General features: G+C 53.6%; 1 protein-coding gene across 1 annotated transcript; it reads left to right on the forward strand.

Moving 5' to 3' along the window:
* Positions 1–24,836: 24,836 nt before the first annotated feature.
* Positions 24,837–59,566, forward strand: GLCE (glucuronic acid epimerase). Its single transcript, XM_054169187.1, has 4 exons — positions 24,837–24,970; positions 47,978–48,532; positions 53,436–53,681; positions 58,524–59,566. Exons 2-4 carry the CDS (start codon positions 47,992–47,994, stop codon positions 59,546–59,548), a joined length of 1,812 nt encoding a protein of 603 aa, XP_054025162.1. The 5' UTR covers positions 24,837–24,970; positions 47,978–47,991; the 3' UTR covers positions 59,549–59,566.
* Positions 59,567–60,948: the final 1,382 nt, after the last annotated feature.

Here is a 60,948-nt window from a genome sequence, read left to right on the forward strand (position 1 = left end):
GCCGCCGTGCATCTGAATCCTCAAACCACAGAACTGTGGAGGTTGGAAGAGATCTTTGAGGTCGTTGGGAGGTGGTGGAGGCCCCGTCCCTGGAGACTGAAGGTCAGGCTTGATGTGGCTCTGAGCAACTGTGTCTAGTTGGGGATGTCCCTGCTTACTGCAGGGGGTTTGGACAAGATGACCTCTAGGCATCCCTTCCAACCCAATCCACTCACCTGGAGCTCGCAATCCCACCGCTGCTGCTAAGCCACCACACCAACCCATGTCCCTCAGCACCACATCCACCTGTCTTTTACATCCCTCTAGGGATGGTGACTCCACCACCTCCCTGGGCAGCCTGTTCCAGTGTTTGAGAACCCCTTCTGGGAAGAAATTATTCCAGGTATGCAACTTAAACCTTCCCTGGTCCAACCTGAGGCCATTTCCATCGGTCCTGTCACTTGCTGCACGTGAGAAGAATGCCAGCCCTCACCTGGCTCCAACATCCTTGCAGGGAGCTGTAGAAGGTGATGAGATTTCCCCTCAGCCTCTTCTGAAGACTAAACAACCCTAGCTCCCTCAGCTGCTTCTCACCAGGCCTGTTCACCAGACCCTTCACCAGCTTTGTTGCCCTTCTCTGGACGTGTTCCAGCACCTCAATGTCCTCTAGGAGTGAGGGGCCCAGAACTGAACCCAGGATTTCAGGTGTGGCCTCACCAGTGCCCAGCCAAGAGGGACAGTTCCTGTGTTGGTCCTGCTGGCCACACTCTTCCTGGTCCCAGCTTCACTGATCTTTGAACTCCATTTAGATGCACCGTGCTAGACTCAGGCCCCTGCTGCAATCCCTTATCCCACACTGGAACACAAACACCTGTGAGATTTCTTTAGGGCCACACTTTGAGGACACCATTTGCTTTGGGGTGGACTCCTGAAAGCCCTTAACAAAGCTGGGACAGCCATTGTGCTGGGACACCAACATGGGGCGAGCGGAAAAGGGCCCTGAAGTCTTACCCTGACCCCTCATTCCTGCTTTCACATCACCATGAGGTCAAGTGTCCATTCTGGTTTTCATTTAACCCCCCCTCCCACACAGTGCTTCAGGAACTTGAAAGCAGAAAGATGGATTCTGTTTGGCCTGTGACATTTGAGGGGAGAAAAGGAGGCTCAGGGGAGACCTCCTGGCTCTCTATCACTCCCTGAAAGGAGGTTGGGGCCAGGTGGGGCTCAGCCTCTTCTCCCTAGGAACAAGTGATAAAACAAGAGGAGATAGGTTCAAGTTGCACCGGGGCTGGACATTAGAAAAAACTTCCTCACTGAAAGGGTTCTCAAATCCTGGAAGAGGCTCCCCAGGGAGGTGGCTGAATCCCCATCCCTGGAAGCGTTTGAAAGAGGCAGAGATGTGGTTTAGCACCAGCCTCGGCAGAGTTAGAGAATGCTTGGACTCGATGATGTTAAAGGTCTTTTCCAACCAAAACAATTCCGTGATTCTCTGCACTGAGGTATCTGAAAGCACCGGTGGGGTTTGGAGCTCATTTGCAATGGAAATGTCTCGGCAGGGCTGGCTCCGGTTGCAGGCTCCCTCTGCACTCGCAGAGGAGCGGCGGCAGCGGCAGCAACCTTTCATTATCTTCCAATCTCTTTGCATTTCACCCCTGTGATTTTGTTTTCACGGTGAGTGACAAACGGAGAACGTAGACAAAGGAGCCAGGTGTGTCTGCGAGCTCATTGCCCTGGAAACAATCTTGCGGCCGAGCTGAAAGAATCTCTCTTCTAAGGCTGCTCCTGCTCCGCAAAGCCACCGGAGTCCAAACGTTTGAGAGGTCCCTGCAGCACATGACCTTCACCAGCCTGTGCAACAAAACCAGAGGTCAACAACCAGCTTCCCACCTTTTGTACACAACCTTGTTTACCTTAGTGCATCCCCTTCCCCCTGGTTGGGGTGGGAAGGGACCTCTCAAGTTTGTCCAGTCCAACCCTGTTCCAGAAAGCTGGGAGAGCTGCAACCAGAGCAGGTTGCTCAGAGCCCCAAACAACCTGACCTGCAATGGCTCCAGGGATGGGAACAGCTCCCACCTCTCTGGGCAGCCTGGCCAGGCTGTCACCACCCTCTCAGTGTCAAACATTTCTTCCTGCTCTCCAGTCTGAATCTCCCTCTTTCGGTTCAATCTATCACCCTTCGTCCTGTCACAACAGGCCCTGCTCAAAAGTCTGTACTCAGCTTTCTGATCAGCTCCTTGAAGTCCCAAAAGGCCACCAGAAAGTCTCCTTGGAGCCTCCTCCAGGCTGAACAACCTCAACTCCCTCAGCCTGGTTTCACAGCAGAGAGCTTCTGTCACTGCTGTGGCCTCCCCTGGCCCCACTCCAACAGGTCCATGTCTGAGCTGTGCTGTGCTGTGCTGTGCTGAGGACTCCAGAGCTGGCCCCAGCACTGCAGGTGGGGTCTCAGCAGAGCAGAGGGGCAGAATCCCCTCCCTCCCCCTGCTGCCCACACTGCTGGGGCTGGGAGTGCTTGGTGCCAGCTCAGTTGTGCTTGTTAGGGACAATATGGTGCAGCTGCAAACCTGCCACTTGCAAGGTCTCACTGAGAGGATTTACACCCTAGAAGGAACAGGGTCAGGAAAGGTAGGAGATGCCTTCAGCATTGGAGCAAAGCAGAGGTCAGGGATGTTAGAGCTGCAGCAGAAGTGATTCTGGTCAGTGATGTCAGTTCTCTGCTCAGTGAGGCACTTGCTGAAGCTCAGGGCAGGTTTGCACAGCCAGGGGCTGCTTCTAGCAGCAAAAAGCTGAAGGGGAGAGTTACTGCCAAGGGTTGGGCTGCAGAAAGGCTCTGGCTGAGACTTGGTCCTCTGCAGCCCAAGGTCACTCCTAAATCTTGTGTGGCACATTAGGGTGCATTAAGTGGCACCTGTGGGGAGCAGCAGACAGGACAGGTGACCTTCAAATGACCAACAAGGGACTCTATCAAGGGGTCCTTTAGAGGATGCAGTCTCAAGCTGTGCCAGGGGAGGTTTAGGCTTGATGTTAGGAAGAAGTTCTTCACAGAGAGAGTTGTTGGCCATTGGAATGTGCTGCCATCACTGGAGGTGTTTAGGAAGAGACTGGATGGGGTGCTTGGTGCCATGGGTTAGTTGATTAGATGGTGTTGGGTGATAGGTTGGACTGGATGATCTTGAAGGTCTCTTCCAACCTGGTTAATTCCATTCTATTCCATTTTATCCTATCCTATTCTATCCTACCCTACCCTATCCTACCCTAACCCATGGGCCTCATCTTCAGTGTAAAGCCAAGGGATTAGAGGGGTTAAGCTCTTCTTCAAAGGGCAGTGCCAGAGGAGGACTCTCCATTCTGCCTTCAGTCCTGACCCACATGGAACATGGTTTAGTGGTGACTTAATGGTTGACTTCATCTTAAAAGTTAATTTCCAACCAAAATGATTCCATGTGTTCCTGAACCCAGTTCCAGGATGCAGCTCCCAAATCCTGGCTTTCTCTCCCATTAAATCCCGGCTGGAATTTCCCCAGTCCCTGCCCACAGCATCAGTGGTGGCTTGCCCATCCCTGGGTGACACTGGGTTTGTATGCATTTAATTGTTTTCTTATGAGTAGTTTTACATTTTCTTTTTTCTGTTACTGTCTCTTTCAAACAGTTTTCGTGGGTTTGTGTTGGTTTGGTTGGGGGTTTTGTTTGTTTGTGTTTTTTCCCCAGCCCATGCATTTCTCTCCCCTCTTCCCTTTCTTTTCCCTTTGGGTTCATAGCCAGGAAGGGGTTGGTCTCTTCTCCCAGGCAACCAGCACCACAACAAGAGGACACAGTCTCAAGCTGTGTCAGGGGAAGTTTAGGCTGAAGGTGAGGACAAAGTTCTTCCCACAGAGAGTTGTTAGACACTGGAATGTGCTGCCCAGGGAGGTGGTGGAGTCACCATCCGTGGAGGTGTTCAAGAGGGGATTGGAGGCGGCATTTGGTGCCATGGTTTAGCAGTCATGAGGTGTTGGGTGACAGGTTGGACTTGATGATCTTTGAGGTCTCTTCCAACCTTACTGATTCTATGACCACCTTTGAAGGGGTTAGTGGCCAGCCCTGCTTTGATCCATGACAGGGCTTGAGCTGCCGAGCCGAAACATGAACATTTGTTTAGATTTCCTGCGGAACGTGGGTAATTCTCACGAACATCCCCCCTCTCGCAGCCTATTTTCATTAGAACCTCCACGCGTTAATTAACGACCCCCCGCCCGCAGATTGTTTCAATGAACGAACTCTCGCAGGTCATTTTTATTAGTCCAACCCCCTCCCACGTTATTTTAATGAAGAAATCCCCTCACAAAATAGTTTAATTAATGGCCCCTCCGTTCCCCCCCCCGCCCCAAGCCCTCAGGCAGAGTCAGCCCCGCCCTGCGGTTCCCGCCACTCCGCCCCGCGCGCCGCCACGTGCGCGCGGACAAGCTCCGCGGCGTCGCTCGACCAATAGCCAGCTTCCGCATCACCCTCTAGTCCCGCCTCCCCCACTCCCATTGGCTGATGGAAGAACCCGCCCACCCCCGCCGTTCTCGCGGGAAGTAGGGGCGGGGCCGGGCTGCCCGCTCCGTTCCCCGTGCTGGGGCTCTGTCACCGTCGCCTCTGTTGAGCGCTGCAGCTGAGCGCCGGGGGATGGGGGCGGGGGGTAGGGAATGCCGCTGCTCGCCGCGCTTCTCCCGCCATTCATATCGGTGGCTCCGCGCAAGTAGGGCGGCTGGTAGCGGGTTGAGGTGAGGCCGCAGCTGAAGGTGAACGGAGTGAGGGTGGTAATAAAGGCTCCCCGCCCGGTTAGGAGGCGCAGAAGCGCCTCCGCCGCCGGGCTGCTGTTCCCGGTGCAGCGACTCCTCCCTCTCCCGTTCGGCTGCTCCCCGCCCTGCCGTCGCTGCTGCTGCTGCTGCTGTCACGGCGTGCCGCGCGCTCGGCGCCGCGCCTTCCTATTGGTCAGTCCTGCCAGCGCGCTCCGCCCTGCTGCGCTCTTATTGGCGGCGCTGCCTGAGGGCGGGTCCGGCGCGGCCCCTCCGTGCTCCCCCCGCTCCCCAGCGCTCGGGTTCCGCCGCCAGCGAGGCCCGCGCCCCGCAGGTAGGAACCGTACCGGCCTCCCGCCGCTCGCAGCCCCTCGCCGCGCCACCTTCCTCTCGCTTCCCTTCCGCTTCCCCCGGGAGGCCGCTCCTAGTCCTTCCAGAGGAGCCGCGGCCCCTCCTCAACGCCAGGCGGGCGGCCCGTGGGCCGCTCTTCCCTCAGCGGCTCGCCGGTAACGGCAGCCTCGGGGCTTTCTGTGCTACCTAGTGGGCCGGGGGCCGCTGGGGAGGGAGCTGGAGGCGGCCTCTACCCCGCGGCGTCGGTGGCTGGATGTGCGTGGCCCAAAGCGAGGGTTTCTCCCGGAGGCTGGTAAGGAAAATGCGGGATTCGGGGCTGTGGTTTGTGGCTGAGCCCAGCGCCGGGAGTCCTGCCTGGAAAGCCCCTAATCCAAGGTGAAGCGAACTCGGGAACTGTGCTAACCCAGGCCTCCCAGCGCTGGTGAAAACCTGCTGTGCTCCGTGGAGGGGAGGCAAAGCTGCTTCTCGAGCAGCAGCAGAATGAGGCTGTTATCTGGTCCTGTGCTTTGTGTCTGGTCCTGGTGCTGTGCTTTTTGTGTGATACCTGGGTAGGCTTGGAAAATAACAAGGAATCTGGGTTCAACGATTTAATGCCTCTGCTAGGTGAGAGGCAAGTGACTATCTTCAGAGACCGGCTCCCAGTGCCCTGCTCTGCCAGCCTGTCTGAAGAGAGTCGTGAAATCCTTTAGGTTGGAAAAGATTTCTAAGGTTTTTGAGTCCTATTGGGAATAGTCATCATAATAATATAGCTCTACGGAAAATGTTGTAGTGGCCCAGTCAGGTGCTGTGTTGATCCTGCTCGGATGTGGGTGCTGTTTTGCTCTGCGAAAGTGTTTTGGATGCGTTCGAGATGGTGAGGCACAACGGAAGCACCATGAAGGTGGCCGAGAGGCTTTGCCAGGTGGCCATAAAGCTTAACTCAGCCCAGACCTACTTTCTTATGCTTCAGTTTTCCACGGGGAGCTTGAGATGGGTCAGACTTCGTCAAGCTGAGCTCTGAAAGTGCCTCTGTAGCGGCGAGCGGCAGTTTCCCGGTGCTCCTGGAGTCGGTGAAGCATCAGCCCCCCGCAGAGCTGTTTGTGTGCAGGCTCATTACATGCTCCGAGCAAGTGCTGCTGTAACAGGATGAGATTGGTGGCCTTAGGAAGGCTGGAGCTGAGTGGGGTTTGTGCTGGAGCTGTGTCAGTGTGGAACAGTCTCTGGTGGCTGTTACCTGCTCTTCGGTTTGCCTTCTGGAATTCACACCCACTTGAACAGTGGGAAGAGAGGAGAAAACCTGATCAGCACCTGCTCTGGGGAGGGGGAACTGAACTAATGTCTGTGGGTTTTGTCAGAGTAGAGAGAGTGAGGTCAGAACTTGGATGATGAGGACGGTGTGTTCCAGGATCATACCTACTGTGTCTTCTCTCAGAATACAGCATGCAGGTCAGCTGCTCCAGGCCTCGGCAGGAAACTCTGGATGCTGTCTCATGATGGGTGGTGAGGCACTGGAACAGGTTGCCCTGGGAGGTGGTGGATGCCCCTTCCCTGGAGATGTTCAATGCCAGGTTGGATGAGGCTTTGAGCAATCTTGGCCTAGTGGGAGGAGTCCTTGCCTGTGGCAGGGGGGTTAGAACTAGGTGGTCTTTAAGGTTCCTTCCAAGCCAAACAGTACTTTGCTCCAAACCTCTTCCATTGTCACAGAAGCACTTTGTTGTCAAGCAAAGTCAGGGGAAGACAAATAAGATGTGATGTAGATAGGTTTGAGTGTCTGTAGGCTGTTGTGCTTGCTTTGAGAAGCAGAAGGAGGGTGCATGATGCAAGGTCTTAAGTTATATATTCTGCCTTTAAGCAGAACCATGTTGCAGAGGCAAATACCTGCCAGCTTCCCAGGTAGTGTAAGGTGATGAGTGTAGATAACAGGAGTGTGATCTTCCACAGGATGCTTGTTGGCTTCAGGGGACCACAGCTCAAAAACTCTTGAGGCTTTTTATTGTTTCCTCTTACTTCTTTATTTCATTCTTTTGACTGAAGGGCCTGAGCCTCTTGGCTTGCTCTGTTCAGCACAGAAGTTGCCAGTAGTTAATAGCTCTCTCACTTAGAGCTGGCCAAGCAAGAAAGGACCTTACATGCCTCTAAAGTTGGCCAGTTGGAACAAGCCTTAATATTTACTCTGCCCTTAGAGGCATCTTGCTGTGCTGAGATGTTCTTTGGCACCGTTGTGAAAGGGGGTGGTGGTGAAGCAATGCCCTGTGTTTCTTTAAAGGCATTGTTTTCACTTCAGTGACCTTCTCACCTCCTGATCCACTCGGTGCTGGATCAATAGAACCCAGCTCGATTACCCAGGTGCTCTTTGTACCTTTTCCAACCAGCAAATCCTCTCTTTACCAAGATCCTGCAGCAATCCCACCCTTGCTTTGTGTGTCCCATCCCCCCCCCCCCCAGCTTGTGACACGATGCTCTAACAAGTGAGGCAGACTTGTTTGTCTTGCTGTGTGTCCCTTCAGGAGGTGGGATGCCTCAGGAAGTCCTCTCCCTTTTCAATGAGGTAATGCTGGCACTGTCTGCATTTGGGATGGGAGAGACTGGTTTATTTTGATTACTATTATTTATATATATGTATTTAAATGCTCAATAAAGATGCCCTGAAGCACAGCCTGGCTGAAGCTGTCCCCTTTTAGACCACGCAGCGTGTTGCACACAGCTCAAAATTAGGAGGGCCCTGGAATGATTAGTATCTGGCTGGTGGCCCAGAAAGAGGGAAAGCTGAGGCTGGAAGCATTTGACAGTAATTTTCTGTAAGACAAGTGTCCTTAGCTCTTTCATTGTCCAATTGATTCTTTAACAATAGCTCTCCCATTTGTAATTCCAACTCTGTGGAGCAGCTCCGGTAGGAGAGACAAGAGGTGTGCTAGGGCTTGTGCTGCAGGAGACAAGAGGTCTTGGGTACCTCCTTCAGGGAGTGTTATAAATGACCTCAAGCCCCCTCCTGCCTCAGGATGTTTGGCAGGAGTGGAGATGGTTGCCTGTTGCAGGGTGAGCAGGTGATAATCGACTGCTGCTGTGTGGGAAGTGGGCCCGGGTGAACCTCCTGAGGTTCCACACAGCTGAAGCGCAAGGTCCTGCACCTGGGCTGGGGCAGCTCCTGCTGTCAGCACGCAGCTGGAGAACAGCCCTGGGGAGAAGGACTTGGGAGTGCTGGGGTGTGCAAAGCTGAAGGTGAGCTGGCACCAAGTGCTCCCAGCCCTGCCCTAGCTGTGTCCTGGGTAGCAGGGGGAGGGAGGAGATTCTGCCTCGCTGCTCAGACCCCACCTGCAGGGCTGGGGCCAGCTCTGGAGTCCTCAGCACAGACAGGGACCTGTTGGAGCAGGGCCAGAGGAGGCCACAGCAATGCTGGGAGGGCTGGAAGCCCTCTGCTGTGAGGCCAGGCTGAGGGAGTTGGGGTTGTTCAGCCTGGAGAAGAGAAGGCTCCAGGGACACCTTCTGGTGATCTGTCAGTGCTCAAAGGGGCAGACCAGAAAGCTGGGGACAGGCTTCAGAGCAGGGCCTGTTGTGACAGGACAAGAGGTGATGGTTGGGAACTAAAAGAGGGAGTCTGAGACTGGAGAGAAGGCAGAAATGTTTGACCCTGAGGGTGGTGAGAGCCTGTTCTAGGTTGCCCAGAGAGGTGGGAGCTGCCCCATCCCTGGAGCCATTGCAGGTCAGGTTGTTTGGGGCTCTGAGCAGCCTGCTCTGGTCGCAGCTCTCCCTGATACCTGCAGGGGCTTGGACCCGAGCGCCTTTAAAGCTCCTTTGCCACCAACCCCGGTCTCTGACTCTCTGATTCCACCTGTTGTTGCTTTGCCTCCTAGCACTTGGTGTTTGGGGCTCCCCCCTGCCCTTTCTGATCAGGATCTCTACTTCACTCAGCCAAAGGGGGCTCAGGAGTTGGATTTCACTGAGGTTCCATTTAGAGTCAGCCCCTGTCTCTGGGCAGCACTTCATCGAGGCCCTGGGATTAAAAGGCCTCTGCTTGCAGCGCTCCTTCAGCTGGTTACTGTCTGGTTGGGGGGATGTTTTTAATGAAGCAGCTTTCATCTCTGAGCTGCAGCTCAGAAACTTTGAAGATCTAATTTCTGCTGGTGTTCAAAGCCAGTTGAGTCATCACTTTTAGCCTTGTGCTGCAGACCTAAGATGTCGGCAGATGTTCCCCTTGTACAGCAGGGACGTTTTGTGCTGCTCCTTTTCTTCTGGTTGGGGTTGTGTGGGTTTTCCCCCCCCCACCCTTACCACCCATAATGATGAAATTCTGAGGCTCCTAAAGAAAATTCAGGGAATAAACACTAGGATTTGGGGACTGTTTGCCTGTGTGAGCCCAGTGCTGCACCACGCTTCCAGCGCAGATCCTTCTGGTTTGTCCTCTGCTCTGCCCTGGGGAGGCCACAGCTGGAGGACTGTGTCCAGTTGTGGGGTCCCCGGTTCAAAAGAGGCAGGGAACTACTGGAGAGAGTCCAGAGGAGGCTGGGAAGATGCTGAGGGGCCTGGAGCATCTCTGTGAGGGGGAAAGGCTGAGAGCCCTGGGGCTGTTGAGCCTGGAGAAGAGCAGCCCCAGAGGGGATCTGCTTAGTGCTCAGCAAGAGCTAAAGGGTGGGGGGCAAGAGGATGGAGCCAGACTCTTGTCAGTAGTTCCCAGTGACAGGACAAAGGGGCAGTGAGCACAACCTGGAGCCCAGGAGGTTCCATCTGAATACGATGAGAAAGTTCTTTGGTGTGAGGGTGCTGGAGCCCTGCAGCAGGCTGCCCAGAGAGGTTGTGGGGTCTCCTTCTCTGGATTGCTTCCAAACCCCCCTGGCCATTGTGATGCTGGGCAAGCTGCTGGGGGTGCCCCTGCTTGAGCAGTGGGGTTGGACTGGGTGATCTCCAGAGGTCCCTTCCACCCTCCCCCATGCTGGGATTCTGGGATCCACTGGATTTTCACGTAGCGTTCCTAGAACCAAATCTCTTTAACACTCCCTCTTTTCCCCACCCTTTGTGTTGCAGCTCTTTCTGCTTTCTTTTCACCCCATCTTCCCTTGATGTCCTTTTTTTCCCCCCTGCTTTGTACTTTTGTGGTGTCTTGCTGGTGCTGGGACATGGCCTGCCCTCTGTGCACGGTGAGCAAGCTGCTGGCCTCGGCGCCGACCTTTGTGCTGTGCTCGCTGCCCAGAGTTGCCTTGGTGCTTGCTTTTGATCTGGGAAACCCTTGGCAGGACAGAAGGCCCTTTTGGATCTGGCTAACAGTTAACAAAGTTTACCTGAAAACCCCCCTGTAGCCTCTGTGTTTTTAAATGTCAATATTGAATGTGAACTGTTGAAGGTGACAGATTAAAACCACGTGGCAACGAGCTCCTTCCAAAGCAAGCTCGCTGCTAATGCCAAAGGAAATGAGGTTTTAATTAGGGTCTTATCTCAAGTGTGGCACCTTTCCCCTCAGCCCCCTTCTTTTTTACCTCATGTATATGATTAAAGATCAGCTGCTTGTCCCCTGATGTGGGTTGCTGTCACTTTCTGATATCTGATGTAGAGATTTTTCCTGTGATTTGATCCCCAAATGAGTTGGGTTTTGGCCATGTTGCCAGCAGGGTTAGGGTTTACTGGTGTCCCAAGTCCCACTGTGGGAAGTGAAGATGTTGAGAGGAATGGCCATGTTGCTGCCTGGCCAGGATCTGTTGTAAAGTTCAAGGCTTTGGAGCACTGCATCTCTGTTGTTTTTAGGGATGATCAGTGAATCACAGGCTGCTTTGGGTTGGAAAGGACCTTTAAAGGTCACCTAGTCCAGCTCCCTCTGTGATATGTTCCCTGGTTCCTCCTAATCAAGACCTTAACCTTTCCTGAAGGAACATTAAAGGCTAAGCAGTGAGATTAGCCACTCAGTTTGGAGATTTAGTTTAGGGACTGGATGGGGTGCAGAGGTGACTGTGGCAAGCAAACCATCTCCTGCCTGTGGATCTGTTATTGCTCATGGTGAGATACCCCCAGAGTGCCTGACCCTTTGGCCTCTGCAGGCTTCCTAACCTGAGGGGTTGCTATCTGCAGTTAATCTTAGCATGCCTGTGGAATTTGCCCCAGAGTTGAGTGGTTTTAAGTGGACCTGAAGGTCACCTCCACACACCATTGAATTTGGGGGTTTAGACCTCCCTGTTTTCCCCTGGGGATCTGTTGGGTGGTGGTTGTTTGATGCAGTATGAGATGGCTGGCTCTTGTTGGGACTGATGAAGAAATAATGGGTGGCTGCTGGCTCAAGTTTCTTCCTGATGATTTGGTGTAAGCAGCATCTGAGCAGATGTAAGGATTAATTGTTAAACTGCTTAAAGAGCAGGCTGCTGAGGAGCATGGCTTGTGTTTTGGAGCCTGTTGTCCTTAGAGAGCTGACCTGGATCAGTTCACTTGCTGAGTGCCTCAATAATTTAGAGAGAGCTCCCAGACTCCCAGCATGGAGGGGTTGGGAGGGACCTCTGGAGATCATCCAGTCCAACCCCCCCTGCTCAGGTAGGGTCCCCCACAGCAGCTTGCCCAGCATCACAGTGGGAGCTCTCCAGAGAAGTCTCTCTGGGCAGCCTGCTCCAGGTCTCCAGCACTCTTGCAACAAAGAACTGGGTTCCAGTTTGTGCTCCCTGCCCCTTCTCCTCTCACTGAGCACCACTGACAAGAGTCTGGCCCCATCCTCTTGCCCCCCCACCCTTTAGCTCTTGCTGAGCATTGGGCAGAGCCCCTCTCAGGCTGCTCTTCTCCAGGCCAAACAGCCCCAGGGCTCTCAGCCTTTCCTCTTGGGAGAAGGCTTTGTCAAACCAATGTAGTCTTCTGCCACAGGATGCTGGCTGAAGGGTGGAAGGGGCCTTGGAAATGCTTACCTGTCAGTTTCTGTGTGTTTGTGCCCATTTGATTTCTCTCTTCTGCTTTTTGATAAGCAGAAAACTTCAGCAGATATTATCATCACAGAATGGTTTGGCTTGGAAGGGGCCTTCAAGATCAGCTAGTTCCAACAGCCTGCCATGGGCAAGGACCCCTCCCACTAGACCTGGTTGCTCAAGGCCTCATCCAACACAGCCTTGACCAGCTCCAGGGAGGGGACAGCCACAGCCTGCCTGGGCAGCCTGTTCCAGTGTCTCACCACCACCCTCCCTGGAAAGAATTTCTTCCTCATCTCCAGTCTAAAACTTCCTGAAAAGGGTTACTTTGAGTTTTGAGATGTTCAGCTGTGACCTGAAGAGCCCTTTATTTGTCAAGCTCTCCTGTTCAAAGGTACCTGAGGAAGAAGTGGAATGCAGAAGGCTGCTGGTTCTGTGGCCTTAGCTGAGCTGAGGTTCTGCTGTGAAGCTCAGGTGGGGTTAACAGCACAGTTCATCTCAAGCAGAAGGACTAATCCCTGCTGGCTAATGTAGGCTTTCTTAAAGACCCTAAGAAGCTTTCCTCTCCTGCTGTAGGCCTTTTGGATCTTCCTCATGGGAAATGTCAACAAATGAGATCAAAGCATCTTGTGCTGCAGGAAGGGGGAAGTGATTTTCTCGCTCTGGGGTGGGCTGTTTGAGGGGTGCTCTTCCCCCCCCCCCATATATCCATGTAGCTGAGGCACCAAAATAGGTTCCACATTTCATACTGGTGGTGTGTGGTTGCCACTGGCTGCTCCTGGACTGTCTGTTTCATGTTATAACTGGGCCTTGTCCTTGCCAACCTGACAGATTTGCACTGGAGCTGCCATATGGAAGGTGAACTGAGAGAGAAATCTCCATGCCATGCCAGTTCCCCAAGCAAGGTGTTGGAGAGCTGCATGCTTTGAGAGATGGCAGCCACCTTCCTCCACATGCTAGTGGGTTTTGTTGTCTTCATGCACTGAGTGTTCTTCCAGAAAAAAAAATCTGCATTTCCCAGGAAGTTGAACTGCCAGAAGAGCTGCTTGGGGTTTTGGGTGGGTGGGAGGAATGGCTTCATCCTGCTCAGCCATATGGTGGTGGTAACTTCAAGCCAGTGGGGTTTTAGGGCTGGAAAAGGGGGAAGAATTTGGTCACCTCTACAGCTCAGATGTGAATGCCACCATGGTGGGAGTTGGAAGGGACCTCTGGAGATCATCCAGTCCAAACCCCCTCCTAAAGGGGGACACTGAGACTCTTGAATGTGTCCAGAGAAGGGCAACGAGGCTGGGGAGGGGTCTGGAGCACAGTCCTGTGAGGAGAGGCTGAGGGAGCTGGGGTTGCTTAGCCTGGAGAAGAGGAGGCTCAGGGGAGACCTCATTGCTGTCTCCAGCTCCCTGGAGGGAGGTTGTAGCCAGGAGGGGGTTGGTCTCTTCTCCCAGGCAAGCAGCACCAGAACAAGAGGACACAGTCTCAAGCTGCACCAGGGGAAGTTTAGGCTGGAGGTGAGGAGAAAGTTCTTCCCAGAGAGAGTTGTTAGCCATTGGAATGTGCTGCCCAGGGAGGTGGTGGAGTCCCCATCCCTGGAGGTGTTCAAGAGGGGACTGGAGGTGGCACTTGGTGCCATGGTTCAGTAGCCATGAGGTGCTGGGTGACAAGTTGGTCTGGATGATCTCTGAGTTCTTTTCCAACCTTACTGATTCTATGCTGCTGAAGCAGGGGCACCCACAGCAGCTTGCCCAGCATCCCAGGGCTCAGCTTGGTTTGGAATCTCTGGACCTCCAAGATCAAGTCCAGCTGTAAACCTAAGCCAACCATGGCCATTAAACCACGTCTCAAGGCTACACCTTTCTTGACCACCTCCAGGCCTGGTGGCTCCACCAGCTCCCTGGGCAGCCTGTCCCAAGGCCTGACCACGCTTGCGGGGAAACAAATTGTTCCTCGTGTCCAACCCAAACCTCCCCTGCTGCAGCTTGAGGATGTTTCCTCTTGTCAATAGAACAATAGAATAATAGAATAAACCAGGTTGGAAGAGACCTTCAAGATCATCGTGTCCAACCTATCATCCAATCCAACCCACCTAATCAACTAACCCATGGCACCAAGCACCCCATCCAGTCTCCTCCTCAACACCTCCAATGATGGTGACTGCACCACCTCCCCAGGCAGCCCATTCCAATGGGCAATCACTCTCTCTGTATAGAACTTCTTCCTAACACCCAATCTAAACCTCCTCTGGTGCAGCCTGAGACTGTGTCTTCTTGTTCTGGTACTGGCTGCCTGGGAGAAGAGACCAACATCCGTCTGGCTACAACCTCCCTTCAGGTAGCTGTAGACAGCAGTGAGGTCTCCCCTGAGCCTCCTCTCCTCCAGGCTAAGCAACCCCAGCTCCCTCAGCCTCTCCTCACAGGGCTGTGCTCCAAACCCCTCCCCAGCTTTGTTGCCCTTCTCTGGACACCTTCCAGCGCCTCACCATCTTCCCTAAACTGAGGGGCCCAGAACTGGACACAGGACTCAAGGTGTGGCCTGAGCAGTGCTGAGCACAGGGCACAATGACCTCCCTGCTCCTGCTGGCCACACTGTTCCTGATGCAGGCCAGGATGTCCTGTCACCTGTTTCTCTTGGGAGAAAAAACCAACCCCCCACCCCCTCACTCCAACCTCCTTTCAGAGAGCCAGGAGGTCTCCCCTCAGCCTCCTGTTCTCCAGGCTGAACACCCCCAGTTCCCTCAGCTGTTCCTCGCCAGCCCTGCCCGGCAGCCCCTCGGCCGGCTCGGCTGGCTGCACGTGGCGACTCCTGGGTGGCCAAGGGAAGTAGGTCAGCTTATTTGGAAGGGCTATGATTAATTTATAAATGCCATCATTTCATGGAGCCCCCCCACCCCCCCTTGATCCCAGCACTCCCATCTCCTGTGATGGCTGGCTTGTTTGCAGCAGCAAACTGCTGCTTGACAGCAAACACAGGGGAGGGGGGGGAAAAAAAAGCCCTTCTGCAAGGCTGAGCTCTGGAAGGAAATGGAAAAGATTCCTCTGGGTTGTTGTGTGTGGTGCTTTTTATAAAGCTTCAAGAGTTGCATGCCTGGAGAATTGTTGTTCTTGTTCTTCTTCTTTGACATGAAATGGTGTTTTAGAAGAGGGGAAAAAAAAATCTTTGGTGGAAATGTAATGCTTCCAAAACCCCTTGGCAGATGGGTGACTTTGTTTCCAAACATCAAATGTTTGAGCTGGTTTAATGCCTGGTTTTAAGCATGAGCAGCACTTGGGGAGGATGTTCATATTAAGCCTGGTGGGAGTTAGGCTTTCTAAAGAGCTGTGCTGCCTCTTAGGGGATCACTTAACGTGGTCAGCCTGCAGAAGAGGAGGCTCTGAGGAGAGTCCTCAGCAAATTGGCAGATGACACCAAGGTGGGAGCAGATGTTGGTCAGTTAGAGGGCAGAAGGGCTCTGCAGAGGGACCTTGACTGGCTGGACAGATGGGCAGAGTCCAACAGGATGGCATTCAACAAGTCCAAGTGCCAGGTGCTGCACTTTGGCCACAGCAACCCCATGCAGAGCTACAGGCTGGGGTCAGAGTGGCTGAGAGCTGCCAAACAGAAAGGGACCTGGGGGTGCTGGTTGACAGCCACATAAACATGAGCCAGCAGTGTGCCCAGGTGGCCAAGAAGGCCAATGGCATCCTGGCCTGCATCAAGAATAGTGTGGCCAGCAGGAGCAGGGAAGTCATTGTGCCCCTGTGCTCTGCACTGGTTAGGCCACACCTTGAGTCCTGTGTCCAGTTCTGGGCCCCTCAGTTTAGGAAGGACATTGAGACACTTGGAGGTGTCCAGAGAAGGGCAAGGAGGCTGGGGAGGGGTCTGGAGCACAGCCCTGTGAGGAGAGGCTGAGGGAGCTGGGGTTGCTTAGCCTGGAGAAGAGGAGGCTCAGGGGAGACCTTATTGCTCTCTCCAACTACCTGAAAGGTGGTTGTAGCCAGGTGGGGGTTGGTCTCTTCTCTCTAGCAACCAGCACCAGAACAAGAGGACACAGTCTCAAGCTGTGCCAGGGGAAGTTTAGCCTTGAGGTGAGGAGAAAGTTCTTTCCAGAGAGAGTTGTTAGCCATTGGGATGTGTTGCCCAGGGAGGTGGTGGAGGGGAGCACCTCCCTGGAGGTGTTCAAGAGGGGATTGGTGGTGGCACTTGGTGCCATGGTCTAGTCATGAGGTCTGTGGTGACAGGTTGGACTTGATGATCTCTTACAAGCTTGGTGGTTCTGTGAGAGCTTGTGCTGGCTTTCTGGTACCTGAACAGGGCTGCCAGAAAGTTGGGGAGGGACTTTTTACAGGGGCCTGTGGTGATAGGGTGAGAGGCAGTGGTTTTGAGCTGGAAGAGGGGAGATTGAGACTGGAGATGAGGAAGAAATTCTTTCCAGTGAGGGTGGGGAGACACTGGAACAGGTTGCCCAGGGGGGCTGTGGGTGCCCCCTCCCTGGAGGTGTTCAAGGCCAGCTTGGATGAGGCCTTGAGCAGCCAGGTCTAGTGGGAGGTGTCTCTGCCCCTGGCAGGGGGGTTGGAACTGGCTGAGCTTTGAGGTCCCTTCCAACCCAAACTCTTGTGGGAATCTATGGGGAAAAAATGAAGAACTATGGAAAAGTTCACTGCAACACTTTGCATAATATATATTGAAGGGCCTAGGGTGCATGGATCCAGCCTGTCCAGGTCCAAGGTCAGTGGGATGAGATTCAACAAGACCAAGTGCTGGCTCTGCACCTGGGTCACAACAGTTCCATCAGTGCTGCAGGCTGGGGGAAGAGTGGCTGGAAACCCTTCCCCTTGAGGGTTGTCAAGCCTGGCCCAGGCTGCCCAGGGCAGTGGTGTGGAGTCCCTGCCCCCCTGGAGGGGTTCCAGACCCATGGAAGTGTGGTGCTGAGGGCCATGGTTGAGCGGTGTCCTGGCAGTGCTGGGTTGAGGCCTGGACTCAGGGGTCTTTTCCAACCTTGCTGTGAGGTGAGGATGGCCAGATGGAAGAAGAGGTGTGCTTCTGGATTTCATGTCTCCCAGGTGCTGCCCTCAGCAGCCAGGGCTCTTATTTCCAGGAGCTGTTTCGATGAAGGGCTTCCCTCTCACAGTTTCTGACAGCTCTGGCCAGAGGGTTATGCTTCCCTCTTGGTCTGAAGTGCAGAAAGCTGGTCACAGGAGACACCCAGTCCTTAAAGTGGTGTTTGATCTTTGAACTACCTCCAGAAGGAACGATTTGGTGCTTCATCTCTTACAGAAGTGTTCCATGTGTGGTGGATTTGCTCTGAGACTTCAATTCTCCTCTCTGTGACCTCCTCAGCTTAAAGCCCAGCAGTGAATGTTCTGCTTTAGACAAAAGCTTTGCCCAGTCAGAGAGCCATAGTGGAAGGACTCCCCCAGGACTGGAGTGGGGTTACCTATTCTCTGCTCTGTGCTGTCATCCCTGTGGACAGTGTAGGAGCCCAGAGTCCCTGTGGAATGACAGCAGAGGCTGTGGCTGGGAGACCTTGGATCAAAATGTGGCATCTTTGATTGTGTGAGGATTAAAGGTGAAGGTCTGGGCTGATGGAGGTGTTGGCAGAGCCATCTCCATGCCCTGCAGGCAGTGGGTTTCTTGTCTCTTGGCATCTGAGTGCCCTCTGCTGGCCCTGGCTCCTCAGCTTCCAGGGATGGAGTTGGAGCAGGGCCTGCAGGGGGTTGGGGGTGGGATGGAGTTTGCTGTGTGCACTGGAGCAGGGCCTGCAGGGGGCTGGGGGTGGGATGGAGTTTGCTGTGTGCACTGGAGCAGGGCCTGCAGGGGGCTGGGGGTGGGATGGAGTTTGCTGTGTGCACTGGAGCAGGGCCTGCAGGAGGTTGGGGGTGGGATGGAGTTTGCTGTGTGCACTGGAGCAGGGCCTGCAGGGGGTTGGGGGTGGGATGGAGTTTGCTGTGTGCACTGGAGCAGGGCCTGCAGGGGGCTGGGGGTGGGATGGAGTTTGCTGTGTGCACTGGAGCAGGGCCTGCAGGAGGTTGGGGGTGGGATGGAGTTTGCTGTGTGCACTGGAGCAGGGCCTGCAGGAGGTTGGGGGTGGGATGGAGTTTGCTGTGTGCACTGGAGCAGGGCCTGCAGGGGGCTGGGGGTGGGATGGAGTTTGCTGTGTGCACTGGAGCAGGGCCTGCAGGGGGCTGGGGGTGGGATGGAGTTTGCTGTGTGCACTGGAGCAGGGCCTGCAGGAGGTTGGGGGTGAGATGGAGTTTGCTGTGTGCACTGGAGCAGGGCCTGCAGGGGGTTGGGGGTGGGATGGAGTTTGCTGTGTGCACTGGAGCAGGGCCTGCAGGGGGCTGGGGGTGGGATGGAGTTTGCTCTGTGCACTGGAGCAGGGCCTGCAGGAGGTTGGGGGTGAGATGGAGTTTGCTGTGTGCACTGGAGCAGGGCCTGCAGGGGGTTGGGGGTGGGATGGAGTTTGCTGTGTGCACTGGAGCAGGGCCTGCAGGGGGCTGGGGGTGGGATGGAGTTTGCTCTGTGCACTGGAGCAGGGCCTGCAGGGGGCTGGGGGTGGGATGGAGTTTGCTGTGTGCACTGGAGCAGGGCCTGCAGGGGGTTGGGGGTGGGATGGAGTTTGCTCTGTGCACTGGAGCAGGGCCTGCAGGGGGTTGGGGGTGGGATGGAGTTTGCTGTGTGCACTGGAGCAGGGCCTGTAGCAGCCTGGGCCAGACCTTGCCAACCCTCAAGGGGTAGAAATTGTTCCTCATGTCCAACCTAAGCCTCCCCTGGGGCAACTTGAGGCCATTTCCTCTCATCCTGTCACCTCTTCCTTGGGAGAAGAGACCAACCCCCACCTGGCTCCAGTCTCCTTTCAGGGAGTTGGAAAGAGCCAGAAGGTCTCTTCTCAAACTCCTTTCTCCCAGACTGAACAGCCCCAGTTCCTCTTTGGAACTAGATGATCCTTGAGGTCCCTTCCAACCTGATATTCTCTGAACCTTTGGAGACCAAAAGTGCCCCAGGAAGAATCACAGAGTGGTCAGGGTGGAGAGGGACCTCTCAAGCCCCTTGCCAGGGCAGCTTCCCCTGTGAGAAGCTCACAGAGCAACACATCCAGGTGGGGTTTGAGTAGCTCCAGAGGTGGAGAGTTGACAGCCTCTCTGGGCAAGAAACACGGGGTTTGGGTGGACAAAGATCATCCTGGAAGGCAAAGCAGGTGCTGAAATGGAGCCTGGGGGGGAGGGGGAAGGGTGCAGCGTTAGTGCAGCTTTGTTGTGTGTGGGCTCAGACAATCAGGGAGCCCACGTCTGCTTGGGATGTTTGATGAATATTAATGCTGTCCTCCTCCTGAGCAGTTAATTGGCTGCTGTCCCTTCATCCACCTGATTGAAATTGAAGAGTGCTCTGCAGAGATGACAAATGCCAGGGTGAGGCTTGGTTGTGTTCTGGCTGCTGGGAGCAGGCTCTGCTGCCTGCTCCTCAGCTCTCTAACCAGGCTGCTCCGTAACCTTACAGCCATCAGCTGAGTCTCTCCTGGCCTTTGGCATCTGGGGTGAGGGCTCTAGAGGACATCTGAGGCCATGCCTTGAATCCTGGGGTCAGTTTTGGACCCCTCACTCCAAGAAGGACACTGGGGTGCTGGAGTGGGGTCAAGGGAAGGGCAGGGTGGCTGAGCACTGCTGAGGCCACACCTCACACCTTGGATTCAGTTTTGGTCCCCTCTCTCCAAGGACATTGAGGGCTTGGAAGAGGTCCAGAGAAGGCCAGTGAAGCTGGTGAAGGGTCTGGAGAACAGGGCTGGTGAGGAGCACCTGGGGGACCTGGGGTTGTTCAGCCTGGAGAAGAGGAGGCTGAGGGGAGACCTTCTGGCTCTCTACAGCTCCCTGCAAAGAGGCTGGAGCCAGGTGGGGCTCAGTCTCTTCTAATCCTCCTTTAAGTCCTGAAAGGCCACCAGAAGGTCAGTCTGGAGCCTTTTCTTCTCCAGGCTGAACAACCCCAACTCTCTCAGCCTGGCCTCACAGCAGAGGGCTTCCAGCCCCCCCAGCATTGCTGTGGCCTCCTCTGGCCCTGCTCCAACAGGTCCCTGTCTGTGATCAGGACTCCAGAGCTGAGCTCTGCAAACTTGCTGAGGTGCACCAACTAAGACCTCCATCCTTCAGGGATGCCTCAGGTGTCACTTATGCCTTTTCCTGCTTGCTTGGTGTCCTTTCTGCCTTTGCTTTCTACCACCCTCTACCTCCCACGGTCCTGGTGGAGCTGGCTGAATGCCTGACTGTGTCAAGACTTCCATCCCCCTTGTGAAGGTCCCTGCAGGGATTTCTTGGCTGTTGGAGCCATGCCCTGTCCCAGCCCCTGGTCCAAGCTGTTAGCATGAGCTGCCTCTTGCCTTGCTGGAGAAGCAGGGGGCGAAGCACCTGCTTGGCTGCTCCATGCTCAGCCTCCAGGCAATCTCCTGGGTTTATTTCCAGGCTCTGCAGCTGTTCTTTCCACAAGCCAGAAACACAACTTGGCCAGATGGACTGTTCTGACTGTTTCCAAGCTGTTGCAGGGATGCTCCTTGTTTATTCTCTGCTGACCTGTTGGAACCAGCCAGCCTGGTCCTGCCCATCTGGGGTCAGTGGGGGACCAAGGGGACCTTTGCCCTGCTCTGATCTCTGCATCAGTCCTGTGGAGCAGGATTGCAAGGGGCTCCTGGAATTCTACCAGGGGTTTAGAGAGGAAGTCTCATAATGGAAAAGATTTCTGCTGCCTGTAGACCTTTTGGAGTGAGGTCAGAGGAGGCCACAGCAACGCTGGGAGGCCTGGAGGCCCTCTGCTGGGAGGCCAGGCTGGGAGAGTTGTGGTTGTTCAGCTCCAGGGGGACCTTCTGGTGGCCTTTCAGGACTTAAAGGGGCCAAGTGGAGAGCTGGGGACAGACCTTTCAGCAGGGCCTGTTGAGACAGGACAAGGGGTGATGGCTTGAGCTAAAAGAGGGAGATTCAGACTGGGGAGAAGGGAGAAATGTTTGACCCTGAGGGTGGTGAGACTCTTGCCCCATCCCTGCAGGTGTTGAAGGCCAGGCTGGACAAAGCCTTGAGCAGCCTGATCTAGTAGATGATGTCCCTGCTGAATCCAGGGGAGGTGAAACTGAGCTGATCTTTAAGGTTCCTTCCAACCAAAACCATTCTGTGAATGGTAAGAGCCTGGAACAGGTAGCCCAGGGAAGCTGGGGATGTCACCCCTCTAGAGGGGGTCAAGGCCAGGCTGGACAAGGCCTTGAGCAACCTGCTCCAGTGGAAAGTGTCCCTGCCCAGAATGGGGGGGGGGGGAGATTTGAACTAGAGGATCTTCCAGGCCCCTTCCAACCCTACCCTGTCTGTGATTCTATGATTGCCAGAGGCACAGAGTGCAAAAGGGCTGAGATCTCACCTTGCCACTTCAAGGCAGGGGCAGTGAACTCTTAAATAAGAAAGATTCCATCTCCTGGTGGAGCCAAGCCAAGGGTTTTGTGATAGATGTGCCTGCTGAACAGTCTTTAGAACTGCATGGGGGGGGGGGGTGTGTGAAGTGATTCTGCTGCAGCCCTCCCCATGGCAGGATTGTTGGTCACAACAGCCCCATGCAGAGCTACAGGCTGGGGTCAGAGTGGCTGAGAGCTGCCAAACAGAGAGAGACCTGGGGGTGCTGGTTGACAGCTGCCTAAACATGAGCCAGCAGTGTGCCCAGGTGGCCAAGAAGGCCAATGGCATCCTGGCCTGCATCAGGAACAGTGTGGCCAGCAGGAGCAGGGAGGTCATTGTGCCCCTGTACCCTACACTGGTTAGGCCACACCTTGAGTCCTGTGTCCAGTCCTGGGCCCCTCAGTTTAGGAAAGATGTTGAGGTGCTGGAAGGTGTCCAGAGAAGGGCAACAAAGCTGGGGAGGGGTCTGGAGCACAGCCCTGTGAGGAGAGGCTGAGGGAGCTGGGGTTGCTTAGCCTGGAGAAGAGGAGGCTCAGGGGAGACCTTCTTGCTCTCTACAACTCCCTGAAGGGAGGTTGTAGCCAGGTGGGGGTTGGGCTCTTCTCCCAGGCACCCAGCACCAGAACAAGAGGACACAGTCTCAAGCTGTGCCAGGGGAAGTTTAGGCTGGAGGTGAGGAGAAAGTTCTTCCCAGAGAGAGTTGTTAGCCATTGGAATGTGCTGCCCAGGGGGTTGGTGGAGTCCCCATCCCTGGAGGTGTTCAAGAGGGGACTGGAGGTGGCACTTGGTGCCATGGTTTAGTAGTCCTGAGGTGTTGGGTGACAGGTTGGACTGGATGATCTTTGAGGTCTTTTCCAAACTTATTGATTCTATGAAGGGCTTGGGGCTGGCTGGTGGGGCTTGGGGCTGTCTGGTCTCTGTGGTCCCTTCCAACCCACCCCATTCTGTGTGATTCTGCAGCCTGGCTGGGTAGAAAACCCCACGTGGGGGCTTCATCGGTTGGGGGTCTTGGCTTTTGTTTGCTGGGGTTTCTAAGTAAGTGCCAAGGAAAATGAGTGGTTTTGTTGTGAAGATGTTTTGAAGGCCACCTCTTTAGTAGCTGGGGGTTTTGTTGTTGGGTGTGCTCTGTGTGTGTGTTTTTGTTTCCCCTCCAGGAGAAGCGTGGAAGGCGAGCTGACAATTTAATGGTGCGTGATGCACTAATCAAAACGTCTGGGTGGCTGTGGGCTCTAATCCTCTAAAGGAGAGAGGAAAAAGAAACAGAGGAGTTATCAGCATTTAAAAAGCAAGACACAGGGCTTTCAGGCCTCGGCAAGGGGGGTGGGTGGGAGGGAGGGGAGCTGGAGAAACGCTCTCTGCCTGCCTTGCAGCGAGCTCCCCGACAGCCACAGCGCAGCTCTTGGAGGCGGAGGTTGGAGTTACTGGAGCCTCCTTTGTTTATGAAATCGAGCCTCCAGCAAGAGGATTAGAAGCAAAAAAAAAAATATCAGCATGCCAGGCTTAAGGAGCAGTTTTGAATGGGGGAGAAGTTTGCTTTTTAGTGAGCTGATTCAAGAGGGGAAAGGGGGAGGGCCTCCCACTAGGCTGGTAAAAGATCCCAGGTGTGGCGCTGGCCACCTGAGCGCCTGAATGAGCCTCCTTGTGGGAGAATCCTTTGCCAGCACGACTTCTGCAAGGCAAGCTCCCGACAGAGGAGTGTTTGTTTCAGCTGAAAATGCGGGGGGGAGGATGCAGAGAGCTAATAAGAGAGGAATCCTCCACGGGGTTGCCAAGCTGAGGGAGGGCAGAGATCACTGAAATGCCGTTTGAGGAGTTAACAGCGTGGCCTGTGCGTCCTGCTTGCTCCGGGATCCACCCCTCTCAGGGATTTGGGATGTGGCTTGGGCTTGAAAGGTCTCTTCCCACCCTAATGATTGTGTGACATCTCCTTTTTTTGTGTTTTAAGGGGCTTTTGGGTGGCTTGCACGTTAGCCATCGGAATGGGCTGCCCAGGGAAGGTGGTGGAGTTGCCGTCCCTGGAGGTGTTCAAGAGGGGGTTGGAGGTGGCACTCGGTGCCGTGGTTTAGTCAGGAGGTCTGTGGTGATGGGTTGGACTCTGTGATCTTTGAGGTCTCTTCCAGCCTTGGTGATTCTGTGATAAAGTGCAGCTCAATAGAAAGGTAAACAAACATCCTCCAGCCTCCCTAAGTTTGTTGGGATCTGATTGAGGAAAAAGGGCAAATCATACTGGTTGGATTGGGTGAGGAAAAGGGGGCAACAAAAGGCAGTGGTGTTGGATTGGGTGAGGGGAGAGGGCAGAAGGAGGCAGTGTGATGGGACTGGGTGAGGGAGGAGGGCAGAAGGGGGCAGTGTGGTGGGACTGGGTAAGGGAGGAGAGCAGAAGGGGGCAGTGTGGTGGGACTGGGTGAGGGAGGAGGGCAGAAGGGGGCAGTGTGGTGGGACTGGGCGAGGGGAGAGGGCAGAAGGGGGCAGTGTGGTGGAACTGGGTGAGGGAGGAGGGCAGAAAGAGGCAGTGTGGTGGGACTGGGTGAGGGAGGAGGGCAGAAAGAGGCAGTGTGGTGGGACTGGGTGAGGGGAGAGGGCAGAAAGGGGCAGTGTGGTGGGACTGGGTGAGGGAGGAGGGCAGAAGGGGGCAGTGTGGTGGGACTGGGCGAGGGAGGAGGGCAGAAAGAGGCAGTGTGGTGGAATTTGGTAGGGAAAGGGGGGAAAGGGCAATGTTTGTGGGTTTTCATAAGGAAGGAGGGCAAAAAGTGGCAATATTTGTGGGATTTGGTGAGGAAAGAGGGCAAAAAGCAACAAAGGCCATGGGGGTCAAAAAAAAAACCCCTTAGCAAATCTTTCAGGGGGCACATCCTATAAATAAAAGCTGTTGCAATGGAATTTGGTTAGTTAAATCCCTTCTGAAGCTCATTTAATCATTCCAAAGCTTCTGCTCCTGCTCAGATGTAGCCAGCTGTAATTTGTTTCAAGGTTAGGCTTTGACTTCTGCTTTATTAGCTTTTTTTTTTCCACCCCCCCTTCCCTCTCCTGGAGTGGCTGTGGGGGTGGTTAGAATCGTGCCCTTACACAGCTTCTCAAGTGAAACTACATCGTGGGGTTTGTTTTGATTTTAGCTGCAACTGGGATCCTTGTGAGAGAGAGAGAGAGAGGAGGGTTTGGAACGGGAAGGCTTCAGAAAAGCTGGGAGCGAGGCAGATGTTCGGATTTCCTCTTCGGTTGGGGGAGGATTGAGGTGGGGAGAGCAGATTAAGGCTCCTTTTGCAGTCGCGGTGCCTGCCTGGAGGAAGTGACATTTATGCTCTTGATCCTTGGGTGATTTCTGCATGTCAAGAGCTGAGCCTTGCAATGCCTCTGAAGGGCAGGCAGGGCTGAATCAAAGGCTTTTCACAGCTCGGGGGTGGTGTGTGCTTGTGCAAATCCACTCCCGCGGCTGCTGCAGATCCTTAAGTGCTTCGTTTTTTCCCCTTTTTCTTCCTTAAGCACTTCATGATTATCTTTTTCCTCCTCCCCCCCCCTTCTCCACGTCTTTCCTGTAGGGAAATCGCTTTAAAGCACCGACTGATGCGGGTTTGAAGTTGGAAGGAAACAAACCCCCCCGACAACTCGCTGAGATGCATTAGGATTCCAGGCCCTCCTTTTGCTTAAGGTAAGAAAAGAGCAGATTGCCCCTGCCTCCCCGACGTCTGCTTTCGGTGTTAATTGCCTTGCGCTCGCTGTGGGGCTGGAGTTGGCTGTGTCGTCAAGGCTTAGCCTGCCGGGGATGCCTGAACGGTTAGCGCTCATCCCGTTTGGTAACTGGCAGCTGCGGCTGGGGGCCGGGGGGGAGGTTTGCAGGAGGTGCCCTGGTGCCCCCACGTTCAGAGCGGGGAGGACTCAAGCCGCTCAGCGCGGGTTCTCCGCCACCAGCTTGGTCGTGCTGCCGGGGCAGAGAAGAGCTCGGGCTGCTGGTGGTGTGGCTCTGCTGCCTAAACCCTTCTCTCCAGGGGGTTTTTCTGTTGCCTCTCTGGATGGTAGGTAAGCTTGGGAAGTTGGGGAGGATGCTGGCGTGGAGATGGGGGGTGGGGGGGAAAGGTGGAGGTGGTGAAGAATCTGAGTGTGGAGAGGTAGTAGGTGCGTGAGTGTCATGAGGCTGGGTGAGCTGTGGTGATGTTACCATGGCAGCCGTAAATTACTCCGGTGTGAGCGCTTCCCAGTACCAGCCAGGAATTGTTCTGTGTGAGAGCAGGTCTGCCTGCTCTCGGCTCCTGGGGCTCTTCTGGGAGGGGCTTCTTAATGCCCTTCTTTTGGCGGCTGGGTAGGATGCAGCCCCGCTGCAGGCAGAGAAGGGGCAGGGTTTGTAACCTCTTGGTTTGGCACAGAGGCTTTGGGGTGCTTGCTGCCACCCAGGTAGGAAGCTGAAGCTTGGCTTGCAGTGTGGGACTGAAGTTTCTCCTCTGGTTAAATTCAGGCTTGGTTTGATTTTTGGTTTGTGGGGGGTTTGGTGTTTTGTTTTGCCCTACTCTCTTTACCTTGAGGTAAATTCAGTGATGATTTTCTTCCCCCCTACTTTCTTTACCTTGGGTTAAATTCAGTGATGATTTTTGTTCTATTCTCTTTACCTTGAGGTAAATTCAGTGATGATTTTTGTTCTACTCTCTTTAAGGTAAATTCAGTGATGATTTTCTTCCCCCCTACTTTCTTTACCTTGGGCTAAATTCAGTGATGATTTTTCCCCCTACTTTCTTTACCTTGGGCTAAATTCAGTGATGATTTTCTTTCCCCCTACTTTCTTTACCTTGAGGTAAATTCAGTGATGATTTTTGTTCTACTTTCTTTACCTTGAGGTAAATTCAGTCATGATTTTTGTTCTACTTTCTTTACCTTGGGTTAAATTCAGTGATGATTTTTTTTCCCCCCTATTTTCTTTACCTTGAGGTAACTTCAGTGATGATTTTCTTCCCCCCCTTCTTTCTTTACCAGCTGGGGCTAAATTCAGTGATGATTTTTTCCCTACTTTCTTTACCTTGAGGTAAATTCAGTGATGATTTTTTCCCTATCTTTACCTTGGGCTAAATTCAGTGATGATTTTTGTCCTACTTTCTTTACCTTGAGGTAAATTCAGTGATGATTTTGTCCCTACTCTCTTTACCTTGAGGTAAATTCAGTGATGATTTTTGTCCTACTTTCTTTACCTTGAGGTAAATTCAGTGATGATTTTCTTCCCCCCTACTCTCTTTACCTTGGGCTAAATTCAGTGATGATTCTGCCCCCCCCCCCCTATTTTCTTTATCCTGGGTTAAATTAGGTGATGTTTTTTTTCCTCCCTTCCTTTCTTTACCTTGAGTTAAATTCAGTGATGATTTTTCTTCTCCTTTCTTTCCCAGCTGGGGCATATCTGCCTGTGTACAACTTTAAGAAACCTCATTCAAAAGGCTTGATCCCAAACCTGGAAGGTAGCAAATCTCCTCTGGAGGTTCCCAGCCCTCGCTCCTGTGCGAGATGAAAGCTCTTTGGGAGCCGCTCCGCCAGCCAGGAGGATTTCAAAGCCTTTCCACATGATTAAAGGGAACTTTAAACTTCTGCCCAGTAATTAATACATGCTGCTCCCCGTGTGCAGCTTCTGAAATGGGTGAATTGGGGGGTTATTTATTATTTTCAGGCTGCATTTGTTCAGCTTAGGGGGTGGGGGTGGGAGTGAATCTGCCTGTTAGCTCCGTGGCCACACGTCAAGCCCTCAGCGAGCTGTCACTTCCAATTACTCTCTGCAGCCAGCCCTGTCTAAGGGCAGGGAATGTTTGAAGCCCTCTCATTACTTTTTGAGTGAGCAGGGGTGGGGGGTGGGGGAAAAAAAGCCCCAACAAACCCAGAAAGAGCATATGTGTTAGCAATTAAAACCTGCAGTGGGGAGTGAGGAAATGAGCCCAAGTTGTTCAGAAAATTCAGGGGGTGTTGGCAAAAAACAACCCCCCCCCCCCAAAACCACACATCCATTTTGTGTGGCTGCAGCTGCAGGAGAAAACAAACAAGCTCAGTCCCTTGTGGTCTCTGGTATTTATTTTTATATCAATTGCTTAGAGTTTGTTTCTTTATTTCCTCTTCTCCCTCTCTCTCTCTCCCTTGCTACGTTCGGAGGTCTCCTCCTGAACTGACTTGTCAAACTCATCTCATCCTTCCCTGACTTCCCTGTTCAAGCTTAACTGAGCACAGAATTTGTTGGATTCTCTTTTCTTCCCCCCCCCTTCACAGTATCACCAAGGTTGGAAGAGACCTCAAAGGTCACCAAGTCCAACCTGTCACGACAGACCTCATGATTAGACCATGGCACCAAGTGCCACCTCCAATCCCCTCTTGAACACCCCCATCACCTCCCTGGGCAGCACATTCCAATGGCTAACAGCTCTCTCTGGGAAGAGCTTTCTCCTCACCTCCAGCCTAAACCTCCCCTAGAACAGCTTGAGACTGTGTCCTCTTGTTCTGGTGCTGGTTGCCTGGGACAAAAGACCAACCCCCACCTGGCTACAACCTCCCTTCAGGTAGTTGTAGAAAGCAATGAGGTCTCCTCTGAGCCTCCTCTTCTCCAGGCTAAGCAACCCCAGCTCCCTCAGCCTCTCCTCACAGGGCTGTGCTCAAGGCCTCTCCCCAGCCTCATTGCCCTTCTCTGGACACCTTCAAGAGTCTCAATGTCCTTCTTAAACTGAGGGGCCCAGAACTGGACACAGGACTCAAGGTGTGGCCTAACCAATGCAGAGTCCAGGGGCACAATGACTTCCCTGCTCCTGCTGGCCACACTATTCTTGATGCAGGCCAGGATGCCATTGGCCTTCTTGGCCACCTGGGCATACTGCTGGCTCATGTTTAGGCAGCTGTCAACCAGCATCCCCAGGTCCCTCTCTGTTTGGCAGCTCTCAGCCACTCTGACCCCAGCCTGTAGCTCTGCATGGGGTTGCCGTGGCCAAAGTGCAGCACCTGGCACTTGGACTTGTTGAATGCCATCCTGTTGGACTCTGCCCATCTGCCCAGCCAGTCAAGGTCCCTCTGCAGAGCCCTTCTGCCCTCTAACTGATCAACTCCTGCTCCCACCTTGGTGTCATCTGCAAACTTGCTGATGACTGACTCAACCCCCTCATCCAGATCATCAGTGAAGATGTTAAAGAGGATGGGGCCCAGCACTGATCCCTGGGGGACACCACTAGTGCCTGACTGCTGCTTCTTCTTCTTTTCATTACCATCCAGCCACTAGACTCAGAGAGGATGCTCCTATAAAGTTTTGCTGCCATATCCTCTTAACCACGCTTGGCAATCTGCTGCTGTGAGCATCAGGAGGGGTTGTTTTTTTACAGTGGAGTGATGAGATTGTTGGGTTGGGTGGGCTGGGGGTTTTTCTGTGTGTGTGTGTGTTTTTAGGATGAAAGCAGCTGAAGATCTGAATTGTGAGGGACAGATGAAATTAAGCTGCAGAAGCCCTGATGGCAATCTCCAGAGCTTTAATGTGTTAATGTAGTCAGGGGTATTATGCATCTTTGGAAGCAGTCTAGATGGAATCCTGGAGGAGAAAAAAAAGAAGCTGAGTTATTCACAGGCTCCTGGCTTGATCCTGTTTTCCTGTGTGTGATGGATGGGGCTGAAACTGCTTTGAAGCAGATGCTCAACATCATTTTGCTGCTCTTAGAACTGTCTCAGCTATTAATTGCCCTAAAGTTCAATGTTGGCATCCAAAAAGCCTTAATACAAGGGAAAGGGGTAGATGGGGAGGGGGAAATCCCCACAACCCAGTGTGCAGAATTTCCCTGGTTTTATGTGGAATGTTATGGCTCCATGAATTATTCACATGCTGAAGTTTGGGGCTATTGCTGTGTTTAATCTGTTTTAAATGACATTGCATCAGTTAATGGGGGGGAGGGAGGTGATTTGGGCAGCCTGATAATTAATCCTGCCAGGGTGGGGGAAAAGCAGCAGCAGCAAAGCTGTTGGTGTAGAGTTGAGGAGTGGAGTTGAGGCAAACAGAGCAGCTCAGCATGTGCTGAAGGGCTGCCTTGATTAAACCAGGGCTGCAAAAGCTTGCTGGAGCCCATTGCCTTGACCCTGGCTGGTGCCCAGCAATGGTAAGTCTTCATTTACAGGCTGGCAGTGGGGCTGGAAGAGAACCAAGAGTGAAAGCTTTGGACTTCTCAGTGAAGAAGTCATCCTGAAAGCCTGCCAGGTTAGAAGGTTGTTCTGAGCTCCACCCAAACAAGAGGCTGTTTCAGGCATGTCACCATAAAACCATGGAATTGTTTGGGTTGGAAAAGACTAAGGCCATCTTAGCTCATCTAAGATCACCAAGTCCAACCATCAAACTAGCACCACCATGGCCCTTAAACCATGTCCCCAAGTGCCATGGCCACATGTTTCTTGAGCACCTCCAGGGATGAGGGCTCCATCACCTCCCTGGGCAGCCTGTCCCAATCTGACCTCTTGCAGGACAGAAATTTTTCCTACTCTCCAACCTGAACCACCCCTGGCACAATTTCAGGCCATTTCCTCTTGTTCTATCACCTGATGCTAGGGAGGAGAGAGCAACCCCACCTGGCTCCAACCTCCTTTCAGGGAGCTGCAGAGAGCAATGAGGTCTCCCCTCAGCCTCCTTTTCTCCAGGCTGCACACCCCCAGCTCCCTCAGCTCCTCCTCCCCAGCCCTGTTCTCCAGACCCTTCAGCAGCTTTGTTGCCCTTCTCTGGACCTGCTCCAGCCCCTCATGGTCCTTGGTGTGGGAGGTGCTAAAGTGAACCCAGAATTTGAGGTGTGCCCTCACCAGGGCAGGGTCCAGGGGCATAATTCTTTCCCTGGTCCTTGCTGATCTGGGCCAGGATGCTGGTGGCCTTCTTGGCCCCCTGGGCACACAGCTGGCTCACGTTCAGCTGGCTGTCAACCAGCACCCCCAGGTCCTTCTCTGCTGGGCAGCCTTCCAGCCACTCTGCCCCAGGCACCACCTCAAGTGCTTTTGTACAGCACCTCCAAGCTCGTTGGAAGCTTCTGGGGTCTGATGCACCAAGGCTGGGTGGAAGGGAGAGAGGGTTGCAGCAAGCCTGTTAAGTGCCTCTCCAGTGACCTAGTTCCCTTCCTGGAAACAGATGCCTAAGCTTTTCCCTACCTCCTCCTCACTTCATGATCCTGGTAGCAGGTCCAGAGCAGCTTCCCCAGCAGCTTTGGTTTGTTGTCCTTTTTCCACAGGAGGCAGCTTCTGTTTGGGAATTTCCACCAGCTTGGTGGCTTTGTGTTGCTGCTGCGTGGAGGTGAGAGGTGGGCTGTGGGTTGGGGGCTGGTTTGGCTGCAGCTGCTGGGGAAATGCCCCCCTCACCCCCTTTTATTACCCTGCTGTGGGAGTTCCTTTCTCCCAGCAGGTGGCAAAAAGGTGGCCTGGTTAATTTGTACCTAATGCAAATCAGGCACTGAATGGGAGTGAAACCACTCCTTTGGCAGCCCAGGGGCCAAACTCCACCTTTCCCCTATAAAACCTCTCTTGTGCTGTTTGCTCTCAGGCTTGGCTTGTAGGGTAATGGGCATCTGATGCTCACTGAGGTGATACCAAGTGTGTGTTGGCTTTTATTTGCCCCAGTGGGCATGGCTGTGTGCTCACCCAGCAGTCCTCTGCCAGCAGAACTCTGACCAGTTCTGGGGCCTCCAACAGAAGGAGGAAATCCAGCTGTTGGAGAGGGTCCAGAGAGGGCCATGAAGATGATCAGAGGGCTGGAGCACCCCCTGTGTATAGACAGAGTGAGAGGGTTGGGGCTGTTCAGCCTGGAGAAGGGAGAACTCATTGGGGTCTTCCAGTACCTGAAGGGGGCTACAGGAGAGCTGGGGAGGGACTTCTTACAAGGGCTTGCAGTGATAGGGTGAGAGGCAATGGCTTTGAGCTGGAAGAGGGGAGACTGAGACTGCAGATGAGGAAGCAGCTCATTCCAGTGAGGGTGGGGAGACACTGGAACAAGTTACCCAGGGAGGCGGTGGGTGCCCCCTCCCTGGGGGTGTTCAATGCCAAGTTGGATGAGGATTGAGCAAGCTGTGCTGGTGGGAGGTGTCCCTGCCCAGAGCTGAGAGGAGACCTTCTGACTCTCTACAGCTTCCTGGAAAAAGCTTGGGCCCAAGTGAAGGTCAGTCTCTTCCCCTGTAGCTCAGGTGACAGGAGCTCAAGTTGCCCCAGGGGAGGTTTAGCTTGGGCATGAGGAAGAATACCTTCAGGGGAAAGGGTTGTCAAAGCTTGGCCCAGGCTGCCCAAAGCAGGGGTTGAGTCCCCATCCCTGGAGGGGTTTGAGGTGTGGTGCTGAGGGCCAGGGTTTGGTGGTGAGCTGGCAGTGCTGGGGGAATGGCTGGACTCCATGAGCTGAAAGGTCTCTTCTAATGCAAACAGTTCTAGGATTCTAGGGTTTTTCATTCCTGCCCCCTGTTTTCATCTGTTAACTCCTCCCCTCAGAGGTCTCTTCCAACCACAACAATCCCATGTCCTTCACAGAAGGGCAACCTACTTTTGTTTCTCCCTGGAGAAATGCACCTGGTGGTAGGGGTGGAGGTACTTCATAGTTCACTGATTCTGGGAGGCCTGCAAGGAAACAGTGGGGACTCTCTGGCCAGCTTTGTAAGGTCTTTCATAAGCATGTGATCTTCTCCTGCTTTAGGAGGTCCCAGAGCTGCCCCTGTGTTCTCCTTGCCTGAGGAGCTGATCATGCTCTGGGTGTCCTTGCTGCAGCTGCAAATCCTCTGCGGTTCCTGCTGTGGCAGAGCGTCTCTGAGCATCACCCAGGGGCATAAATCGAAGTGGAACTGGCCCAGCAGCCAGCAGAGGGCTGGGAAATGGTGTCCTGCCCTCCCTGAGGATACCCTGGGAGTTGTGTAAGCAGTTTCTCAGCCATGAGGGTTGTATCTGATGGAGCAAAAGGAAAGCTGAGCTAACAAGAGCAAGGGAGGAACCCCAAGCTATTGTTCAGTGGTGTCCATTGCCAAGGTGATCAAAGCTGAGAACTTGGTGTGCTCAGATCCAACTGCTGAGGTCAGCTCTTCCTGCAGCATCCAGCAGCAGGCCCCAGGCAGCTCCCTGCTGGGGCTTTCTGTGGGCTGGAGCACACACAGGCTGCAAAGAGAGCATGGAGGACCTTCCATCGACTGAGTATCTTCCTGTGTCAGGGTCAGACTGGGATCTGTAAGGGATCTTAAAGAACACCTAGTTCCAGCCCTGTGCCATGGGCTGGGACTCTTTCTAACAGACCAGGCTGGTCAAAGCCACATCCAGCCAGCCTTCAGGTGTGAGGACCTGAGAAACTCCAGATGCTGATACTGAGGAAGGAGGTGGATGGCCACCTGCCTGGCACAGTGCTCCTTGAGTTCCAGTACCTGAGAGGGGCCTAGGAGAAAGCTGGGGAGGGACTTCCTTCAAGGGCTTGTGGGAATGGGATGAGAGGCAATGGCTTTGAGCTGGAAGAGGGGAGATTGAGACTGCAGATGAGAGAGAAATCCTTTCCAGTAAGGATGATGAGACACTGGAACAGGTTGCCCAGGGATGCCCCTTCCCTGCAGGTGCTCAAGGCCAGGCTGGATGAGGCCTTGAGCAACCTGGGCTGGTGGGAGGTGTCCCTGCCCATGGCAGGGGGGTTGGAGCTAGATGTGGTTTGGAGCAGCTCCTGGTATCAGCACAGACTGGAGGATGAAGAGCTGGAGTGCAGCCCTGTGGAGAAGCACTTGGGAGTGCTGGGGGATGCAAAGCTGGAGATGATCCAGCACTGAGCACTCCCAGCCATGTCCTGGGCTGAGCCAGTGTGGGCAGCAGGGGCAGGGAAGGGCATTCTGCTCCTTTGCTCTGCTGAGACCCTGCAGTGCTGGGGCCAGCTCTGGGGTCCTCAGCACAGCAGAGACATGGGGCTGCTCAGCATGGAGAAGAGAAAAGCTCCAGGGAAACCTTCTGGTGGCCTTTCAGAAGCTAAAGGGGTGGATGAGAAAGCTGGGGACAGACTTTTTCTCAGGGCCTGTTGTGACAGGATGAGAGGTGAAGGTTTGAACTAAAAGAGGGAGATTCAGACTGGAGAGAAGGGAGAAATGTTTGACTTCAAGGGTGGTGGGAGCCTGGCCCAGGCTGCCCAGAGAGGTGGGAGCTGCTCCATCCCTAGAGCCATTGAAGGTCAGGTTGTCTGGGGCTCTGAGCAACCTGCTCTAGCTGCAGATGCTGGGTGCAGAGGGGTTGGACCTTTCTCACTCATAGCAGTCTGGGAGTCTGTGATCTTCCTCATTGTGTCTTTGCAGCAGTTTGCTCTTTCCAGTGCCTTTGCTTGATGTCTACCAGGCACCATCTTCTCAGACCACCATCAGCCAGGGAAGAAGTCAACCCCCCTCTCCATTTGCATTCTCAGTCAGTGCCTGCAAGGTGGAGAATGGAAATGCTTAGAGTGCACAAACTGGGGAGGCTGAGCCCTGCCCAGAGTGCTGAATGCTTCCATTTCTGCTCCAAATGTTTACTTGGAAAACTCTTTGTGTTTAAAGGCTCAGCAAAGCTGCCAGCCCAGAGCTGCTGTCAATCCCTTTATCCTCTCCCCATGTGCAGGATCTTCTGCAGTGCCTCTTGCTGAATGTGTTCACCCCCAGCACCATCATCAGCACAACCATTGTTCCTCTCTTAATTGCCAACTGGATCTTTCCACATTTGCAGAGTGGGGTGTTTTTTCTGTTGGCAGTTCCATCCAGAGGAAACAAATCCTCACAGTGTGAGGGGCCTGGAGCATCTCTGTGAGGAGAGGAAAGGCTGAGGGCCCTGGGGCTGTTGAGCCTGGGGAAGAGCAGCCCCAGAGGGGATCTGCTCAGTGCTCAGCAAGAGCTAAAGGGGGAGGGAGGGCAGGAGGATGGAGGCAGACTCTTCTCAGTGGTGCCCAGGGACAGGCACAAACTTTAACCCAGGAGGTTTCACCTGAACAGGAGGAGAAACTTTGGTGTGAGGGTGCTGGAGGCCTGGAGCAGGCTGCCCAGGGATGTGGTGGAGTCTCCTTGTCTGGAGAGCTTCCAAATCTACCTGGGCACTGTGATCCTGGGCAGCCTTGAGTACTGGGCTCAGTTTTGTGGCCCTTGCTGCTAGGCTTTGAGAGCCTGGAGTGGGTGCAGTAAAGGGCAGTGAAGCTGGAGAAGAAGGGTCTGGAGAGCAGGTCTGATGAAGAGCAGCTGAGGGACCTGGGGTTGCTCAGCCTGGAGGAAAGGAGGCTGAGGGGAGACCTTCTGGCTCCCTACAACTTCCAGAAAGGAGGTTGAAACCAGGTGGGGTTGGTCTCTTCTCCTGGGGAGTGAGCAATAGGACAGACAGGCTCAAGTTTCCCCAGGGGAGGGTTAGATTGGACATTGGGAGAAACTCCTTTACCAAAAGGGTTCTCAAACACTGGAGCAGACTCCCTGGGGAGGTGGTTGAATCCCCATCCCTGGAGATAGAAGAGAATAAACCAGCTTGGAAGAGACCTTCAAGATCATCGAGTCCAACCTATCATCCAACACCACCTAATCAACTAACCCATGGCACCAAGCACCCCATCCAGTCTCTTCCTAAACACCTCCAGGGATGGGGACTCCACCACCTCCCTGGGCAGCACATTCCCATGGCCAATCTCTCTTTCTGTGAAGAATTTCTTCCTAACCTCCAGCCTAAACCTCCCCTGGCACAGCTTGAGACTGTGTCCTCTTGTTCTGGTGCTGCTTGCCTGGGAGAAGAGACCAACCTCTGCCTGGCTACAACCTCCCTTCAGGTAGTTGTAGAGAGCAGTAAGGTCTCCCCTGAGCCTTCTCTTCTCCAGGCTAAGCAACCTCAGCTCCCTCAGCCTCTCCTCACAGGGCTGTGCTCCAAACCCCTCACCAACTTTGTTGCCCTTCTCTGGACATGCTCCAGCAAGTCAACAAGATGTGTTGAAGAGTGCTGAGGGCCAGCCTTGGTGGAGTGAATAGAATAGAATTAAACTAACCAGGTTGGAAAAGACCTTTGAGATCATGGAGTCCAACCTATCGCCCAACACCATCTAATCAACTAACCCATGGCACCAAGCACCCCATCCAGGCTCTTCCTAAACACCCCCAGTGATGGGGACTCCACCAGCCCTCTGGGCAGCACATCCCAATGGCCTCCATGATCTTACAGGTCTTTTCTACCTGAAATGATTCTGTGACTCTCACCAGCTCTGGGTGCCTCTGCTTCAGCAGGGGAATGATCTTTAGAGGTCCCTTTGCTGGTGGGCAGGCTGAGGAGCACCAAGGAAACCAAGAAGGGCTGTTCCATGCATCCCAAACAATTTGCAGCCCATTGTGAGCTGTTTGGGGTGTCCTGCTCATAAACCATGCTTACAGTGGCGTGATGAGCTCCATCTGCAGAGTGATTGAAGCAGCAGCAGCATCTTAATAGCTCCTTTGCCTGTAGGGATGTTAGGTGGTCAAGATTAATGAAGAGGGATGGTGTGGCTGTCAGCCTCCACTCATTTTGCTTGATATGTTTTCATTAGATTAATGACCTCATTGGGGGCTAGACAGAACTTGTCTATAAAGCAGTCCTGATGTTTGTGTTGGGCTTGATTGATAAAGCTTTCCTCCCTTCATGGTTCTTCTTCCCCCCCCTCACCCTCACTCTGTTCTGCCCCTGTGCTCAGCACTGCTCAGGCCACACCTTGAGTCCTGTGTCCAGTTCTGGGCCCCTCAGTTTAGGGAAGATGGTGAGGTGCTGGAAGGTGTCCAGAGAAGGGCAACAAAGCTGGGGAGGGGTTTGGAGCACAGCCCTGGGAGGAGAGGCTGAGGGAGCTGGGGTTGTTTAGCCTGCAGAAGAGAAGGCTCAGGGGAGACCTTCTTGCTCTTCTACAACTCCCTGAAGGGAGGTTGTAGCCAGGAGGGGGTTGGTCTCTTCTCCCAGGCAACCAGCACCAGAACAAGAGGACACAGTCTCAAGCTGTGCCAGGGGAGGTTTAGGCTGGAGGTTAGGAAGAAGTTCTCCACAGAGAGAGAGATTGGTCATTGGGATGTGCTGCCCAGGGAGGTGGTGGAGTCCCCATCCCTGGAGGTGTTTAGGAAGAGACTGGATGGGGTGCTTGGTGCCATGGGTTAGTTGATTAGATGGTGTTGGGTGATAGGTTGGACTGGATGATCTTGAAGGTCTCTTCTAACCTGTTCTGTTCTGTTCTATTCTATTCTCAGTGGTCCCCACTGGCAGGAGTAGAGGGCAGAAATGTTCACATCAGGAGTTCTATCTAAACATGAGAAGGAACTTCTTGACTTTGAGGGTGGCAGAGCCCTGGAGCAAGCTGCCCAGAGGTGTGGTGGAGTCTCCTGCTCTGGAGACATTTCAAACCCACCTGGATGCATTGCTGTGTGACCTGCCCTAGGTGATCCTGGTTGGAATCCATGATCTCATTTAGAGTAGAATTAACCAGCTTGGAAAAGACCTTTGAGATCATGGAGTCCAACCTATCACCCAGTAGCATCTAATCAACTAACCCATGGCACCAAGCACCCCATCCAGTCTCTTCCTAAACACCTCCAGGGATGGGGACTCCACCACCTCCCTGGGCAGCACATCCCAATGGCCAATCTCTCTTGCTGGGAAGAATTTTCTTCCTGTCTCCAGAGGTCCTTTCCACCTCCCACCACTCTTAACAATCAAGACATTGGGTGGAAGGTTGCTGGAGATGTAATCAATTCAGGTCTTCCTAGCCCTGCAAGATGGTGAGCAGGGAAGGAGGCTGAGCTGACTTTCACCATGGTCATTCCTCTCAAATCTGAAGTTCTTCTCTCTGCCTTCAGTGCAGAGGAAGACTTTTGAGGTCAGCTCATGCTGTTTCTGAACACCCTGGCCTGTGGAACTGAGCTGAGTGTCTGGAGTGTGAGGATGTTCCTGAAGTCTCCAAAAGGGAAGGAGCTTTGCATGTTGGCAGCGAGCTGCCTCCTACACAGCGACTTCATCAGCAGCCTTTTCTGGCTCTCCTGGAGAGTTTGCCAGCCTCATCTGCTGAACCTCTTGTGAATCCAAGCAGCTTGGAGTCATTTCATCTCCTTTTCCAGCCTGTGAGAAGCTGCTCAGTGCAGCTGTGCCTGCAGTTCCCTCTGAGGGATGGAGGTTGGTGTGTGGGAGGATGTGTGGCTTCCTGCCCTGGGAACTGCTCAGGAAGGCTCTTTGCAAGGGTCTCCTGGACCCCCTCAGGGCAGCTGCTTGGGAGGGCAAATTTCAAACCTCCCTTACCTAACAGAAGTGGAGCAGTCCCTCTCCTAATGATGACAATCACAGAACTGTCAGGCTTGGAAGGGACCTCAAGGATCAGCCAGTTCCAACCCCCCTGCCATGGGCAGGGACACCTCACACTACAGCAGGTTGCTCACAGCCACCTCCAGCCTGGCTGCAAACACCTCCAGGGATGAGGCTTCCACCACCTCCCTGGGCAACCTGTGCCAGTGTCTCACCACCCTCATGGGGAAGAACTTCTTCCTAACATCCAATCTGAATCTACCCAGTTCTGGGTTTGTTCCATTCCCCCTTAGTCCTATCATTACCTGACAGCCTAAGCAGTCAATCACAGAGTCATCCTGACGAATTGCAGGCAAGAGTGGTCCCAGCTGCCTGGGGCCATGCATAGTCCTGCTGCCCCATGCTGTCCCCTGCTCCTCTGCTGGCCCAGCCTGACCCCCCAGGCTCTCACCACAACATGGAATCATTTGGCTTGGAAAAGACCTTTAGGATCATCAGTTCCAATGTTCACCCAGCACTGCCAGCTCACCACTAAACCATGGCCCTCAGCACTGCATCTCCATGGCTTTGAAAACCCTTTCAGGGGTGGGGATTCCATCACTGCCCTTGGGCAGCTTGTTCAGGCCTTGCCAGCCCTTTTGGGGAAGAAAAAGCCAGGGGAGGTGGCAGGAAGGAGTAAAATCTGACTGTGTTGTGCTCCCACCAAGTGAGAAGCAGGTCTGTGAGCTCTGTGCAGTGACAGGGCAGGGCAGAACAGGCTTGAAAGCCAGGGACAGACCAGTGAGCTCCTTGCTCACTGCCCTTTCTGATCTTTCAGAACATTCAGATGAAGTCTGGATGGTTGTGGTTTGTGTTTTTCCCTCCCCAAAAGGTTCAGGCTCTTTTTCAGGATGGAATTCCTGTGTCTTGAGTTTGAGCTAGAGAAGGGGAGCTTGCTTGGGAAGGGTTTAATGCATCATTAGGACCTTTCTTTGTTAGGTTAAGTATGTGAGCTGACCCAAATCCTAAACCATGCTGTGGCCACCAGACTCTGCTGAGCCCTTTCCTTGCCACAGTACAAGCTAAAAAGGATCCTTCAGAAGCCTCTGCTTGAAGCTTTTAGAGGGAGCAGAGCCATTATTGGCACATCCTCCCTCCATTAACTGGTTCTAAATGTTGTGAAGAAAGCAGGGAGAAATAACTTGGGCTTTCCTTCTTTCCACACAATTAGGAGCTGCTGGCAAAGGGCATGGAAACAAGGAGCTTCTGCAGGGGCTGTGTGGCCATGCTGCTGTAAGGTAGCTTCTCCTTAGCACAAACCACTTCAGTTTGCTCAAGTCCCATTAGTCTGGGAGGAAATTAAATCAGCTGCCTCCAGGGAATGAGGGAAAGATTCCATTAATAAAACCCACAAACCAACTCCAAGCCCCACAAGCCAACCACCCAACTGACCCTCAAGCCCATCAACCAACTCCAAGCCCCACAAGCCAACCAACCCATTTGACCCCAAGCCCCCTCAACTAACCAACTCCAAGCCCCACAAGCCAACCAATCCATCTGACCCCAAGCCCCCTCAACTAACCAACTCCAAGCCCCACAAGCCAACCAACCCATCTGACCCCAAGCCCCAGTGACCAACCAACTCCAAGCCCCACAAGCCAACCAACCCATTTGACCCCAAGCCCCCTCAACTAACCAACTCCAAGCCCCACAAGCCAGCCACCCAACTGACCCCAAGCCCCATCAACCAGCCAACTCCAAGCCCCACAAGCCAACCAACCCATCTGACCCCAAGCCCCAGTGACCAACCAACTCCAAGCCCCATCAACCAACTCCAGGCCCCACAAGCCAACCACCCAACTGACCCCAAGCCCCAGTGACCAACCAACTCCAAGCTCCACAAGCTAGCCACCCAACTGACCCCAAGCCCCATCAACCAACCAACTCCAAGCCCCACAAGCCAGCCACCCAACTGACCCCAAGCCCCATCAACCAACTAACTCCAGGCCCCACAAGCCAACCAACCCATCCAAGATACTTGAGGGAGCGCTGAACAGGCTACCCAGAGAGCTCTGGAGCCTTCTCTGGAGAGCTTCCAGCCCCCCCTGGCCATTGTGATCCTGGGCAAGGTGCTGTGGGTGCCCCTGCTTTAGCAGTGGGGCTGGGACTGGATGATCTCCAGAGGTCCCTTCTGTCCCTCACCACGCTGGGCTTCTCTGATAATAAGCTGGAAACATCAGTGAAGCAGAAGTGGGAGGTCTGGGGCTTTCCAGAGATTTGGGCTTTCTGGGGAGCACTTAAAAGCTGTGGAGGAAAGAGCTGCTGAGGTGTTCCCTGCTGTGACACTGCCTCTGGCAGCACTGCTGTTTGCAGAACCCATCACTTGGTGGGAAATAAGCTGTGATTTACTGCAGAAGTGGCATGAAGCTCACTAGGCATTGCCACACCAAAGAAAGAGCTGCCCTTGAGAAGGCAGAACCCTGGAATTGTTTGGCTTGGAAAATGCCTCCAAGGTCATTGAGGCCAACCATTCTGTAAATCTGCTGAGGCTACCAAGCTAAACCATCTCCCTCAGCACCACATCTCTGCAGCTGTTCAACACCTCCAGAGGTGGGGGTTCAAACCACCTCCCTGGGCAACCTGTTCCAGGCTTTGAGAACCCTTTCAGTGAAGAAGCTTCTTCTAACATTCAACCTGAGCCTCCCCTGGTGAATCTTGAAGCTCTTTGCTCTTCTCCCTTGTTCCTTGAGAGAAGACACTGGCCCCACCTCACTCCAGTGTCCTTTCAGGGAGCTGCAGAAGGTCTCTCCTCAGCCTCCTTTCCTCCAGGCTGAACAACCCCAGGTCCCTCAGCTGCTCCTCATCAGACCTGTTCTCCAGGTGAGATGTTGGACCATGTCTTCAGGTTTCATCAGCCTGGGAGGAGCCACAGAGCTGTGAGGGTGAGCTGTGTGTGCTGTCTTGTGCCCACTCTTTTTGTAAGTGCTCTCCAGACTGGAAGGGTGGTGGTTCTATTTTTGCTTGAAGGCTGCACAGCAAGCAGGCATGCCAAGCCCTTACCAGCTGTCCATGGTGGAATTTGGAGCAGGCTTTGTGTTGAATTCCTGTAGGCCTTGCCATGAGCTGGCAGCAGAAGCTCCTGTGCCTCTGCCCCTTCTGTTACTGCCCATGAAACCCTGGTGGGAAAGAAAACACCACTCCCTCCCACATCCTCCCACTGCAGTGTGGGCTCCCTAGCAGGCTGCTACATGGCAGGAAGAAGATCATTCCTGGCCTGTGTCGGGGATAGTGTGGCCAGCAGGACCAGGGGGCTCATCTTGCCCCTGGACTTAGCACTGGTGAGGCCACACCTGGGATCCTGGGTTCAGTTTTGGGCCCTCACTTCAAGAAGGACATTGAGGTGCTGGAGCAGGTCCAGAGAAGAGCAGCAAAGCTGTTGAAGGGTCTGGAGAATGTTGTGTGAGGAGCAGCTGAGGGAGCTGGGGTTGTTGAGCCTGGAGAAAAGCTGAGGGGAGATCTTCTGGCTCTCTGCAGCTCCCTGAAAGGAGGTTGGAGCCAGGTGGGGCTTGGTCTCCTCTCCCAATGAAAAAGTGCTAAAGCAAGAGGAAATGGCTTCAAGTTGCACCAGTGTGGCCATGAGGAGCAATTTCTTACCTGCAGGAGTGGTCAGGCATTGGAACAAGCTGCCCAGGGAGGTGGTGGAGTCCCCAGCCCTGGAGGTGTTCAAGAGATGTTGTAGCCATGGCACTTGAGGACGTGTTTTAAAGGCCATGGTGGTGTTAGTTTGATGGTTGGCCTCAAGGACCTTAGAGGTCTTTTCCAACCCAAACAATTCTGTGCTGAGGGGCAAGAGGTTTCTTTAGTGGAAACTCCTAGAAGGATCCCAGTGTGGAAGAAATGAAAGGCACAAAGTGGTTGTGAGACTTCCTGGGCAGCAGGAAGAGTCAATGAATCTGACAGAGCTGGGGTCACCAAGCTGTGCTGTCCCCTTGTTGGCACCAGAGGAAAAGATCTTCTCTTTCTGTTGGTGGAAGAGGTCTCCAAGAGCATGTGCTAGAGGAAAATGGAGATGTACTTTCAGAGCAGAGGAAGCTTGTGCTGCTGTGGCTGCTCAGTGCTTAGAGCTGACACTTCCCAGCTAATCTGGGAGAGCAAAGGAGAGATGAGAGCTTCACTGTGAGCTGGCTCTGTGTCATGCCTGGCTGACAATATCATGGCTGGGTGACAGTGTCCTGTCATTTGATGGAGGGAGTTGCAGAAAGGAGTTGTCAATGCATACATAACCCCATGAGATATCTCCTAAGTGTTTCTGATAAGGCAGTAAAGAGCTAGTGAAGAAAACTCCTGCTTGGCCCCAGGTTAGCTGTTCTCTTTCCACGAGCCTCCAGGGAAAGCACACTTGTGCTTGGCATCAGAAGTGGCAGGGGCAAAGCAGCTCCACAGAGCTGGCAGAGAGGGGAGCTCCTGATCATAGGATCATGGGATTGTTGTAGTTGGAGAAGCCCTCTGAGATGGAGCCCAACTACCAACCTAAGGCCACCATGGCCACTAAACCACATCCCAAAGTGTCATGGCCACACGCTTCTTGAGCATCCCCAGGGCTGGTGACTCCACCACCTCCCTGGGCAGCCTGTGCCAATGCCTGACCACTCTTGCAGCAAAGAAATTTGCCCTCATCTCCAACCCAAACCTCCCCTGGTGCAGCTTGAGTCCATTACCTCTTGTGCTGCCACTAATTACCTGGGACAAGAGGCCAACAGTGGCCTTGCTCCAAGCTCCTTTCAGGGAGCTGTAGAGAGCAGTGAGGTCTCCTCTCAGCCTTCTCTTCTTCAGGCTAAGCCCAGCTCAGGCTTTGCTTTCACAGCCCAAATGGGAAGGAGACTGATGGGATGGGTTCAGCTTTTGCTTCATTAATCTTGGCAGGAACAACATAAGAGTTGATAGCCTGGCAAAAGGCAAGGGAAGGGCTCTGGGAGCAGCAGCCCCGGCTTGGAGCTGCTGTTTGTGCAAGGGGATTAATGGCTGAATCCATCTGGGAAGCAGGTGGATTTATGAGTCTCTGCAATAAATGGGCTCTAATTACAGCAGCAGCCTCTGCTAACTGGTTTGCCTGGTGTGGTGGAAAAATATGAGCCAGAAATAACTTCATCTGCAAAGTTCTGGAGTGATGTGCTCTGCTGGAACACTCTTCAGCAGCTGGAGAGCTTCTTGGCCCTTTGGAACCTCCTCATCTTCCTGCAGGAAGCAGCTCCTTGAGGTGATCATAGAATCACAGCATGGTTTGGGTTGGAAGGGATCTTAAAGATCATTCAGATCCAACCCCCTGCCATGGGCAGGGACACCTCCACCAGCCCAGGTTGCTCAAGGCCTCATCCAACCTGGCTTTGAACACTTCCAGGGAGGGAGCATCCACAGCCTCCCTGGGCAACCTGTTCCAGAGTCTCCCCACCCTCACTGGCCCTAAATCTCCCCTGCTCTAGTTTCAAAACGTTGCCCCTTGTCCCTTTCAGGCTGCTCTTCTCTGAGCTCTCAGAGAAGGTTCTCAGCCTTTCCTCCTCACAGAGATGCTCCAGGCCCCTCAGCATCTCTGTAGTCTCTGGCCTCCAGTAGTGCTTGGTGCCATGGTTTAGTTGATTAGATGGTGTTGGATGATAGGTTGGACTTGATGATCTCTTCCAACCTGGTCTGGTCTAGTTCCCTGTGTCTCTTGACCTGGGGAGCCCAGAACTGGACCAGGTTCTCCAGATGTGGCCTCACTGGGGCAGGGGTAGAGGCAGGCAGATGATAGGAAAAGTTAAGTCCAAGAAGCCAACAGGAGCAGGTTGAGGACACAGGTAAAACAAGTTGGGGACGTTCAGAGCTGTGAGGGAGTGAGGTGATGACAAATGTCCCATTTTAGGACATAAATAGGGCTTTGGCAAAGGATCTGACGTTTTGGTATCATTGGAGTTATCACAAAGGATTTGGACAACGATGAAAAACAGTTCCTGAGCTGTTTCTTTGTTCTGCTCATGTAAGAGCAGAGTGACCTGAGGAGGGCTTTTGTGTGGGCAGTAAACAGGAAGCTTGTGTTCATTTGAGCCTAACATTTAGGTCTGGGTTTAGATGGGAGTTCTAATCTTGGTGCTTCAGTTTATAGAGTCAGAGAATTGCTTTGTTTGGAAGAGACCTTAAAGGGTCATTGAGTCCAACCATCAGCCCCACACCACCATGGCCCCAAGTGCCATGGCCACAGGTTTCTTGAGCACCTCCAGGGATGGGGACTCCAGCACCTCCCTGGGCAGCCTGTGCCAGTGCCTGACTACTCTTGCAAGAAAGAAATTGTTCCTAATATCCAACCTAAACCTCCCCTGGCACAACTTCAGGTCATTTCCTCTCATCCTATCACCTGAGACTAGGGAGAAGAGACCAACCCCCACCTGGCTCCAACCTTGCAGGGAACATTCTTTTGGGCTGCCCAGACAGATATTGCTTACAAAGAAGTAATCAAGGTTTAGGTTGCACAGCAGGAACAATTTCTTTGCTGCAAGAGTGGTCAGGCATTGGCACAGGCTGCCCAGGGAGGTGGTGGAGTTACCAGCCCTGGAGATGCTCAAGAAGCGTGTGGCCATGTTGGGATGTGGTTTAGTGGCCATGGTGGCCTTAGGTTGGTAGTTGGGCTCCATCTCAGAGGGCTTCTCCAACTACAACAATCCCATGATCCTATGATCAGGAGCTCCCCTCTCTGCCAGCTCTGTGGAGCTGCTTTGCCCCTGCCCCTTCTGATGCCAAGCACAAGTGTGCTTTCCCTGGAAGCTCGTGGAAAGAGAACGGATAGCCATGAGTGCAATGCTGTTTCTGCTCAGCCTCCTTTTCTCCAGGCTCAAAACCCCTCAGCTGCTCCTCACCAGCCTTGTCCTCCAGACCCTTCAGCAGCTTTGTTGCCCTCCTCTGGACCTCCTCCAGCCCCTCAAGGTCCTTCCTGGAGCGAGGAGCCTGCCTGCGGTGTGCCTTTAAATCCTGAGGTTACCTGCTCTCAGATGGGCTGTGGCCGTTCAGGCCTTTTTTTCCCCCTCTGCACTAAATAGCTTAGTCCAGCCTAGAAGCTTCAAAGTAAATAGGTGGCTTATCAGTATTCAGCAGAAATCCCTGGATTTAAGTAAAAATAGTGTTCTTCTTCCTGCTGAGCAAAGCCAGAGCTGGCGTGGGAGGCGATGCGGAGCCCTCCGAGGCTCAGCGGGCGACTTCGCTTCTGAGGATTGTTTAAACAGAGGGAATTTCAATGGGAATGTTTCAGCTTGGCTGCCAGCAGAGGTGTGCTTGGGGAATGTCCTTTGTGTTTGTTCAGGAGGCTGTTTGGGGGTTTGAACTGGCTTCAGGTGCCTCCTGCTCTTCGCTTCTGCTGGGAGGGTGGTTGCGCGACTGTGACGACCTGAAGGGGAGCCAGCGTGTGCCCAGGTGGCCAAGGAGGCCACCAGCATCCTGGCTTGGATCAGCAGTGCTGTGGCCAGCAGGGCCAGGAAGTGATTGTCCCCCTGAGCTGGGCACTGCTGAAGCCACACCTTGAGTCCTCATCTCACTTTTGGACCCTTCACTCCAAGAAGGACGTTGAGGGGCACCCACAGCAGCTTGCACGACGGCCCGGGGTCGGGGTTTGGAAGCTTTCCAGAGAAGGAGGCTCCACAGCCTCTCTGGGCAGCCTGCTTCAGGGCTCCAGCACCCTCACCCCAAAGAAGTTCCTCCTTTGCTGAGGACACAAGAACCTGGTGATAGCCTGGACTTCAGAGGAGTTCTGGCTTTTAATGTATTTAACAGAGTTTTGCAGCTCTAAAAAGCCTGTCTTGTGAGCATGCCCTGGAAGAGAGAGAGAGAGAGAGGTCTGTGTTTATAGGACACAAATAACTTGGCTTTATGTAAGAACTGAGAACCAGCCCTGGATCTGTCAGGCTGAGTCTTGTGAGGAGCAGCTGAGGGACCTGGAGAAAAAGGCTGAGGAGAGGCCTCACTGCTCTCTGCAGCTCCCTAGGAGGTTGGAGTGAGGTGGGGGTTGGTCTCCTAAGGGACAAGTGACAGGAGGAGAGGAAATGGCCACAAGTTGCCCCAGGGGAGGTTTAGATTGGCCACGAGGGTTGTCAGGGCCTGTCCCTGGTTCCCCGGGGCAGTTGGTGAAGTCCCCATCCCTGGAGGGGTTTCAGAGCCATGGAGATGTGATGCTGAGGGCTGTGCTTTGCTGGTGACCTGGCAGTGCTGGGTTCATGGTTGGACTCAGTGACCTTGGAGATTTTTCCCAGCCTTAATGATTCTGTGATTCTCTGATGACTTGTGGGCAGTGTGGTTCCTTGGTCCCAGCAGAGGAATTCAAGAGGGTTGGGTTTTTTTAACCAGACTTCCAGAAGCCTTTGCTCTCTGAAACCTGGAGCTCCACTCTTACCTGAGGGGTAAAGATTGAAGCAGTCCTCACCTTTGCATGTAGGTGTGAATTCTCTCAGTGCCAGAGATGGCATCCAGCAGACTGAGCTGGAAGCAAAGGAGAAGGTCTCCTGCATCTTTAACTTCAGGACTTTAAACTCCTTTCCCATGCTGTGCTGCTTAAATCTTGACAGTGTGGTTTGATGAAATCCTTTTCATGAGGGCAGCAAGGGAATAAAGCAATTTATCACACTCCCTTTGTGGGCTTAAATCATCTCCTTTTACTCTGGAAGTTCTGAAGGCTTTTATTCTTTTCCACATCTGACAATGGTGGCCTTGGGTCACCAGGAGCCAGCAGTGGGCCCTCATAGCTAAGGCAGCCTATGGTCTTCTGGGGTATGGGAAGAGGAGTGTGGCCAGCAGGTCAAGGGAGGTTCTCTTGCCCCTCTGCTCTGCCCTGCTGAGGCCACATCTGGAGTCCTAAGTCCAGTTTTGGGCTCCCCAGTTCAAGAGGGACAGGGAAATACAAGAGAGTGTCCAAGGGAGGCTGTGAGGATGCTGAAGGGCCTGGAACATCTGTCTGAGGAATAAAGGCTGAGAGAACTGGGGCTGTTTAGTCTGGAGAAGACCCAGAGGGAATCTGACCAATGTTCATAACTATCTGAAGGGCTGGTAACAAGAAGAAGGGTCCAGACTCTTTCCAGTGGAGCCCAGTGATGGGGCAAGGGTCAGTGGACACAAAGTGGAACCCAGGAGGTTCCATCTGAAGAGGAAGAGCACATTCTATTGTGGAGCCCTGTATCAGGCTGGCAACAGAGGTTGTGGAGTCTCCTCTGGAGAGCTTCCAAACCCACCTGGTCATTGTGATCCTGGGCAAGCTGCTGGGGTTGCCCTGCTTTGGAGTGCCACTTTGGAGTGGATGATCTCCAGGGGTCCCTTCCAGCCCCCACTGTGCTGGGGTGCAGTGAAATTGGATTTCTGTTTAATGAGGATTTTCTGAAGTGGATCTTGGAGTATTTGTGCACATGTGAGGAGTCCATGAGGTGTTTGTCTGAAGGACTTCATTCCTCAGCAGCAGTGCAGCCTTCTGAGCCAAGTGCTTAAATCTCTTGGACTTTTGGATTGCTTTCCCTGCTGCTCAGCTTTGCTCCTTGCCAGGGCTGTGTTGGTGACAGCAGGACGTGCAGCACCTGCCTTGTCTTCAGGAAAGAAAGTCCTTCAAGGAAATCCCCAGAGAGGCTTCACATAGTTTCCATCTTCTCCTGAGGGACCAGGACACGTGAGGCCCTAACTGCACCCTGTGGAGGTCCCGTCCCCAGGGGCACTTCCATACTTTCCCAGTCCCTCTTTTGCTGCTTCTGGAGTCTCCTGGCTTGGAGCTGCTGACCCCATCCTCGTTGGGGCTCTGGCTGTAGAGTTCTCCATTCCCACAGCTCCAGAGAAAGGCAGCAAAGCTGGAGAGCAGGTCTGCTGAGGAGCAGCTGAAGGACCTGGGGTCGTTCAGCCTGGAGAAGGGAAGGCTAAGGGGAGACCTTCTGGCTCTCTACAGCTTCCTGAAGGGAGGTTGGAGCCAGGTTGCTGTTGGTCCCTTCTCCCAAGGTGACAGGGCAAGAGGCAATGGCTTCAAGTTGCCCCAGGGGAGGTTTAGGATGGATACAAGGAACACTTTTTTTTCATGGGAAGGGTTGTGAAGGCCTGGCCCAGGCTGCCCAGGGCAGTGGTGAAGTCCCCATCCCTGGAGGGGGTTGGAAGCCGTGGAGATGGGGTGCTGAGGGCCGTGGTTTGGTGGTGACCTGGGGTAAGGGTCGGGCTCCCTGATGATCTCCAAGGTCCCTTCCAACCCAAACCATTCTGTGAATCTTGGAGGTGTTTTCCATCCAAACCAACTCTCTGATTCTTTGATTCATGTGTATGGTGCTGTTGTTTATGAAGAGCTGAGGAAGAAACACCTCCAGCTCTCTTCTGGGTGCCCTGTCTGTGCCCTTCCCACCAAGGAGCGTGGTGATGCTCGGGGGAGCGGGCAGAACCGCGCGCCGCGGCCGTCAGAAGCCCTCCCTCATCTGCTCTCCCCTCTGTGTGTGTGTGTTTGCAGGTATGGTGTGAAATATGCGTTGCTTGGCAGCTCGGGTCAACTACAAGACTCTGATTGTCATCTGTGCCCTCTTCACCCTGGTGATGGTGCTGCTGTGGAACCGCTGCTCCTCCGACAGGGCCGGGCCCTTCCCCCGCGGCCTCGCCGGCCTGGAGCGGCGAGCGGCCGCCCCCGAGGGCGACCCAGGCCGGCAGCAGAGCGAGGAGGCCTCCCCCCAGGAGCAGCAGAAGGCTCCTCCCGTCGCTGGGGGCTTCAACAACAAAGCCCCGGGGCTGAAGTACGAGGAGATCGACTGCCTGATCAACGACGAGCACACCATCAAAGGCAGGAGGGAAGGCAACGAGGTCTTCCTGCCCTTCAGCTGGGTGGAGAAGTACTTCGAGGTTTATGGGAAGATTGCTCAGTATGATGGCTATGACAGGTTTGAGTTCTCTCATAGCTACTCCAAAGTGTACACACAGCGAGCCCCTTACCACCCTGACGGGGTCTTCATGTCCTTTGAGGGCTACAACGTAGAGGTTCGGGACAGAGTGAAGTGCATCAGTGGAGTCGAAGGTTGGTGTTGAGCCTCCCGTTGGGCTTTTGTTGTGCTGCCGTCAGAAAGGGCCTTGGGATGAGGGCTTGTAGTGACAGGGTGAGGGGGAATGGGTTGAGGCTGGAGGAGGGCAGGTTAGGACAAGGGGCCACAAGCCCTGTGAGGAGAGGCTGAGGGAGCTGGGGTCGCTTAGCCTGGAGAAGAGGAGGCTCAGAGGAGACCTTCTTGCTGTCTACAACTCCCTAAAGGGAGGTTGTGGACAGGTGGAGTTTGGACTCTTCTCCCAGGCAACCAGCACCAGAACAAGAGGACACAGTCTCAAGCTGTGCTGGGGGAGGTTTAGGCTGGAGGTTAGGAAGAAGTTCTACACAGAGGGAGTGATTGCCCATTGGAATGGGCTGCCCAGGGAGGTGGTGGAGTTACCATCACTGGAGGTGTTCAGGAGGAGACTGGATGGGGTGCTTGGTGCCATGGGTTAGTTGATTAGGTGGTGTTGGATGATAGGTTGGACTTGATGATCTTGAAGGTCTCTTCCAACCTGGTCTGGTCTATTCTACTCTATTCTACTCTATTCTACGACTTTGGGCTGAAAGAGAGGAGATACAGACAGGATATTAGGAAGAAAATCTTTCTAGTGAGGGTGGTGAGACACTGGAACAGGTTGCCCAGGGAGGTTGGGGATGCCCCCTCCCTGAACACCCCTTCAAGGCCAGGTGGGATGAGCCCTTGAGCCACCTGGGCTGGGGGGTTGGAATTGGATATCTTTAAGAATTGAATTGAATTGAATTGAATTGGTTGGAAAAGAGCTTTGAGATCATTGAGTCCAACCTATCACCCAACACCATTTAATCAACTAAACCATGGCACCAAGTGCCTCATCCAGTCTCTTCCAGTGGTGGTGACTTCACCACCTCCCTGGGCAGCACATCCCAATGGCCAATCTCTCCTTCTGGGAAGAACTTCTTCCTGACCTCCAGCCTAAACCTCCCCTGGCGCAGCTTGAGACTGTGTCCTCTTGTTGTGGTGCTGGCTGCCCAGGAGAAGAGACCAACCCCCTCCTGGCTACACCACTCTATGATCAGCTCAATCTATGAAAGGAGCTGCTGCCTGCAGCAAGATGAGGAGGTTCCAAAGGGTCAAGAAGCTCTCCAGCCACTGGAGTGTGCCCCTGGATCAGATTAACCCCCAGCCAAACCTTTGCAATGTGCTAACCCCTGCCATCAGTCGTTAGCACATGAGGTCTGCCTGTGGCTCAGCACAGATTTGATCTTGGGTGGGTTTGAGATGAGAAAAATGAATGCCTTTATGAAGCTGTTACAGGAGGTGACACCACGAGCCCTCAGAAATTAGCAGACCAGCTTTCACTTAAGGAATCAAATCCATTCATTTTCATGCATCACAGTTGTCAGGGATGCTCTGCTGTGGTGGAAAGAGCTCTTCCCACCGTGGGTCACTGCAGAAAGCTGGCATGGAGTCCTGGTTTGGGTGGGAAGGGACCTTTAAAAATCATCTAGGCCAACCCCCCTTGCAGTCAGCAGGGCCATCTGCAAGGGGATGTCTTGCAATTAGTTTGGCTGTCAGTGACTCACAGAGACAGCTGCATGGGGAGGGTCAGTTTGGGGGTTTTTGAAGGTTATTCTCACATGTTTATTGTAGGGTTGGTTGTTTTGGGTCTGTTCACTCTCATCCTCCTCACATCTGCCAAGCAAGAGAAGCAGGGCTCTGGAACTCAGGGTTTTCCCAGAGGTGCAGGCTCACTCTGCATAGCTGCATAGATTCACAGGATTGTTTGGATTGGAAAAGTCCTTGAAGATCTTTGAGTCAATCATTTTCTAGCTCTACCCAGGCTGGTGCTAAACCATAGCACAGCATGGAATAGGAATAGGAATGGAATAGGAAAGGAATAGGAAAAGGAATAGGAATAGGAATACAAAAGGAAAGGAATAGGAATGGAATAGGAATAGGAATGGAATAGGAAAGGAATAGGAATAGGAATACAAAAGGAAAGGAATAGGAATGGAATAGGAATAGGAATGGAATAGGAATGGAATAGGAATGGAATAGGAATACGAAAGGAATGGAATAGGAATGGGAATGGGAATGGAATAGGAATGGGAATGGAATAGAAATGGAATGGAATAGGAATAGGAATGGAATGGAAGAGAATTAACCAGGTTGAAAAAGACCTTTGAGATCATCAAATCCAACCTATCAAACCTATCATATCCTTCAGCCCCATACTTCTGCCTCTTTGAAACCCTTCCAGGGGTGGGGATTCAACCACCTCCCTGGCTGGGCAGCCTGTTCCAGGGCTTGTCAACCCTTTCAGTGAAGAAGTCTCTTCTGATGCCCACCCTAAACCTCCCCTGGTGCAACTTGAGGTCTTCTCCAACCAAAATGATTAGAAACCCAGTCAGATTCTGCAGCCTGCTGCCTTGCCAGATGTGTGTGCTGGGGACACGAGGTGCCCTCTAGGAGACCAACAAGTTGAACACTCAGCAGTGTAGTTATTTATCTGCCAAGCTGTGGTGGGAGAGCTGCCACCGTGAAAGACGATGCCAGAGCCTGGGATTTGGAAAGGCTGTAGTTAGATACACAGCACAGGTTGGAGAAGGGAGTTGTGACAGGGTTTAACATTCAGAGATGGGCTCAGGAGTGGTTTAGCCTCTTGCCTTCCATCACTCCAGCCCTGGTGATCCTCACATTGCTGCATGATGGAAAAAACCCTCATGGTCTCGTTTCACCTTCTCCTTTCCTGCAAGGTTAATGTGTTGCTACGTCCTATGACCTGGAGGATTTCATCTTGTCACCTCCTATAAACTTCAAGTGAAGCCTCTTAGAGCAAACTTCTTCCCTTTTTTCTTTTTTTTTGTATTTCCCCTGTTTTAATTGTTATTTCCCATCTTTCAGCCTCAGTGAATTGCTCCTTCAGCTGAAGCTGCTGTCATGAGGGAGCTGCAGTTGAGGGTTTCAGATACTTCCTGCCATGGTTTTCTCCTCAGGCAGCAGGAAGCCATCACATCTCCATCAACAACATCCCTTAGTGACACACAGCACCAAGCTGTGGATTAAAATGTAGCCTATTTTTTTTCTTCTTCTTCTTCTTTTTGTTTTGCCATTTAATTTAAGTCATCTCTCCACTGCACCAGGCTGCAGAAGAAATTGCCTTTCTGAGCTTGACATTGCCAAGGGGGAACGTGGTGCAACAGCCAACTTGTTTCTTTTCATCCTTTCCCTTCTCATGAGCCAGAATGCACTGGCTTGGAAGGGACCTCTAAAGGTCATCCAGTCCAACTCCCCTGCAGTCAGCAGGGGCATCCTCAGCTAGAGCAGGTTGCTCAGAGCTCCAGCCAGCCTGATCTTGAATGTCTCTGGAGATGGGCTCTCCACCACACCTCTGGACAACCCATTCCAGTGTTCCACCACCCTCATAGTAAAGAACTTCTTACTAATGTCCAACCTCAATCTACCCTGCTCCAGTTTCAAACCTTTGTCCCTTGTTCCAGTGCTGCAAGCCCTTGTAAAAAGTCCCTCCCCAGCTTTCTTGTAGGCAACCTTCAGGTATTGGAAGGCCACCACAAGGCCTCTCTAGAGCCTTCTCTTCTGCAGGCTGAACAGCCCCAACTCTCCCAAGCCTGTCCCCATAGGAGAGGTTCTCCAGCCCACTGATCATCCTTGTGGCTCCTCTGCACTTGCTCTAGCAGGTCCATGTCTCTCTTATGTTGAGGGCTCCAGAGCTGGATACAGCACTCAGGTGAGGTCTCACCAGAGCAGAGGGGCAGGATCTCCTCTCTCCATCTGCTGGCTATGCTGCTTTTGAAGCAGCCCAGACTGCCATTGGCCTTCTGAGCTGCCAGTGCCCATTGCTGCCTCATGCCCAGCTTCTCACCCACCAGCACCCCTAAGTCCTTTTCTGCAGGGCTGCTCTCAATCCTCATCCTTCAGCCTGCATAGATACCAAGGCTTGTCCCAACCCAGGTGCAGCACCTTGCACTTGAGCTTGTAGAACCTGATGAGGTTGACACAGACCCACTTCTCCAGCGTGTCCAGGTCCCTTTGGATACTCTGTATGCTTGGTTTCCTGCAGGAGGGTCAGAGTGATTGAGATTTGTGTTTAGATTTGTATGGATTTGTATGTAGAGGTTGGGAATTTGTCCCAGGTAAAATCCAGGACTTGAGGAGACTCCTGGTTTTCTCTCAAACCCCCTGTGGGTGGTTCCATCTGGAGGTGTGTGTAGAAAGAAGTCTCCTCCACGCTGTTTGTTTTTGTTTCCCACACAGCTGGTGATGCAATCAGCAGTTAATGGCAGGAGGGGTTTTTTCCACCCAAAACTGGAGACTGCAGCTTGTGGGAGCTGGTGAAGGGCAGGTAGAGGAGAGTCCAGAGCCTGGCAGAGGAAACAACGTCACCATGAGCCAGCAATGGGCCCTCATAGCCAAGGCAACCAATGGTATTCTGGGGTATGTGAGGAAGAGTGTGGCCAGCTGGTCAAGGGAGGTTCTCTTGCCCCTCTACTCTGCCACTAGTGAAGCCACAGCTAGAGTACTGGGTCCAGTCCTGGGCTCCCCAGCTCAAGAGGGACAGGGAACTACTGGAGAGAGTCCAGTGGAGGCTACAATGATGCTGAGGGGCCTGGAGTCACCATCATTGGAGGTGTTCAGGAGGAGACTTGATAGGGTGCTTGGTTGCATGGTTTAGTTGATTGGGTGGGTTGGATGATGGGTTGGACTTGATGATCTTGAAGGTCTCTTCCAACCTGGTCTATTCCATTCCATTCCAGTCTGTTCTGTTCTATTCTACTCTACTCTGCTCTATTCTAACTGGCAGTGGTGGAAGCGAAGCCGGGCTGGGTCGCCAGGGAGGTTTTCACGTGGTGCTGGCTGCCCTGCTGACCAGCTGCTCCTTTCCCCCCTCTCTGGCAGGTGTGCCCCTGTCCACGCAGTGGGGCCCCCAGGGCTACTTCTACCCCATCCAGATCGCGCAGTACGGCCTGAGCCACTACAGCAAGAACCTGACGGAGAAGCCGCCGCACGTGGAGGTGTACGAGACGGCGGAAGAGAGGGACCGAGGCGGCAGGGCTGCGGACTGGACGGTGCCCAAGGGCTGCTCCTTGGCCACGGTGACAGACAGAGCCAAGCTCACCGGCGTCAAGCAGTTCGTGGCGCCAGGTGGGTGACGCTGCGGGCCGCAGCTGCGCCTCGCCCTGCCCCCCGCTGCGGCCCCGCTCTGGCTTGCTGGGCTTGGTCTCTGTTCCCTCTCTCCTCCGGGACTGAAAAGGACGTGGGTCTGTTGGAGAGGGTCCAGAGGGCTGGAGCTCCGCTCCTGTCAGGAGAGACTGATGAGAGGGTTGGGGTTGTTCAGCCTGGAGACCTTAGAGCAGCCTTCCAGTATCTGAAGGGGGCTACGGGAGAGCTGGAGGGGGACTTGGGGTGGGTAGGACAGGGCAGAGTGGTTTGAAATAGGAGCAGGGGAGATTTAGGCTGGACATTAAGAAGAAATTCTTCCCAGTGAGGGTGGTGAGATGCTGGAACAGGTTGCCCAGGGAGGTTGTGGATGCCTTGTCCCTAGAAGTGTTTTAAGGCCAGGCTGGATGGAGCCTTGAGCAGTCTGGTCTACTGGAAGGTGTCCCTGCCCGTGGCAGGGAGGTTGGAACTCGATGTTCTTTCAGGACCCTTCCAACCCAAACCATTCTGTGATTCTGTGACCTATTCTATTCTATCCCTCTTCTGGGGCAACCATTTCCTTTCATCCTGTCACATGTTACCTGGGAGAGGAGACTGGTTCCAACCTTCTTCCGGGGAGCTGTAGAGAGGCAGAAGGTCTCCCCTCAGCCTCCTCTTCTCCAGGCTGAGCAAGGCCTGTTCCCAGCCTGGCACGTAGGGTGCTGAGAAGCTGCAGTCACATTTCCTGAGCCTTTCAGCTCCTGTCTCAAAATAGAAACCCAAAAAAAGGAAAGAAAGAAAGAGAGAAGATGGAGGCAGTTGTGAAGGCTGGGAAATGAGGCTCCTGTGTGATAAGCAGATGTTGACTGATGATGATAAGGTCTATTTTCAGCCTGGAGCAAGCAGAGCACATGCAGCCCTCCCTCTGGTTGGACCTGAGATCTTCCTCCTCACTGGAATGTGGAATGCAACTCTTTTGGCAAAATTTGAGGGCTTAGTTCTGGGTAACCCAAGTTCACTCAAGCAGGGCAGCAAGAGGGAGCAGCTGCCCACATATTTGCAGGGGGCCTGGGGAGGATGATGAAGCTCTGGGGCTGCACAGGGGCCCTTCTTTGCCTGCAGAGGTGCAAGATGCATTGTGTTGCTGTGTCCTCAATTTTATGGAATCCCAGACTGGTTTGTCTGGGAAAGTCCTTTCAAGCTCATCCAGTCCAGATAGCTGGGAGAGCTGCAACTGCAGCATGTTGCTCAGAGCCCCAAGCAACCTGACCTGCAATGGCTCCAGGGATGGGACATCTCCCACCTCTCTAGGCAACCTGGAACAGGCTCTCACCACCCTCAGGATCAAACATTGCCCCCTCTCTCCAGTCTGAATCTCCCTCTTTTAGTTCAAGCCAACACCACTTTTCCTGTCACAACAGGCCCTGCTCTAAAGTCTGTCCCCAGCTTTCTTCTGGCCACTTTAAGGACTGAAAGGCCACCAGAAGCTCTCCCTAGAGTCTTCTCTTCTCCACTCTGAACAGCCCCAACTCTCTCAGCCTGGCTGCACATCAGAAGGCTTACAGTCCTCCCAGCATTGCTGTGGTCTCCTCTGGCCCTGTCCAACAGGTCCCTGTCTGTGCTATGCTCAGGACTCCAGAGCTGGCCCCAGCCCTGCAGGTGGGGTCTGAGCAGAGGGGCAGAATCCCCTCCCTCTCCCTGCTGTCCACACTGCTGGAGATCAGCCCAGGACACGGCTGGGGCTGGGATGGGAGTGCTCAGTGCTGGCTCATCTCCAGCTTTGCCCCCCCTCCCCCCACAAGACCCTCTCCACAGGGCTGCTCAGGCAAACAGACTTCACTGTGGTTCCTGTTGTCTCCTTAGCAGGGAAATTCATTATTTCAGGCAGGAGTTTCCTTTCTGCTGGGACAGAGCCATTAATAAGGAGGTGATGAATTTCTCCTCAATCAATACCCATTAGAATTAACGAGTCCATTACTTAAAGAGACAATGAAGTCATTTTCTCTTGGCACCTTGGGCCTGGATCCCTGGGGAAAAAATTGTTGAACACTCTGGTGTCTTTGTAGTAGATAAATATGGCTAGAGGAGAGGCTAAAGACCTGCTCTGTATTCTCTCTGCATCCCCTCCTCTTAGGTGGCCTTGAGTAATGGATTTAGGGTGCTGAGGGCAGCACAAACAAGAGGAGCCTTCAGTTCTCCTTCTTGCAACTCCTTTTTGTGCCCCACTCCTACCATTCACTTCATTATCCCACAGCCATTTGTTTACCAGGAGCCATAAAACTCATTTGACAGCCATTGGGGGGGTGTGGTTAATTAGATGCTTCTGATGCTGGGTATCAAAGTTCTTGGTTTCTCCTCCCGACCCAGATGCTGCTCTCCAAAACTCCCAAGGAGGGAAAGCTTTACTTTAAATGGTTGGAAAACATGATGTTGAGTCCAAAAAAATGGATACTGGTCATGAATACCTTAGAAGGCCTTGTAAAATGGGATTGTCCCCCTGGACTGGGCATGGTGAGGCCACCCCTTGAATCCTGGGTTCAGGTTTTGGGTCCCTCACTCCAAGAAGGACATTGAGGGGCTGGAGCAGGTCCAGAGAAGGGCAGCAAAGCTGGTGAAGGGTCTGGAGAACAGGGCTGGTGAGGAGCAGCTGAGGAAGCTGGGAGGTGTTCAGCCTGGAGAAAAGGGGGCTGAGGGGAGACCTTCTGGCTCTCTGCAACTCCCTGAAAGGAATTCAGGAGGAAGTTGGTGGAGGTTGGTCTCTTCTCCCAAGGAACAGGCAATAGGACAAGAGGCCTCAAGTTGCACCAGGAGAAGTTTAGACTGGACACGAGGAACAATTGCTTCCCCTTGAGGGTTGTCAGGGCCTTTCCCAGGCTGCCCAGGGCAGTGTTGGAGTCCCCATCCCTGGAGGGGTTTCAAAGCCATGGAGATGTGGTGCTGAGGGCCATGGTTTGGTGGTGACCTGGCAGTGCTGGGGTAAGGGTTGGGCTTGGTGATCTTGGAGGTCTTTCCCACCCAGAGTGATTCCATGCCTCTATGAAAACACCGTGGATTCGTTTGGGAGAGTTTTGAAGGTTGAACCCGATGATCTTGGAGATCTTTTCCAACCTTAATGATTGTGTGAGATGAGGAAAGGCCTCTGCCAAGCTGCCCATTAACTTGATGGTTGCACAGAGAAACGTTTGGGGGGGGTGTTTGACCCATCAAGATGTGGCAGAATGGAAACAGTTGCCTTGCAGATGGGAGGTTTTGTTCTCTGAGAAGCCTCTAATTGAAGATGACTTTCCCTTAAGTGTTCACCACCCCTCTGAGCATTCAGAGCTCCGGGATTCACACACAGCCTTACAAACTAATTAGCCCTTTGATCATCCAGTGGAGGTTTTCTGAGGGGCAGAAGCGGATTTTGCACATCGAAACGGAGCCTCCAGGAGAACGCTGGGCTTCAGTCTGTGCCCTTGCCTAGCAGCTTTATTTCAAAGGGGAGGTTTAATTAAGCTGAGTTTTGCCCAGGGAGAGGTTAATAAACATTTTCCCATCTTAGTCTTTATGTTTGCTTCTTTCTTTTTATCCTTCCTGAAACTGCTCAGCCCCCACTGGGTTTTGGAACTGTCAGGTTGGGAAAGAAGACAGTAGCAGTTTTGGGTATCACAGAACCATTCAAGTTGGAAAAGACCTCCAAGATGAAGTCCTACCTTCAAAACTCTCCTAAACTAATCCATGCTGTTTTCAGAGTCCTGGAATCGTGAAGGTTGGAAAAGGCCTCCAAGATCATCAAGTCCAGAGATTAAACAACACTGCCAGGTCTCCACCAAACCATATCCCTCAGCACCAGATTATCCTCACAGCTTTCAAACCCCTTCAGGGGTGGGCACTCCCCCAGCACCCTGGGCACCCTGGGCCAGGTCTTCACAACCCTTTCCATGAAGAAATTGTTCCTCATGTCCAACCTAAACCTCCCTTGGGGATACTTGAGGCTGTTTCCTCTAGCTTGTTGCTTGGGAGAAGAGACCAACCCCCCATCTGGCTCCAAACTCCTTTCAGGGAGTTGTGGAGAGAGAGAAGGATTCCCCTCAGCCTCCTTTTCTCCAGCTGAACAACCCCAGGTTCCCCAGCAGGGCAGCCTGGTCCAGGCCTTGAAGACTTTTGGCCCCACTCAAAAGTCTGTCCCCAGCTTTCTTCTGGCCTCTTTACATCCTGAAAGGCCACCAGAAAGGTTCCCTGGAGCCTTCTCTTATCGAGCTGAACACCCCCAAGTCTATCAGCCTGGCCTTACAGCAGAAGGCTTCCAGCCCAGGGCTGAGACCATCTCTGGGGCAGGAACCATCCACAGGTCAGGAATCATCCCCAGGGCTGAGACCATCTCTAGGGCAGGAACCATCCACAGGTCAGGGATCATCCCCAGGGCTGAGACCATCTCTAGGGCAGGAACCATCCACAGGTCAGGAATCATCCCCAGGGCTGAGACCATCTCTAGGGCAGGAACCATCCACAGGTCAGGAATCATCCCCAGGGCTGAGACCATCTCTAGGGCAGGAACCATCCACAGGTTAGGATCATCCCCAGGGCTGAGACCATCTCTAGGGCAGGAACCATCCACAGGTCAGGGATCATCCCCAGGGCTGAGACCATCTCTAGGGCAGGAGCCAACCCTCCCAGCACTGCTGTGGCCTCCTCTATGCCGGCGCAGAGGAGGAGTGACTGAATTATTGATGGGCTGCTCTGAAAGCTTTCAGATGCTGGGTGGCAAGAGGGGTTACCTCTGGGAGCTGCATGTTGTTGGAGCTTGGAGGCCTTGGGGAAAGGAGGGTTTGCCCCCCCTGACCGAGGGTTTCTCGGGCTGTCTTGCAGACAGTACGGAGGGGGTGTCCCTGCAGCTGGGCAACAGCCGAGACTTCATCATTTCCTTCGATCTGAAGTTCACAACCAACGGCAGCATTTCGGTGGTGCTGGAGACGACGGAGAGGAACCAGCTCTTCACCGTGCACTACGTCTCCAACACCCAGCTCATCGCTTTCAAGGACAGAGACATCTACTACGGCATCGGCCCCAGGACTAGCTGGAGCACCCTCACCAGGGACCTGGTCACCGACCTGCGGAAGGGCGTTGGCCTCTCCAACACGAAAGCCGTCAAGCAGACCAAAATCATGCCCAAGAGAGTGGTGAGGCTGGTGGCCAAGGGCAGAGGCTTCCTCGACAACGTCACCATCTCCGCCACCGCTCACATGGCCGCCTTCTTCGCCGCCAGCAACTGGCTGGTGCGGAACCAGGACGAGCGGGGCGGCTGGCCCATCATGGTCACCAGGAAGCTGGGGGAAGGCTTTAAGTCCTTGGAGCCGGGTTGGTACTCGGCCATGGCCCAGGGGCAGGCCATCTCCACGCTGGTGAGGGCCTACCTGCTGACGAAGGAGCAGGCGTTCCTCAGCTCGGCCCTGCGGGCCACGGCTCCCTACAGGCTGCCGGCGGAGCAGCGCGGGGTGAAGGCGGTCTTCATGAACCGCCACGACTGGTACGAGGAGTACCCCACCGCCCCCAGCTCCTTCGTGCTCAACGGCTTCATGTACTCCTTGATCGGCCTTTACGACCTGAAGGAGACGGCCGGGGAGAAGCTGGGCAAGGAGGCCCGCGTGCTCTACGAGCGGGGCATGGAGTCCCTGAAGGCCATGCTGCCCCTCTACGACACCGGCTCGGGGACCATCTACGACCTGCGGCACTTCATGCTGGGCACCGCTCCCAACCTGGCGCGCTGGGACTACCACACCACCCACATCAACCAGCTCCAGCTCCTCAGCACCATCGACGAGGCCCCCATCTTCAAAGAGTTCGTCAAGAGGTGGAAGAGCTACCTGCGAGGCGGCCGGGCAAAGCACAACTGAGAGCTTCCAACCAACCCCCGCCCCCCTCCCCAGCTCTCCTCCGGCCTGGGGTTTCCGGTGGACTGTCTCAAAAGAAGTGATCCTTAAAGCTGACCTCCAGATGAAATCGTTGCATTCCAGTGGGGAGCAAAACAAAAAGCAACCAAACCCCCACCTTTGGGTGTGCTGGGTGGGAGCTGAGACCTTCACCCGTCCTTAAGCGCTCCACAGCCAACCTGTCTGCACCTCTTTGTGCTCTCGAGTTTGAGGGTGTCGGGTGGGGAGAGGGGTGGGGGAGAAGGTTTCCTGGGTTTGGTTTGGTTGGTTTTTTCTTTTCCCTTTTTTTCTTCCCCCCCTAGGAAAGGATTTGCAGAAGCCATACAGGTCTCTCAAAAAAACACAAAGAAAGAAAGAAAGAAAGAAGGAAAAAATCCAGCACTTATTTTCTTGCCTGAAAAGTTAAGGTTGTGGCCTCTTAAAACCGTGGGGCTGGGGGGGAGGGGGTTTCTGTGTCTGTGTTGGAGCAGCTGGTGTGGATGTGTGTTCTGCTTGTGGCCTGGGGGAGTGGGCAGTGGCTCTTTGGAATGATTTCATTTTGTTTCTTAGGGGGGGAGAAGGTGTGGGGGGGAAAAAAATCCTTCACATTTGGCTTCCTTTTGACCAATTTTTCTACAGGGAGATTTATATATATATATCTCTATTGTTTTTTTTGGAGCTGTAGGGTTTCTTCCCAGATGTACCGATGGAGGTAACCTGCAGGCTTGGCAGCCACATCCCATAAGCACAACTTATGGACTGCACAAAGCCTGTGAGCGCACCACCCCCTCGAGAGGGACAAATTTACCCTCCTCACCCAGCAGCTTTGCTGCTGGCTGCTTCTCCTCCTCCCTGGAGGCTGGGTCATGTAGCTGGTCATGTAGCCCCTTGGTTTGTGCTTTGGCTTTTAGTGAGGTTTCGCTGAGCTTTGGCAACATCATTTCCATTGCCTTGGGCTGGAAGGTGTCCAGAGAAGGGCCACGAGGATGAGCAGAGGGCTGGAGCACCTCTCCTGTGAGGACAGGCTGAAAGAGTTGGGGCTGTTCAGTCTGGAGAAGAGAAGGCTCTGACTTGACCTCATTGTGGCCTTCCAGGATCTGAAGGAGGCTACAAGGAGGCCGGGGAGGGACTTCTCAGGATATCAGGTAGTGATAGGACTAGGGGCAATGGAATGAAGCTGGAGGTGGGGAGATTCAGGCTGGAGGTGAGGAGGAAGTTCTTCCCCATGAGAGTGGTGAAGCCCTGGAATGGGTTGTCCAGGGAGGTGGTTGAGTCCCCATCCCTGGAGGTGTTTAAGCCCAGGCTGGATGAGGCTGTGGCCAGCCTGATCTAGTGTGGGGTGTCCCTGCCCATGGCAGGGGGGTTGGGAGTAGATGACCCTTGTG

This window comes from Dryobates pubescens, chromosome 17 (genome assembly GCF_014839835.1).
Source record: "Dryobates pubescens isolate bDryPub1 chromosome 17, bDryPub1.pri, whole genome shotgun sequence".
Taxonomy (NCBI): Eukaryota; Metazoa; Chordata; class Aves; order Piciformes; family Picidae; genus Dryobates; species Dryobates pubescens.

Bases quoted from the DNA above. Each gene is read 5' to 3' on its own strand.
- GLCE (XM_054169187.1), top strand. From the start codon at position 47,992: ATGCGTTGCTTGGCAGCTCGGGTCAACTACAAGACTCTGATTGTCATC. The intron at 48,533-53,435 runs GTTGGTGTTGAG...CCTCTCTGGCAG, and splicing joins GTGCATCAGTGGAGTCGAAG to GTGTGCCCCTGTCCACGCAG. The intron at 53,682-58,523 runs GTGGGTGACGCT...GCTGTCTTGCAG, and splicing joins CAAGCAGTTCGTGGCGCCAG to ACAGTACGGAGGGGGTGTCC.